Genomic DNA, 72089 nt, shown 5'->3' with positions numbered 1-72089 from the left:
ATTAGTGGGGACATCATCATAAGTAGGCTCATAAAAATTGGGCCCTAGTCCTAGTACAGCTTGAGCATGATCATTGAGTGGTTATTGGTTTTCCACCTCACATAATTCCTCCAGTATGGATGGGTGGCACCCTGTGCACTGTCGAAGTATCTCTAGGCCGAACATGCAGGCCATGATCATCTCATCTCGTTGTGCGTACTCCATGGTGTGAGGACGGGTCTAAAGGTGGTATCCGGCCCCTTTATCTTGGTCACATCAAAGGCCTCTAAAGTGAGAGGGGCCATATAATCAAAAGGGTCCTTGGAGACCCCGGTCCTGCGGCATATCTGCATGATTAATCCTCCAAGGCATAGCTCCGGCCATGATAGATTCTTGACTTTCGAATAGGAGACTTGATCAATATGCCCACATTGATCTCCATACCTTCATAAGGGAATACACCAAAGAAACCCTTTCCCTAGTGACTTCGGTGTAGTATAAACTGGGATCAGGCTATGCATAACAATTTTTATACATACTAGATCTTCCTTGTTCAAATAGACATACGGATATGATAGATGGTAGACCCCGTGCCCGTGGTGGACCCACTTAGCCATTGATTTGGGCCCATATAAGGTGTGATGAATATCCTGATAGGGTGATCGAATATTTAAATCTATCAAAGTAGCAGGAGGCAACTTCGGAGTTCCTGATATTTCATTAATGACCATTGGATATAAAAGAACTTCAATTCCCCACACCGTGACATAATAAGTGCGTATATCCGGTAGGAAGTTCATGTAAAATTCTCTTACCATATGCAAGTTGCATGGCTTTAGTTGTATGAATAAAAATCTCATATTGAGCTCCATCACTCTCCGCATAATCTATGGGAACTCTTTGATCAAGCTTTCATCATCTAGTGGCATATATGAGATATACCAGGACTTTGTATGCTTCTTATACCAATTCTTTCCCGCTTGATTCCCCACTTTTAACCCAAACCTACGAGTCTGTCCTTGTGGCATAGAGGGAGCAGGTGGAATGGAGGGTACACCTCTTTCTACTCCCAGTGGTTGGTTCCTTTCCTAGCCTACGGCTAGATGACATGATTTCCTGTATGTGACACAAAATAAGCATATAAGCGACTACTAGTATATCCTCAAACCTAAGGCCTATAACATTACCCATCAACCCCACACTTAAACTTTATATGAGCATGCAGGTTATATCAAGGTACTCAGACTTCCCTTATTTGAACAAGTTCAATATACAAATAGTTTTAACTATCAATAAAACCTCAATAGCTCGGGATATGTAAAAACATGAACAAAATTCTTCAAATCAAGTAGTATGTTACTCAAAAATTCACATGACTAGTTAGATAAGCACAACCCCCATTCAATATCCCAAAATTTAAACACATCTTTAACCCAAAAATTTAAAATAAAAACTAACTCCACATAACTTAATAATGTAACCCATATATCATAATTTGGCATACATGCTTACTCAAGACTTCACAACACATTATCAACAATAAAAAACTTTATCCACTCCCCACAATATCAAAAACTTTAACCCATAAAAAGTGATCAGAGGCCATTCAAAAGGGCTAAACTTTGGAATTATGATTTTAAAGCGCGGGTAGTCTGCTCTAAGGTAGGTTATGACTTATCGGTCTTCATATTAAGCTTGTTAATTAAATTCATATTTATTAGCTATAATTAGGGTGGGTTTGTAGGTTTACCATGTTTAGCTATTAGAATTAATGCCTTAGCCTTATTTTCAGTTTTTGGAGGATTCAAGCAAGTTTATCTTGACTGTGTTGACTAAAGCATGCGTTGTGATTTCATATTGATGTTTTTGTGGTGATGGATAGCATGTTTTTTGGGATTACACTAGGTTTAGGCTAGTGATTGCCTTAGACTTGCATTTTTAGAGCCGATAAAACTTAGAGATTCTAGACGTTTCTTTAGACGGCTTAAATCCCTGTACACTGATGTAGAAAATTGGGGTCAGATAGTATGAGCCTTAGTTAGGTGGTAACTCATTTCTTGTGACCTTCCATCAATAACTTCCCTTTTGGTAATTTTCCTGGTGTTATCTTATTGTGATTTCGACTTTGTCCTATTACTCCAGATTTGGATTCAATTTGAGCTTGGAGAGATTCGATGGAACTTTGGAGTGGACTTGATCCACGATGGACTTATATTGGTGACATTTGATATGGCACTCATCCCATATAGCTCTTATATTCGCAAATATAAGGTCTGGACCTAAAGTTCTCATATTCCCAGATTTTAAGGCTTGGACCTATAGTTCTTATAGTCACAAATTCAAGGTCTGGACCTACTACTTTTATATCAGCAGATTCAAGATCTGGCCTATCGCTTTTATAGCCACAGCTTCAAGGTCTGGTCATATGATACTAAGCCATAGTCTTAATTTTGGGCACATTCTCCTTAATTGAGTTGAGACTTGGTGGCCTGGATCTATTGGGAATTTTTGGATATGCACTCCCTTGTTCTGGACTCATTATTTCTCATTCATTATAGTAGTAGCTCCTCTATGTATCTGTTGGGCTTATGGGGGTCCATTCGGGTTATTTACTTTAAATTTCACACATGTGTACCTTCTAGGCTTATGGGTCTAGTTAGGTTATACCTAGATTATTGTCTTTCATTTCCATTTATTCTTAGACTCATGTGCTTCTCAGTTAGATATTAGTTACCATTCTGTTTTTTTGACCTCTAGTTAGTGTTATTTCTTGCTTTTCATTATTTTCTTTACTTTTCAATCTCAGTTGACCTAATATGCCTACTGGATACTTGTTGTTTTAGTACTCATACTATACTTTGCATCTACTTTTGTGATGCAGATTCGATCACTAGCTGCCAATGTTGATATCGAGCTAACTACAGGTTATTCAGAGACTGAGGGTAAGCATATGGCGTCCTAGATCAAGTTGTATCCATCTGTTTTATCTTTAACTATCTTTTACTTTCGAGACAACTTTGTATATTTTTGGTCCACTTTTGAGACTTATACTCCTTTTTAGTAGCTCTGTACATGTGACTATCTGGTTTTAGGATTGGATCTCATTTTGTATTGTATATATATTTGTTTTTATTGTTATCTTTCATTGTGTTTTTTAAATTACTTTATGTATCGCTTTTGAGGGTTTTTTTACCTGATGTGCCCATTACTTGTCATTTCGGGATATAGGTTAGCTTACCTACTTATAGGTTATTGTAAGTGCACCAGGGTCAAACCACGATGATCTAACCCACATCGGCAGTCTAACATACTTAGACTCAACCCTTTCTTTCTTTTCCTTGAATCTAATTTCACACTTAGCTAATGCCTACGAAATTAGAAACAACACAAGAACGTACAGGAATAAGTCCCAACTTTGAATTAAACTCATGCACAAACAATCACACAAATATTTTTTCCTTAGAAAATTTGACTCTAAGCCAACCTGCCTGAGACTAGTCTGCATGTGCTAATAAATGGACCACAACACCCAGTCACATGCCAGGTACATTTCACTAAGTCAGTTGATATCCCTAAATGATAAGCTAATTTGAATTTCAAATAAAACAAGTCTATCTACAATGCTGACAAAACTACAATGGCTAGATACTGCTAAACCACTCAATTGCCCATGAATGAGTAAGGCACATGCAGGCAGTCTTTAAATTTGGCGCCAATTTCTATCTCTGACCACCCAGCTTTGTGCCCGCCCATGTGCCTGCACTTTTCCTGGTCCTACCCCACACAACTTGCCATTGTGGTTTAGTCTCCTCAGCCATTGCCCTTTGTCTAGCATTTAGTCCATAAACTTGTTTAGCTATGACCTTGCCATGATCATAGCCTTGCCTTGCCTTAACATTGCCCAACCCTTGTCATGTCTTAGCTATGCCTTGCCTTATATGCCTTATCTACAGTAGTGCTAACGTCTTATGTCAATTAAATTAAATCTTGATTGATTGCATTGGGCCTTGACTAGGTTCATCATGAAAATTCCTAGGCAAGCCTGATCCACTCGAACCATTAAGCCGATGGTCTAAAAAACTCCCCCCACCAGATGAGTTCATCATCCTCGATGAGGAAGAATCTTAGTATGCCTTGATCTCATCCTCAAACTTCCATAATGATGATCTTTTTTCCCAAGTAGCACTCTAGAATCTTCTCAAGTTGTTCCTCAAACTGCTTCCGCACAATATGAGGAAAGCAACTAGTTTTTGAGCTTATTGGATCCTCATCATCCTTATGAAAAGGCTAAAGAAAGCTCACATGGAATATAGGGTGAATCTTCAATCTTTTCGGCAAGTTCAACCGATAAGCAACTTCACCCAATTTCTCTATGACTTCAAAAGGTCCATCATATTTCAAAATCAGTTCACAATGAATTGTATTGCTACTGATTTTCTTCCAGATTTGGGGATTATGTTTTAGTAACACCTTATCCCTAATCTGAAATTTCAAAGCATGTTGATGTTTGTCAACATACTTCTTCATTCTCTTTGTTACCTTTCTAAAGCTGTCTTGTGCCTTATCTAGAAACTCTTGCTTGTCTCGCATATACCAGTAAGCAACAGGTAAATTGCCTTGTGATTTAGACTTAGCGACTTCCAGTAGTGCGCTAGGCTGGATGGCCAACACCAACTCAAATGGACTCTTCTTTGTTGTTGACGACCTATGCAAGTTGTAGCAGAACTGTGCACTGATCAACAACTCAACCAAATTCCTTTGACTTACAGTCACATAGTGTATGAGATATTATTCAAGCAGATGATTAATCCTTTCAGTTTGTCCATCAGTTTGTGGGTGGTTTGTCGTTGAGAAATTAAAATCAGTACCCATCATTTTGAATAATGCGATCCAAAACTGACCAGTAAAAATAGCATCACGATCCCTTACAATATCCAATGAAACACCAAAATTCTTCACAACATTCTTATAAAATAACTCAATAGCTATCTAAGAAGAATATAAAGTAGGGGCAGCAATAAAGATACCATAGTTTGATAACCTGTCAACCACAACCATGATTGATCTTTGTCATTCACCCTTTGAGATCCTCTAATAACATCCAACAAAAAAGAAGTCCATGGACGTTCCGTAATAGGTAGACGCTGAAGTAAACTAGCTTCCTTCTTCCTTTCAGTTTTGTACAGTTGACACATTAGACATGACTTCACATAGGCCTCAAAATCATCGTACATCTTTGGCCATAAATAATTTTAGGACAACAATGTCATCATCCTTTCAACACCTAGATGCCCAGTATAAATAATACCATGTGTCTCTTTTAGGAGTTTTCTTCATAGCCCATCGCCTTGAAGAATAATGATTCTCCCCTCTTTGAAATAGAGTAGATCGTCCTCGATCCAATAATGTCTAACTGTACCCTCTTTCACTTGATCCATTAACTTAACATGTAATGAATCATATGTAGCACTAAATTTTATCTTATCAAGAAAATCAAATTCAAGTCTATTAATTGCATAAACAACAGCAAATACCTTTTTGCGGCTCAATACATCAGCCACTTTGTTTTGTTTGCCTGATTTATGTACCCACACAAAGTTGTAATCATCTGATATCTATTGTAACCTAGCTTGCTTCGAACTCAGTTTCTGTTGAGTTTGGAAATATGTATCAGCCACATTGTCTATCTTAACTAGGGGTGTTCAAAATCGAGTCGTAACCGATAAGCCAACCACAAAATTGGCTTATTGGCTTATTCGTATTGGATTATCGAATAAACGGTTGGGAAACGAATTAAAATTTTATAATTAACGACTTATTAGTGTGGGGTGGATTATTAAATTTTCTTTTTGGATAAACTGTTAACCTGTTAATAATAACCATATACTTACACTTCCTTTTTAGTCTTTAGCCAATTGACATGATTCTTTTGCTCTAGTTGTGTGCAATTCTATAAAAATAAGAGTCACCAAGTTGAAGCCAATGTATCCTTGACTTTTACTTGTATTCTATATCTTCTTTTCAATCAGCTCCACCTTTTCAATGTCAACTTAAGTTCTTTCTCGTTGTAAAATAGTCTACGAACTTCTTATAGATTATCTGATACACTACCCAATAACCGTCTGATAATTGGTAATTTATTACCGAACCAACCGATATCTTATAGGATAGCTAGCGGATTAGTAAATTTAAAAATCAATATTCGATAGGCCAAACCATTAAGTGAAATTATTTGTCCAATCCGCCCGATAAGTAGCCCTAGTCTTAATAATGAACTTCATCCCAAGTAGATACACCCTTCAGATTTAAAGACAATAAAGTACTACCACCATCTCTTTTTTATGAGTAGAATACCTTTGCTCCATGGGATTTAATTTTAAATTCTCAAATGCAACAGGATGTTCACCGTGTACCAACACACCACCAACATCATAATCAGATGCATCAGTCTGTATCTCAAATGGAAGGTCAAAGTAAGGCATACACAGTATAGGTTCAAATGCAACAACCTTCTTTAATAAATTAAAAGCCTTCTCCCTTGATTCTGACCAAGCCCATTTCACGTTCTTCCTTAGCAAATTCGTCAATGTGACAGCCTTCTTTGAATAGCCTGCTATTAACTTTCTATAATAGTTTACAAGTCCTAAAAATGATGTCAGTTCTTTAACCTTGCTGGGTTCTTTCTATTCTACAATTGCTTTCACCTTCTTAGGATCCATGCATACTTGATTTTTGCTTACCAAATAGCCCAGAAACTTTATTTCGCGACTAGAAAACTCATATTTTTCCATCTTGTTATAGAGTTGGTATTCCCTAAGTCATTGCAATACCTTTTTTGAATGCAACAGATGATCTTCTAGAGTCCTACTATATATAACTATATCATCTAAGTAGACTACTATAAAGTCAACAAGATAATCATAAAGTACATTGTTCATTGAGTTGCAGAAAGTAGTCGAGGCATTAGACAGCCCAGACGACATTACAAGGAATTCATAGCTACCATATCTAGTAATTATAGTGGTGTTTAGGGCATCCCCCTCAGCTATGCAAACTTGCCAATAGACAAACCTCAAATCTAACTTTGAAAAGGAACTAGACTTAGAAAACCTACCCAGCAAGTCTTGAATTAGCGTCTTATGATAGTTGTTCTTCACAATCACTTTGTTCAATGCCCTGTAATCAACACACATCCTAAGATTGTCGTCTTGTTTCTTCTAGAACATGATAGGCGTACCAAATGGAGCCTTCAAAGGCTGAATCTTCCAATATCAAGCAAATCTGATAATTGCTTATGAAGTTCAATCAACTTCAATGGAGACATACGGTAAGGAGGTTGTGCCGGTGGCACTGATCTAGGAATCAGTTCAATCCTTTGATCAATTTCCCTCCTTGGAGGCAACTCTTTCAACAATTACGGAGGCATCATATCCTTGTACTTAGCCAACAACTTTGCAAGATCATTAGGAACTTCAATCTGTACATTCGGCTTTACTTTAATCAAAGCAACAAGATAAGTAGGTTCACCCTCCTTCAAGCCCTTCTTAAAATCCATAGCCAGCAGTAATGGGATGAAAATGCCTTAAATTAAGTGTTCACCCATTTTCGATAATTTTTCAATACTCAGGTATGCTCAAAACCCCCTAACTCAACCCCTCGAATGGGCATTACAAGTCAAATAGTCCCCTTAAGGGTCTCTCACATACAAGTCATAAATCACATAGGCTAAAAACATATAGGTTAGCAAATAAGGCCCACACACAGGCTATACAACACAAATAAGCCCCCACAAGGGCATTACAATATAAATAAGCCCCTACACGGGCATCTCAAAGTAATTAACAGTCCCAAATTATACTATAACCCTCATCCCAAAGTCTATAACATAGATTTGACTAATTACCCCAACTCAGCCAAAGAAGAATTGCCAAACCTACCTCAATAGTCGAAACCACACTCTAACACCTTCATCGGATGATCAACCTTTGAATTCAATGCTCGAAACTACAATCCACTATCAATAATGAAACATATATATCACAAGAAGTCCAACGACATCCATATTGATAGGTTTTGGAATAAGAGGTAAAATAGTCCAAAAATTGATTTATTTAAAAAAGGGTCGAATCTGAAAATTTCTTGTACAATAACATTCTACTAGTGATAAAAAAAAATCATGGTTGAAAAAACTATAAAAATAGACTTCAAAATGAGTTAGAGATCACCATTTTCCATAGATTCGGATAAGGGAAGAAAACAAGAAATTTGGGGTTTGAAACTAAAGATTAGGAATTGAAATCATGATATAAATGATCGAATATGAAAGATTTTAGTGAAATCTTACTTACCCCATGAAATTACTCGAAGAACTCTCTCACAAATCGCCCCAAAAAGCATAAGAAACTCAATAATGGTGAGAAATGGGTGTTATCCCGGCATTTACTGGTTTAGGGATTTAATGACCTCCACGAATGCGGACCCACTCCGTGAACGCAGAGAAGAACTCTTCATAAGAGGCTGGACACCCTCTGCTGACACGGTATTTCACTCCAAAAATGTGTAGAAGGAGCTGCAAGCCCTTCGCGAACGCGGAATATCTCTCCACAAACGCGGAGAAGGGTGGTTTAGTAACAGCTATCAACAATTAGGAATGTTTCACTACTCCTATCGGACCCTTGGGATTCATTCAGAATCCCTTATACATAAATCATATAGGGACACCTACTAAATTTGATGTTCTGGACTCAATGGAATCATCAGAATTTCAATTCGAGGCCTCCTGGACCTGGAATCCGCTAAGTGGTAGTTAAACTAGTTTCGGTACTTGAAACACCCAAAATACCCTCAGAACCTCTAAAAATTACAACGAAGCCATTTTAGCGTTAGAATCACCCCCCAAAACCATTGGAATCATCAAAAATCCAATTTAAGTCTCTGAATTTGAATTGTTGACCAAAGTCAAACTTAGCTCATTTAAAACCAAACTTTCCAACTTGGGACCTCAATTTCACGAGGCCACTCCAAATTTTAGAACGAAGACACTCTTAGATAAATTTTCATAATCCAGAGCTGATGGAACTGACAGAATCCCATTTTGAGACTCGTAGCTTCGATTGGCACCGAAAAACACTTTTTAGCAACTTAACTCCTTAAAACTCAAAAACTTTCTCAATTCACAAACCATTAAGATTTTAAAATATTCAACTACAAAAACTTATCAAATAACACGGGGGCACTAATAAGAGGGGTAAAACTATAATTTCTCAAGAATTTTTGAAAATGACCCTCAAAGTCATTACACAATGTAGGCAACAATATGCGTTAGTATGTTTGAATGTAATAAGTATGTAGGCATGACATGCAATATGAATCATAGGATGCAATGACCAAAATACATACATAATAAAGAGGGTAAGTAGATTCATGAGAAAACCATAATGATCAAAGCATTTAAAGGGCATAGTTGAAACCATAAGCTAACATAAGAATAGTATACATATGTGAGATAGGAACCATAACCGACAATAAGACCATGCGAGCTATAATATGGAATCACGGTGTCTCCCCATACAATGGAAGAAAGGGAAATCTACTTGTCAAGATAGACTCTACCCCACTAGACGGGTGATGTAGATACGTTATATGTGGATCCACTAGATGGGCCATGAAGGCAACCTATGGTGGCACGTAGTTTAAGGAACTAGAGGCTGCTACTAAGGCTTTTGGTAGGCCCCCCACCTCAATTCCACTCGATGTTAAGTCAAACCCCATGGAATACATAACATTACATAGTAATCATAGTTAACATATATCATAGAGATGGTCATAGGTTTGCAATTCGTAGAATACCTCATTTCATAACATAATTGCAATGTGAGTATTGGCCTTCCACATTACAAATCATACATAAATAATTCTTGATAATAGGTTCCTTAGTCACCATATACGGCCCTAAGTCACCTTTTTCATAACTTGCATGAACTTCATAATTTGGTCATAATTAAAATCCGTAGTCATAATTCATACTTGAATTTAAAGTAAAACATGAATACACGATAAATTTGATTAAAAACCATAAAATACTTTTAAATCATTGAGCTTCATAGTCATACTTCATGTAATTCATCATAGAAAATAACTTCATGCATAACATTCATAATTCAACCTGAAATCATTTTATTAATGTAAAATTATATTTATAATGATCATTAGTAATGATTAAAAATATAATTGAAACAGCCCAACACAATTCATCAAAATTAGAGTTAAAAGATAATGAAATTTTATGAAATTTTTGAGGAAAACTTTGGGACTCCATAGATGAAGGGGATCCATGGATCAATCCCCACATACCTTGATTGAAATTGAAATTTGAAATTGAGAAAGAAGGCTTGATCTTGAAGAAACCCTAATCAAAGCCTGATGAAGATGATGAACTCTTGAGGAACCTTAGGAGAGAATTCTTAAATTTGTTTGGGAAACAATGAGAGAATAAAAGGGGTTTAGGAGTATTTAGGACATATTACTTAATGAATATAGTCCTTAAAAATTTTCACATACATTGGTAGAATATAAGGAAAAGGACCAAACTACCCTTCATTAATCCTGAGTCGGACAACCCTATGAGGGCACTCTACGATTCGTAGAGGCAGTGACGAGTCGTAGGCTGCACATTCTACAAAAGGCCTAAAAATTCGAGTCTCTGAACTTTTTATATGAGTCGTGTCTACAACTTATTTTCAAGTCTACTAGTCGTAAACTTCATTCGTCCTACAGGTGTGAAATCCTACCAAATACTAGTCTCTAAAGTTTGTGTACGACTCATTTTGATGAGTCATCAACTCCTCTATGACTCATCTTGTTGAGTCGTAGAGTGGGTTCTAGGACTTGAATAGTTGTAGGGTATCAGGCCTGCACTACGACTCCATTTTACGAGTCGTAGACTCTTCCATGAGTAATCAAAAGACTCACAGACCCTCATACTTATCTTAGCCAAATTTCTAGCTTTTACTTTATTCCCACGAGTCGCATTTATGACTCATAATAGCTTCCACGAGTCGTAGACTGACTCGTAGACCTAAGTCAGTCTAATTCTTCTAAAAATTTCCTTTCGTTCGACTTTTCATCTTATGGGTTCTTACAATAACTCCCCTTTGGGAACATTCGTCCTCGAATGAGATTAAATTAGCATAGAAAGACATTGGAACGAGGACTAACAACCCAATCATGAATACTATGGCACATAGAAAAACCATAAACCATGAGATTTTCAAACTTATCATAAATCATGACTTTTAAATCAACTTTTATGAACATGCATGCATATGAATGACATGTGGAACTGAAATGTAGGAGTTTAATCGATTTGATCATGAATAATTTTGTACCTTAGGCTTGAGTGGAAGGAAAAACATACGGATAACGCTTTATCATGTCCGCTTTCGCTTCCCATGTAGTACTCTCTACTTGTTCATTTCTCCATAACATTTTCTTAGATGCAACATCTTTATTTCTTAATCTCTTTACTTGCCGATCTAAGATTTCCACAAGAACCTCCTCATAAGTCAAATTATCTTCAACGCTCACAATTTCCAATGGCACAATTGTCATCACCCGACCTAGGGCATAGTCATAACATGGTGATCGAAACCCTGAAGGGCTCCAACCAAGCCTCTTGTACATATCATAAGCATACATAAGGTAAAATATAAATGCGGAAATATCATAAGAGAGTCTAAACCATTAATAAAAATCTGAAGAAAATATTTTATGACAATATAGACTCAAACATATGTCCAACTAAATGTCTTTAAACATGAGTATGGGCGGAGGCTAAGACATGTCCCTATCTTACCCTCAATATACAACGTAAACAAAAGTCTTTTGAAAGAAAACAATAATCAACTTGAAAATTAGTCCTCGATCAATGAGGAATCACCATAACACAGACGAATAGAGAATGCCTACTAGTTTTGTGGACGATTAGGATCTTCAACCTCAACTCTTACATTATGAGACAATGTAGGCAAAAAGTATGCATTAGTACGTTGGAATATACTAAGTATGAGGGTGTGACATGCAGCGTAAATAATGAAAATGCAAGGGTCAAGTAAATCACATGATAAGATAGAATACGTAAAGTCATGAGAAAATCATATTGACCAAAGCATTTAAAAGAATAAGTTCAAAATCATAACATACTTCAGAAATCATACATATGTGGGATAGAAACCATAACCGATAATAAATCCATGCGAGCTATAACATGGAATCCGATGATCCCCACATCGAGAGGGGGAGGATACTTTGCCAAGGTAGACTCCTAATCATGAACATGTGCTATTTGTGGATCCACTAGCTAGGCCATCAAGGCAACCAACGGTGGCACGTAGTTTATGGGACATGAGGCTACTACTAAGGCTTTTGGTAGGGCCCCCACCTCAAGTCCACTCAGTGCTAAATCAAATCTCACGGAATACATACATAACATAAGATCATAATATCATATATTATAGTCATGTTCATAGGCTTGAAATCATAGAGTAGCTCATTTTCATAACATACTTGTAATGTGAGAATTATCTTTTCATCATTACAATCATTTTTGCATAATTCATATCAATAGGCCTTAGGTCACCACATAGGATCCTAAGTCACCTTACTTCATAACTTGCATGAAATTCATACCTTGAAACATACTTAGAAATCATGATCATCATGGAAACACATAGTAATAATTCATACTTTAAAAATTTATGACCATAACTTGAAACTTGAAATTAGGGCATGACTATAATGCATGTTCAATTGACTTGAAAATCATGAAATTTACTTGAAAACATGCACAATCATAAATTTTATATCAGCCCATACATAATTCATATAGATAATATCCTTTAGAAGTATGAATCAAAATACTCATAATTTACATCATGAACCCTAGAAATTAAAGTAGGAGAATTCATGTAAAAATTCTTCAATTTAATTTAATAACCATCAAATTATATCAAAATAGACTTATGATCATGCTTTAAATCAAAATTCATGCAATTGAGATGGAGATCAAAAAACCCATAAAATATCATACTTAATTTCATAGAAAACCTTGAGAAATTTATAGGACTTCATGGATGAAAGGATCTATGAATCAATATCCACATACCTTGAGTGAGAACACTAATTAATTGGGAAGAACTTGAGAGTTTTGATGGAGAAATTGAGTGAATTTGCTTGAAGTTTTCAATGAAAACCCTTGAGAGCCTTTTTGTAGAGAGAGAAATATTTGATAGATGAATTGTAGAAGAATGAATTGAATTAGAGGTTTAGGTAAATTTATAGTGTTGAATTAGGTCCTAAAAATATCTAGGTTCATTAACTAATAATTTGGAAAAAGTCTAAAATACCCTTAAAAAAACTAAATTCGGCTGGGACACCTTCCCAGGTCCGCGATGTGGACTTGTCGCAATAACTCAGCCAGAAGACTATCGCCAGGTCTGTGATGCGGTCCTGTCGCAGACTACTTTGTCTTGTGCGGCTTTCCAGGTCTGCGACGCAGTCCTGTCGCAGACCACACTGTTTTGTGGTTTCTTCGAAAATCTTTCTTCCATTCTACGGGTCCTAAAAATCCATCGAGACTATTTTCCCACAAGTTTTGACCCCTTATCGATATTCCGAACTCGGATTTTCAAAAAATATTAAGGATAATGCGTTAAATGAGCGGCCTATTTCCGAAACATTCTTAGGGTATATATATATATATATATATATAATTTTTTTAATTTTTTTTTCAAATTTTGAGGGATGTTACAACAATAGAGTTTGGATCACCCATAAATTTTCTCAACATAGACAAGTGAAATACCGGATGAACCATAGCCAACTCAAATGGAAAATCTAACTCATATGCCACTTTGCCAACATACTTTGATATTCTATAAGGTCCTACATATCTAGGACTCAATTTCTCTTTCTTACCAAAATGCATTACACCCTTCATAGGTGAAACCTTCAAATACACCTAATCATCCACAGCAAATTCAAGCTCTTTTCTTCTAATGTCTGAATAGGACTTTTGACGACTTTGAGCCTTTAATCTTTCTCTTATAATCCTTACATTCTCCATTGCATCAACTACCAAATCGAGGCCAATCAATATCATCTCACCTATTTCAAACCATCCCACCGGGGATCTACATCTTCTTTCATATAAGGCTTCAAAAAGAGCCATTTGGATGCTAGAGGGATAACTATTATTGTAGAAAAACTCAATCAATAGCAAATGCTCATCCCAATTTCCTTTAAATTCAATCACACACGCCCTTAACATATCCTCCAAAGTTTGAATTGTTCTTTCGGCTTGGCCATCATTTTGAAGATGTAAAGCAGTAATTAGCTTAACTTTTTTACCAACACCATTTTGAAATGACTTTTAAAAATGTGAAGTGAATTGAGTACCTCTATCCGATATTATAAATAAAGGAACATGATGAAGTTTCACAAGTTCACGAATGAACAACTTAGCATAATCTTCGGCACCATAAGAAGTCTTAATTGGTAGAGAGTGAGCCAACTTAGTCATTCGGTGCACAACAATCCAAATAGAATCATATTGCCTTCTAGTACGAGGCAAACCCATCACAAAGTCCATATTCACATCTTCCCACTTCCAAGTAGGAATTTCAATGTCTTGAGCCAAACCTCTCATTTTTTTATGCTCAAGTTTCACTTATTGACAATTAGGACATTTAGCCATAAATTTCGCTACGTCCTTCTTCATGTCATTCCACCAATACACATCCCTCAAATCATGATATATCTTGGTGGATCCTGGATGAATTGAATATCAAGAACTATGGTCCTCATTCAATATCAATTCCCTTAATCCATCCACATTAGGCACACACAAGCGTCCTTGGTAGCGAATTACCCCATCTCCCCCTTGGAAGAAAGACTCAATGGCTTTTTTGGTGACCGACTTTTTTAATTCAACCAAAACCAGATCAAGATCTTATTTGACTTTTACCTAGCTACAAGGGACGATTCCAAGCCATTATGTACAAGAACACCCCCATAATTTGAATCAACCAAAAGCACACCTAAACTTGTTAATCTATGAACATCATTTATCAACTCCTTATTATCTTCATCAACATGTGCAACACTATACATGGACAACCGATTAAGAGCATCAGCTACAACATTTGCCTTATCCGGATAGTACAACACACTCGTGTCATAGTCCTTCAGAAGTTCAAGCCGTCTCCTTTACCTAAGCTTCAAGTCCCTTTGGCTAAACACATATTGCAAGATTTTGTGGTTGGTAAACACATCAACATTCACCCCATAAAGATAATGACGCCAAATTTTCAAAGCAAACACAACCACTATAAGTTCGATATCAAAGGTTGGGTAGTTCCGTTTATACACTTTAAGTTGCATAGAAACATAGTATATAACCTTACCATGTTGCATCAAAACACCACTCAAACAAACACGTGAGGCATCACAATAAACAACAAACCCATCTAAACCTTTGGGTAATGTCAAAATAGGAGCCGGCGTAAGATCCTTCAATATTTGAAAACTTTTCTCACATTCTTCCAACCTTGAAACTTCACTTTCTTTTAGGTCAATTTTGTCAAAGGCGAAGCAATAGATGAAAACCCTTCATCAAACCCTTTATAGTATCCGGCCAAGCCCAAAAGGATTCTAATATTTGAAGGAAATAATGGTCTAGGCCAATTCTTTATTACCTCCATTTTATTTGGATCAACTTTAATCCTATCACCCTACACCACATGACCAAGAAATGCAACTTTTCTTAGCCAAAATTCACACTTACCAAACTTGGCAAATAGTTGCTTATCTCTCAATGTTTGAAAATCAATCCTCAAGTGACCTGTATGATTCTCCACATTCCGAAAGTAAATCTAGATGTCATCAATAAACACCACTACAAACATGTCTAAGTATGGCTTGGAAATATGATTCATCAAATCCATGAAACTAGCGGGAGCATTAGTCAACCCAAATGACATAACTACGAATTCAAAATAACCATACCTTGTTTGAAATACCATTTTGAGAATATCACACTCACCCTTAGTTGATGATAACCGAAACAGAGATTAATCTTTGAGAAGTCACTTACCCATTGTAATAGGTCAAATAAATCATTTATCCTCAGAATTGGATATTATTCTTTACGGTGACCTTATTCAATTGTCGGCAATCTATACACATTTGGAGTGACCCATCCTTCTTCCTAACAAAACCTTTCAATTGCGCTTTCAACTTCTTAAGTTCCATCGGAGCCATACGGTAAAGAGGAATAGAAATAAGTTGAGTATCGGGAAGAAGATCTATGCCAAAGTTAATTTCTCTTTTGAGAGGGACACCGGGCAAGTCTTCGGGAAACACATTGAAAAACTCATTAACTATAGGGACCAACTCAAGAGTAGGAGTTTCAAAATCAACATCCCTAACTCGCACTACATGATAAATTCACCCTTTGGAAATTATTTTTTGGACTTTAAGACAAGAGATGAATCGACCCTTAACCGTCGAATTATTACCCTTCCATCCCTCACTCTTATCTCCTTGAGGTTCTCTTCTTCAATTTGTTCGGCAAAAGTAATAAGCCAAGATATGTCTATCTTTTTAATAAGCATAGTGGTACGACATTCCTTAACAACCAAGTCGGATACCCCTGATATAAATTTACTCATTCGGGAACGTGGATCAACAACCAATGAAAAAGAATACTTAAAGATCTTAGTGAATGTGAGGGCATAGTCTCTTTTTCCCATATTGCCTTGTCGAAGATTAATGGACTCCAACACTTTAGCTTCCCTTAGCTCAAGAGCGAAAAAGCAATCAAGAAATGCAAGTTTGAAGGATTCCCATTCAATAGGACCTTTATCTACCCTCTCTAACTTCCATTGAGTATACCAAACTTGAGTAACACCCTTGAGTTGGTAAGCCGCCAACTCTGCTTTCTCTTTCGAAGTCACCCTCATGATACTTACTATTTTGTAGACCTCAAGAATGAACTCTTGGGGATACTCATCAACTTTTGAGCCTTAAAACTCCAGAGGATTCATTCATGCAAACTCCCCCTCTCTATAAGCCAGAGAAGGATGCCAGGAGGAGTCGCAACCCTTTGGTTGGCCACTACTTGGGCTAGCATGGTAAAAGCGGTCTGAAACTCTACATTTGTCATATGCTTGGGAAAAGGATCATTTCCTTGAGGAGACGGAGGAGCTTGAACCTCATTACCATTGTTTTCTCTTGGCAATGGTGGTCTTCTTGGAGGCATTTTTCTGAAAATCACAAAGAACAGAAGTAAGGATTCCTAAAATATTTTATAGCCTACTATTCATAGATGTGGCGTGCTTCACAATCATGAATAAGACTCTACTTGACGTAGCATGTTGGACACCCTATGACATTTTAAACCTTGTGCTTTGATACCAAATTTATCACGACCTAACCTAGGGCCAAGTTATAACACGACAATCGAAATCTCGAAGGGCCTAATCAAGCCTTATGACATATTATAAGGCATGCATAAGGTAAAGTAAATGCGGAAATATCATAAGAGAGTCTAAAACATGATTCATAAAGGAGAATGTAACTTGACAATTTAAGCTCAAACATTTGACAATTTAAGCTCAAACATTTGTCCAACTAATGCCTCTAATCATGAACATGGATGGGAGTTAAGACATGTCCCTAGTTCACCCTCAATATGAAAGAAATAAATATCTTTGGAAGTAAGAAAACAACATCTCATAACTAGTCCTCGATAGATGAGGACTCACCATAACTCATTCGGCAAGAAAGCTCAACTAGCCACGTGGATGGATTTGATCCTCAGCCTCAACCCCTAAATTATGAGATAATGTAGACAACAATATGCATTAGTAAGTTTGAATGTAATAAGTATGTGGGCTGACAAGTATTATAAATCATAAGATGTGATGATCAAGAATATACATAATAATGAGGATATGTAAAGTCACGAGGAATACCATAATGATCAAAGCATTTAAAAGACGTAGTTGAAGATCATAAAATAACATAATACTCATATACATATGTGGGATAGGAACCATAACCGACAATAATAACATGCGAGCTATAACATGGAATCCCATTGTCTTTCTATACAATGAAGAAAAAGGGGAATCTACTTGCCAAGGTAGACTCTACCCCGCTAGGCGGGTCATGTACATATGTTATATGTGGATCCACTAGCTAAGCCATAAGACAACCTATAGTGGCATGTAGTTTAAGAGATATGAGGCTTCTACTAAGGCCATAAGACAATCCCATGAAATACGTATCATAACATAGTAATCATAGTTAACATATATCATAGACATGATCATAGGTTTGAAATTCATAGAGTAGCTCATTTCATAACATATGTGCAATGTAAGTATTGGCCTTCCACATCACAAATCATACTTGCATAATTCATATTATTAGGCCCTAGGTAACCACATAGGACCCTAAGTCATCTATCTTCATAACTTACATGAAAATCATAACTTGAACATACTTACAATTCATGACCATAATTCATACTTGAATTTAGAGTAAAACTCATAGACATAACCAATTTAATTAAAAACCATAAGAATACCTTGAAAACATAGGACTCCATAATCATAAAAAAAAAGGGCAGCCCGGTGCACTTAAGCTCCCGCTATGCGCAGGGTCCGGGGAAGGGCCCGACCACAAGGGGTCTATTGTACGCAGCCTTACCTTGCATTTCTGCCAGAGGCTGTTTCCAAGGCTTGAACTCGTGACCTCCTGGTCATATGGCAGTAATTTTACCAGTTACTCCAAGGCTCCCTTGAAAACCATAAGAATACCTTGAAAACATAGGACTCCATAATCATAATTCATATAATTCATCATAGAAAATAGCTTCATGCATGGGCATTCATAATTCAACTTGAAATCATGTAATTTACGTAGAAACATACTTATAATAAACATAAATAATGATTTAAAATGAAATTGAATCAGCCCAACACAATTCATCAAAATTAAAGTTTAAAAGTAATGAGATTTTTGAAATTAACCTTAGACTCAATGAGTGGAAGGAACTCATGAATTAATCCACACATACCTTGATTGAAATTAGACTTGAATTTGAGAAATGATACTTGATCTTGAAGAAACCCTAATCAAAAGATGAACTCTTGAGGAACCTTGGAAGAGAAGTCTAGAATTTGTTTTTGGAATAATGAGGGAATAAAAGAGTTTTAGAGGTATTTAGGATACAATTCGTAATGAATCTAGTTCATAAAAACTTCTATGTACATTATTAGAATATAAGAAAAATACTAAACTACCCTTATTAAATTTCGGATTGGGCACTTTTACGACTTGATCCTACGATTCGTAGAAGAAGTGACGAGTCGTTCTGCAAGTCTTGAGAAAGACCTGAAAAACAAGTCTCTGATCTTTTGTTATGAGTCATATTTACAACTCGTAGTTGTATTTATGTGTCATCAAAAGGACTCGTCTTGCAGGTCTGAAAACTTGCAAGTTAGATAGTCTTTAAAGTTTCATCACGACTTATTTCTACGAATCGTAAACTTCTCTATGACTTATTTTGTTGAGACGTAGACGAAGTCCGAAGGGTGATACCTACGGGTATCATACCTTTCCACGAAGACTCATTTATATGAGTCATTATTTGCTCTACGAATCATCAATGGACTCATCAACCCCACTTTTGCCTTAGCCAAATTTTCAATTCTTTACTTTACCTCTACGGGACAAGTTTACGATCCGTAATAACTTCTACGAGTTGTAGACTAATCATAGACTTGGGTTAGTTTCCAATTCCTTTGAAAATTTTCTTTTTACGGGGTCTTACAATTCCATGCAAATTGAAACTCGAGGATTCGAAGCAACCAAGTGTTTATCTAAGGCCAAACCATCACTTTTAGAGTTGGTGAATTATGTAAGCTCTTTCATATGTTGACAAAGAGCACAAACCTATTAGATACATTGAAATGAAGTTGTCATATCGAGAGATTCACCACACACTATATGGTCCTAGATCTACGGTAGGGTAGACACACCATCAGGTAAAGGGGACACACCATATTTTTCCCTTTAATTACTTAATTAGAGAAGCCAGAGTGTGTCTATGCATAGTTTGTACTTGTCTCATTCATGGGACACACATCACCCCAGATATGATATATCTAGTATATATTTTGATACCTATTAATATAGGTATAGTGCTCAAGAATTTGATGAGGAGAGAAAGGATGCACGGAGGAGGGGGGTTAAGTTTGGTTTTGGAAATTTGATGACTCAATTTTCGCCAGGCTACGATATTGAGGAGAAGGATACGAATTTTAGACTATCGAAGAATACAAAGTCCATAAATGTCATAACATCAAAGGAGCCTAACACTTCCTACACTTATTATTATCGAGCGCAATGCTCATATATATAGCTAATATCGACACATGTATGACAAAGTTATGTTATGGCTGATTTATAGAGGACACCCTCTTACTGATGCAGAAATATAGCAGCTCCACCATGATTATTTTCTTAGTGCTAGTGTCCAGCAATTATGCCGCAATGGGCCAGATTTTGAGGGGCCGCTATGTGATGATGTTTTCACTGAAGAGGAACATGTGTAGAAGGACTCAAATGAGAAGTCTAATAAAGAGGAAGAGGAAGAGGAAGACTCCAGCGGGGGGTATGAATAGACCAGGGAGTATTTTTTTTCTCTTACCCTACTTTTTGTGGATCAAGAAGTAAATGTTTTCTCTTACTCCACTTTTTAGTTTAAATTATTTTAAACACTGAGGACATTGCAATGATTTAAGTGTGAGGTGGAGGAAACATTGCATATTTCTCTTCGTATTGTATTTTCATATATGTCATAGAGTTTATGCCTCTCGCATTCCCTGTATAGCCTTCATTATCGAGTTGTACTATTTTGTTTTGATATTTTAGGGATGTTAGTACTGTTAAGACTTGTGATTGTTAGATTTCTATGTGATATTTTGGACTGAAATTCTATATTTGCATATTTTCTATTATCTTATTATTTCATTGCTTTATTTTTATTTGGGTTCCTTGACTTTTATTTTTGATACTTTATCTGAGGATAATTTCTTTGAACCAATTAAGATTTGTTTTACTATTTTTCTTTAGGGTTGGTGTAGTTTTCATTTAAGCTTTAGAAACTTTAGAATAAAGAATTCTATCAATAGTAGTAAGGTACTCTATATAAAGGATTTAGATATACTTTATGGGAGTTTATTCTTTAGAAAAGCATAAAAGGATAGAAGTTCTTAAGTGTTGACTCATATACTATCTAGAATAAGACTCTAGAAACAAAAATGGGGCTTAATAACACATAACATTCAATGTGTTAGTTGTAAGGACTAGAGTCTTAAATATGCTAATATGTCATGTGTGGTGAGCATTGTGCATTCATTCATGTTAAGACATCTAAAACTTGTTGTGTGTGTGAAAAGTTAAACTTGATGTTTGAACTTATTGGATGTGATCAAGCTATTTCTTATTTAACCTCACAATCAGAATATATTTGTGATACTTACCTATACATTCTAGTTAACCCTTTTAAGCATATAGCCTATTTTTTTGGACAATCATAATATGTGTCTTGATTCTCTTTTGTTAGTTAGCCTCAAATTTTAATTCAAAGTCTTTAATGTATTTTGAGTTGAAAGACTTAGAGAAAAAAAGGGAGATGAGAAAGAAAGAGGTGAATAAACTTAGAGAAGAAATGTTATGTGGTAAAGAAAAGATAGAAAATAGTGTTCAAGTTATGAAAATATTTATGCTTGATGTAAGTAAAGGATGAGAAAAGAAGGATTCTTTTTATATGAATTGACTATAATAGTTGAGAAGTATGAGAAAAAGGAAACTGAAGAGTGAAAAACATCCTTACAACAACTAAGTAGGGAAGAAAAGGAAAACATTTCAAGAAGAGTGGAGAAAAGGAATGTAGCATAGAAAGTTGAAAGTAAGGTGAATGGAGAAAGACAAGCTTGTTGATCTTGTCAGTATCTTAAAGTGCATAGGGAAGTATATTCACTATTTATAACCAAATAATTCATACTCGTTTCTTAGCTAACATTACAACTCAGAAAGTCTTTGCAATCCAACTTTTGTGCTTTACTTGACTTAGTAATACACTATTGACATACTTGTGATATTTTTTAACATGTCTTGAATGTCTTTTTGAGGGTGAAAGAATTGATATGCTCATGCCCTGTTGAAATTATGCACATGAGGAGTGAAAAAAGAAACATTCTTTGATTGTGAGGACACTTGATATTTAAAACTAGTAGCTTAATGATTTCAGTAGTTGCATCTTATCATGTTGGCCCTATATATGTGATAAAAAGTCAATCTAGTATTTGTGATGTTTGCACGATAAGTCTTGGATGGAAGATTGTGCTTCAATGAGTAAACTTTAGATGATGATTATAATGTTTATGTGAATCAGAGTTTGTGAGTAACCTTGTCTAACTAGCAATGATATGATAATGGTATATAGAGGATATGATGAGTTGTTTGAGGATGAATAAAATCTCTAAGTATGGAGTGGTGATCTAGCGTGTATTTACGCATTCAAATATCATATTTTATTCATATTTTGGCTAAATTTTGAGTATAATCTTGTGAATATTGTTGTGTTTATTGATAATATTCTATGATGATATAGTGACATAATTAGGTTGATTTTATGCCAAAAACAGTAAAAAAAGACCTAAAGAATGAGTTGGATTGCAAAGCGATATAATCCGGACTAAAACAGAGCAAAAAATAGTTACTAGAAGGATTATGAAATGAGTCTCACACCACATCTATACAAAAATTAAATTTTAGAGACTTAACAAAAAGAGGCAGGGTCTAATATAGACCTTGTGCCGCGCACTAGAGCCTTGTATGATGGGCCCCGCACCTTGACCCCTCTATCAATCGGACTGGATTTGACCTAGTCAAAGTAGAGTCCAACTGGATTAGGATTTTGACCATATATATATATATATATATATATATATATATTATTATTATTATTATTGACGACATCTTTAGGGTTACGAGTTGTTACAACTCATTAGTAGATGATTACAACTTAGTCTTAGAGATTAGAATCATTATTCTTAATTTTTCGGGTTTACTTTATAGTTTTAGTATATTATTGTGGATTGAACAAGATTTTTTTTGCAAGAGCTACATTGGTCAAATGTTCTTATTATTTTATTCTACATTTGTGTTTTCTAGTAGTTTAATTTATTATAGTTATTGCTTTCCGCTAGTTATGAGTAGCTAAACTCATAACTAGGGTTATGAAGCTTAGAGTTGGGATGACAACAATTTTCTACAATAAATATCTTTTATTGAAGGGGTAATTACTGTGTATTAATTTTCTTTTGTACTTAACATTTTTAAAAAATGATTGACAACATTATAAAAAACTAGCACGTATTCTGATTTGGTTGACCATAGAAGTAGAGATTAGAAAAAAAAAAGAATCATTAACAATAATTTGGTGCTACCAACCATCATCATTTGATGAATATCATGACTTGTTTCGTTAATATTTTGTTGGTTAGCTGTTGATTCAGAGATAGAATTCTTTTGGATATTCTCAAAAATAGAAGAAAATTTTGTCCGATTTTCTGTAAATTTTTATTAGGGTCACAGTCTTATATTGAATCATGACATTAATGATGTCAAAAAAGTATAAACCTCAATTTCAAATATTTAATATTATTATAAATGTATTATATATGTATTCATATAAAAAAATTCTAGTTTACATAATAGTAAAAATATCTTAAAATTGTATTATAACTGTATTTTATATATATTATCAAGGTACTGTCAATGTATAGATCATGTATATTTTATAAATGAATATAACATATTTTATAACTGTATAGAATAAATATATAATCTTCAAATTCAATTTTTAAAAAAACAATCTTCAAATATCTATATTTTCAAATCTTCAAACCTTCAGTATACAATTTATTATAATTTTTTATTATTTATTATTTTAGTTCTTGATGTACCAAACAAAAGTTAGATACAATCGTGATACAATTGTGAAACAAAATTAATATAATTTTAATACAATTCTAATACAATCGTGATACAATTTTAAGACTTCATCTTATTGGAGCTTTAATCTAATATTTGTCCTAAAATGAACTTTAAATTTAACCAATCCCCCGCAAATTTGATATATAAACTCCAAACAATATTTTCAATGATTTGTAAGTACAACCAATCCAAACTAATCACAAATCCGTAAAATCTGAATCATGAATTCAAAGATCAAAACTTTTTAATAATCATCAATGATGAATCTTTTACTACTGTAATTTTAGAGATTTGAAATTTCTATTTGTATTTTTGGTCTTTGAAATCACAACGCCCAATTGAAGATTTTCCTACAATTATAGATTTTGATTGTAGAAGGAAACTGAGTTAGTTTGGTTACAAATTCGTGAATTGTGGGAGAAATTCTTGGAAAAGAAATCACGTGCACCCAAATATTGAATGTTTGTGAATTTTTAAATGGAAAAATTAGATAAATGTCCATTGAGTCAAAATTCTTTATCTAAAATATCTCAATTATTACTTATTACTCAAGATAGTCATGCGGTCACTGTTATTTTATTAGAAGTGCATTCGTTCTTGTCTTATTGGTGATTAATGACTGCTTTCCTTCTACTTCCTTTTTTTCCTTATTTATTTGCTGCTTTCCTTCTCCCTTCCTCCTCCCTCCTACTCCTTTTCTTCTTCTTCTGGCATATATATCTCTAATACGTAGTTATATATCATTTATATATTATTATACACTATTTATACAATATCAATAAATTTTATGTATATCATTTTGTTGAAAATAATTTTTGTTGCCGGTAAATATTGGTAAGTAGCCCTTTTTAAATTGATAAATATTATAAAATTAAGTTCTAAACAATATAACCATAAATATAAGAAGATAAGATATAAGATAAATGGGGACTTTTTTTCTATTCAAGTATATATCACAATGATAAATAATCCCCGTTTATAGTTAAGAAACTACTCCAAAAGTAAGCATGTTAAATGTCCAATTTAATAAATACATATTTATCCAAATAATTTATATAACATAGAAAATATATATACATGAATATAAGTAGTTTATTTATTAAGTAAATAGACAATCTACTAATTCGATATATTTATAATATTTTTTCAAAATGTTCGATAATGTGTCTCGTTAAACCTAGTATAAAAATTCAGAGAAAAGTTTAATGAAGAAAAAAGACTCATAATATGGCTTGAGTGCACGGTTTCAAAAGTGATCTGACTAATTTGAATATGGGATCAATTCAACAGTTGGGGTGAGGTTTATATTTTGTATTTTGTAAAAAACAAAGAAATTTTGAATATTATATTTCACATTATTATCAACCAAGTAATATCAACCAAGTAAAATGGTTGTCCACTTAAAATGGTGGATAGTCCATTTACTTTTTAAGTGGGTAAAATGTCCATTAATATTTTCCTCCACTTGTAAATATGGCTATAAATATAGCCTTAAACTTCAATGTAAAAACACACAAACACATAAAAGAAAGAATTACTATTACTCTCTCTATATTACTAATCTCTCTATTAATACTTTCTATATACATATTCTCTTGTTCTTCTTCCTTTATAAAATTGTCAAGTTAGTTAATTCATAACACGTTATCAGCACGAAGCTCTAATTTTTCAGAAAATTAACTTTTATATCAGGTATATCTACTAAAGAAATTTAATTTTTAAGTTATCTTTGTTACTTTCAAATTAATTTTCATCATGTCAAACTTGTCAAAATTGGAATTTGTGGCACTTGATATTTCTGGTAAAAATTATTTGTCATGGGTACTTGATGCTGAAATTCACCTTACCGCTAAGGGTCTTGGTGATGCTATAATTGAAGGAAATACAGCATCAAGTCAGGATAAAGCAAAGGCTATGATTTTCCTTCGTCATCATCTAGATGAAAGCCTAAAAATGGAATACTTGACAGTGAAAGATCCACTTGAATTGTGGAAAGACTTAAAAGGGAGGTATGACCACCTCAGGGCAACGGTATTGCCAAGGGCTCGTTATGAGTGGATGCACTTACGGTTTCAAGATTTTAAAACCGTAATTGAGTATAATTCTGCTGTATTTAGAATAACTTCCCAATTAAAATTATGTGGGAAAATATAAATGATGAGGACATGTTAGAAAAGACACTAACTACTTTTCATGCCTCTAATGTAATATTACAGCAGCAATACCGTGAAAAGGGTTTTAAAAAATACTCTGAATTGATATCATGCCTTCTGGTGGCTGAACAACATAATGCCCTTTTAATGAAAAATCATGAAGCCCGTCCCACTGGAACTGCTCCGTTACCGGAGGCAAATATGGTAAAAGCACATGGCCAGTCTGAAAGAAGACATAATAAATATCAAGGTCATAATAATGTGCGTGGGCGTGGCAATGGCAGAGGACGATATAATAATCGTCGTGGTGGTGGTCAACATAAAAGGGAGAACAATATCAGTTCTCAAAATGGCCCTTCAAAAAGTAACTGTCATCGTTGTGGCATGAAAGGCCACTGGAAAAATGAATGTCGGACGCCTGAGCATTTTGTAAGACTTTATCAAAATTCTTTTAAAAGAAAGGCAAATAGAGGTGGTGCCTCTTCTTCTAATGCTCGGATAGAGTCACACTTGGCGTTCGAAAATAATGTTGAGGCAAGGCCTTTGAATAATGATAATATTGAAGCAAATATGGCCTTAAGGGATGATGATTTTAATGACATCAATGATATTACTCATTTGGAGGTTGAAGATTTTTTTAAGGATCTTAATTGATGTTTAATTTCATGTTTTTCAATATGTTATCATGTACTTTGAATTATTGTGTTTTTACGTTTATGTATTTGAAGAAAAAAAATAATAATCAAGGTTACATTTTTATGATAATTGTATATTATTTATTACATTGTGCTATTTTACAATGTTGTAATTAATTACTATTAGTGTGCTATTATTTAATCTTAATATCATATTGTTACTAAAAATAATATTCGCTTTATTTAATGTCATTATACTAACTGTTTATTCTTGTTAATATTTTAGACATTAATAATGTATAATGATTGTATTATTTTTGTCAATAAACAAATTATCTATACATGATGAATAATATTATATTAATGTTTTATAATATTTTATATTTGTTTTTAATACTTGTGTATAATATTTATTTAAGGTTAATAAGTGTATAATTCCATAAACTAAATTATTGTAACATTCATCATAATTGAATCATATAATTTTTTAAATTCTAAATTAGCATAATTTAACTTTAAAAAAAAAAAAGGGACTTATGTTTTACTAGCAAAATTGTTACTTATTTTATTTCTTACAATGCATTTTTATTTTATGAAGATAAATAAATTTATCAGTGTTCAATTGGATTCAAGATGAATAATGGAGATATGTGCATTTTGGATAGTGCCACAACTCATACGATATTAAAAGAAAAGAAATATTTTTGTCATTTGATTATGAAAAAGGCCTATGTCAATACAATATCTGGTAGTACAAAATTAATTGAAGGCTCTGGAAAAGCAGTCTTATTACTACCTGAAGGAACGATATTGGTAATTGATAATGCATTATATTGTAGTAAGTCTCAAAGAAACTTGTTAAGTTTCAAGGTTATTCGCCAAAATGGCTATCATATTGAGACTACAAATGAAGGAAAGGTTGAATACCTTTATATTACTACAATAAATATGGAGAAGAAAATTGTGCACGAAAAATTACCTGCACTTTCTTCTGGGTTGTACCATACAAATATTGGTACTGTTGAATCACATGCCATTGTAAACAAAAGGTTTACTGATTCTAATGATTTTATCATTTGGCATGACCGGTTGGGCCATCCCGGTTATAATATGATGCGCAGAATTATTGAGAATTCACATGGACACACTTTGAAGAATCAGAAAATTCTTCAATCTAAGGAATTCTCTTGTGTTGCTTGTTCCCAAGGAAAACTGATTATCAAACCATCAGCAACTAAGGTTGGGATTGAATCCCCAGCGTTTCTGGAACGTATACAAGGTGATATATGTGGGCCAATTCACCCTTCATGTGGACCATTTAAATATTATATGGTCTTGATAGATGCATCTACAAGATGGTCACATGTGTGCTTATTATCAACTCGCAACATGGCTTTTGCGAGATTGTTAGCTCAAATTATAAGGTTAAGAGCACAATTTCCAGATTATGCATTAAAGACAATTCGTCTTGATAATGCTGGTGAATTCACATCTCAATCATTTAATGATTATTGTATGTCAATTGGAATAAAAGTTGAGCATCCGGTCGCTCATGTACATACACAAAATGGTCTAGCGGAATCATTGATTAAACGCCTCCAATGGATAGCTAGACCATTGCTAATGAGGACAAAACTTCCTATTTCAGTATGGGGGCATGCTATTTTGCATGCAGCAGCACTTGTGCGCGTAAGGCCAACAAATTATCATGAATTTTCCCCATTACAGTTGGCGTTTGGAAGAGAGCCAAATATATCCCATCTTAGAATATTTGGGTGTGCGGTATATGTCCCAATTGCTCCACCGCATCGCACAAAGATGGGTCCCCAAAGAAGGTTGGGAATATATGTTGGGTATGAATCTCCTTCTATTATAAAGTATCTAGAACCTATGACTGGAGATTTATTTACGGCAAGATTCGCTGATTGTCATTTTGATGAATCAGTATACCCAACATTAGGGGGAGAACATAAGCAGATGAAAAATGAGATAGATTGGAATTCATTGTCACTATCTCATTTAGATCCTCGAACAAATCAATGTGAGCAAGAAGTTCAAAAGATGATTTATTTGCAGAATATTGCAAATCAACTGCCGGATGCATTTACTAACCTTCCACGGGTTACTAAATCGCATATCCCAGCTGCTAATGCTCAAGTTCGAGTTGATGTCCCGGTAGGACAACTTATTCAGGCAAATGAATCTAGACCACGCTTAAAACGTGGAAGACCATTTGGTTCCAAAGATAAAAATCCTCGAAAAAGGAAAGGAATGAATGATCAAGATGATCATAATTTGGAGGCGAGTGCTCAAGAAGAGCCCAGAGATACAACAAATGGTGATACCACCGAGGAGGTCCAAGTACCTGAAAATAATGAGAATGAAGAAATCTCAATAAGTTATGTCTCGACAGGAAAACGGTGGAACCGAAATAATATTGTGGTCGATAATATTTTTGCTTATAATGTTGCCATTGAAATAATGCAACAAGATAAGGATCTTGAACCAAAATCTGTCGATGAATGCAGACAGAGAAATGATTGGCCAAGATGGAAGGATGCAATTCAAGCAGAGTTAACTTCACTTGAAAAACGTGAAGTTTTCGGATCAATAGTTCGAACACCTGAAGGTGTCAAGCCAGTAGGGCACAAATGGGTTTTTGTGCGTAAACGAAATGAAAAGGGTGAAGTCGTAAGATATAAAGCACGACTTGTAGCCCAAGGTTTTTCGCAAAGACCTGGCATTGACTATATGGAAACATATTCCCCTGTGGTGGATGCAATTACTTTCAGGTATCTAATGAATTTGGCAGTTCATGAAAAGCTTGAAATGCAGTTAATGGACGTGGTCACTGCCTATTTATATGGCTCATTGGACCACGACATTTTTATGAAAATTTCCGAAGGGTTCAAAGTGCCTGAAGCATACAAGGATTCTCGAGAAAATTACTCAATAAAACTTCAAAAATCCTTGTACGGGTTGAAACAATCAGGGCGAATGTGGTACAATCGTCTTAGCGAATATTTGCTAAAAGAAGGATATAAAAATGATCCAATTTGCCCTTGTGTCTTTATGAGAAGGTCTGGATCTGAATTTGTCATAATAGCAGTATATGTTGATGATTTAAATATTATTGGAACTCCAGAAGAACTTTCAAAGGCAGTAAAATGCCTGAAAAAGGAGTTTGAAATGAAAGATCTTGGAAAGACAAAATTTTGTCTTGGTCTACAAATTGAACATTTTACAAATGGGATATTTGTCCATCAGTCAACATATACTGAAAATATTTTAAAGAGATTTTATATGGATAAAGCACACCCATTGAGTACTCCAATGGTTGTGAGATCTCTTGATATTAATACAGATCCGTTTTGGCCTTATGAAAATGATGAAGAACTTATTGGTGCTGAAATACCATACCTTAGTGCAATTGGTGCATTAATGTATCTTGCCAACAATTCTAGACCAGATATAGCTTTCTCAGTAAACTTGTTAGCAAGATTTAGTTCTTCACCAACACGCAGACACTGGAATGGAATTAAGCATATATTCAGATACCTTCGAGGTACCATTGATATGGGATTGTTTTACTCAAATGATTCCACGTCACAATTGATTGGTTATGCAGATGCGGGATATTTATCTGATCCCCATAAAGGTCGATCGCAAACAGGCTATTTATTTACATGTGGTGGTACAGCTATATCATGGCGTTCAACAAAGCAAACTATGGTTGCCACTTCCTCAAATCATGCAGAGATAATAGCCATTCATGAAGCAAGTCGAGAATGTGTTTGGTTAAGATCAATAACTGAACACATTCAAGAAACATGTGGTCTTTCTTTGACAAAAGACACTCCAACAATATTGTATGAAGACAATGCTGCATGTATAGCTCAACTGAAGGGAGGATACATCAAAGGAGACAGAACAAAACATATTTCACCAAAATTCTTTTTCACTCATGATCTTCAAAAGAAGGGTGAAATAGATGTCCAACAAATTCGTTCAAGTGACAATTTGGCGGATATGTTCACCAAAGCATTGCCAACATCAACCTTTGAGAAAATGAGATACAAAATTGGAATGCATCGTCTTCGAGATATTAAGTGATATTTTCATCAGGGGGAGCAAAATACGCGCTGTACTCTTTTTCCCTTAGTCAAGGTTTTGTCCCACTGGGTTTTCCTGATAAGGTTTTTAATGAGGCAGCACTCAAGGCGTATTATCAGATATGTGTACTCTTTTTCCTTCATTAGGCTTTTTCCCACTGGGTTTTTCCTAATAAGGTTTTAACGAGACACATTTCTCGTGGACATCCAAGGGGGAGTATTATCAACCAAGTAATATCAACCAAGTAAAATGGTTGTCCACTTAAAATGGTGGATAGTCCATTTACTTTTTAAGTGGGTAAAATGTCCATTAATATTTTCCTCCACTTGTAAATATGGCTATAAATATAGCCTTAAACTTCAATGTAAAAACACACAAACACATAAAAGAAAGAATTACTATTACTCTCTCTATATTACTAATCTCTCTATTAATACTTTCTATATACATATTCTCTTGTTCTTCTTCCTTTATAAAATTGTCAAGTTAGTTAATTCATAACACATATTCCATTTAACTTAATTGCAATTTAAACTAGACTTTTGACCTTGACTAATTTCAACACTCTTTTCACACCCATACACCCTTGACCTAATTGCATGTCTGTGAAGTTTTAATTTTCTCCTCCATAAATGCCCCTCCGCCACATTATTACATAGCAGAGCAGCGTGGCCATGGAAATTGAACAGGCTATTATTGAAGTGGAAATGGAAGATGAACCCATTCCAGCGTCGATTCCCAAGTAGCCACCGAAGATTCGGCGTCTGGAGGATTATGTGGTTCACAAAATCGCGGCTGGGGAAGTCATCCAACGGCCAGTCTCTGCCGTCAAAGAGCTCATTGAGAACAGCCTGGACGCTGATTCCACCTCTATTTCCGTTGTTGTTAAGGATGGTGGTCTTAAACTTATCCAAGTTTCCGACGATGGCCATGGAATCCGTGTACGCTTCTCAGTTCCCATTCTAAACAACTTTTCCAGTTAAATTTATTTTCTTAATTTTAATTTAAATATTCCGAAACTGCACATTTAAGTATTATTACTGAAATGGCCAAATATTTTGGGGCAGTGGAAGTACTAATACTCAACCACCGTTATATATATATTTTGACTCCTATGCTTCTCCACTGAAAGATTTTATTTTGTTTCCTTTTTTATGTTTTATTTTTTTTATAGTACGAAGATTTGCCAATTTTATGCGAGAGGCATACAACACCCAAGCTGAGTAAATTTGAAGATTTGCAGTCCATTAGATCGATGGGATTTAGAGGAGAAGCCTTGGCTAGCATGACATATGTGGGTCATGTCACTGTCACCACCATTACTATGGGCCAGTTGCATGGATACAGGTGATATAATGTGTACAAGAGTAGTTGTTTTTCCATCCTTGAAAATGAAATACCTCACAGGAATATATGTTGTATTGTGTTGGGGAATTACATCATGCATGATAAACATTTTCATTGCGTATGATATGCTTTCCCTTGGATTTTTGTTTGTATGTAGGTTGTGCTTTTAGTAATTACATCTTTCTTTCTCAAAGTATTTTTTCCCCGTAATATTTTCTTTCACAGCAACTTAGTTTGCCTCGGAGTTTTGAGAGTTATTCCCTAGCAGGCTTTTGTTGTTTTCTTTTTAGGTTTCTTCACGTTAGTGGCAAATGTAGCTTATTAGCTACAGGTTACCGAACCCACTATTGTCAACATGGAACATGGATATATATGTGAAAAGCCACTAATTTATATATTCTGGACCCATAAATCAAAAGTACAATAAGTTCTGTGCTAAGAACTTTAAAGATCGAAACCAACAAGCTTATATTCTGCATGTGCCTTTGCTTCATGTTCATATTTATCTAAATAGTCATTATATGATTTAGAGAAAAAGTAAATTGTTGATATAACTTTTTTTTCTTCCTTGGGATCTTCCAGGGCAACATATAGAGCCCGTTTGGATTGGCTTTAAGTTTCAAAACCAACTTAAAGCCCCTTTTTAGCTTTTGGACGTGTTTGCCTAATGCTGACTTTAAGCCATAAAGTTCTTAAAGTCAGTCAGAAATGAAAAGTTAGGATTCCTAACTTTTTTTTCCAAAGTGCTTAAAGTCATTTTCTTTGACCATGGAAATTACTTTTATATCCTTTATATTATAACTAAATTCTCAAACTACCTTTTTTTATTCTTTTAACCCTAAAATTCACATCATAAGCACTTTTATCCAAACACTCAACTGCTTATTTATAAAAATAATTTTCAGCACTTCAAAGTTCTAAAAACACTTTATACATAAAAGTTACTTTTTTTAAGCCCATCCAAACGGGCTCATAGAGATGGTTTGATGGTGGATGAGCCAAAAGCTTGTGCTGCTGTCAAGGGTACCCAGATAATGGTATGATTGCAACGTCTTGTTTCCTAGATTCTGTGATCGTGTTTTGCTCTTTATCTTTAAGTCCTCATATATAATTTGATGGACATTGGGATGTGGGAACATTGAAGGCAATAGGGCTTTTATTTTTTAAAATGGTATATAAGACCTAGCTCAGAAGCATTCTGGCTTCAAGTTTGATTAAGTCTTTATTTTTCTATGAAAACGCTTAGTTCCACTAATTGAAATGTCCTTTATTTGGAAGTTCACTAATACTTTCTCTGTTTATGTGTGAAGCTATAATAATTGCAACAAGAACTTTTGCTTGGTTGTTTTTCCCCCAAGATTGAAAATTTATTTTATAACATGGCTGCGCGAAGGAAAACCCTTCAGAATTCTGCCGATGACTATCCAAAAATTGTTGACCTTATTAGTAGGTTTGCAATTCATCACACACATGTGAGCTTCTCTTGTAGAAAGGTTAGTTGTTTGACAATATTATGTTCCTTTATTGCTTTTATTATTTATTCTCTCGTGTTCAAACACATGTTTCGAAATACACCACTTTAGAATTTCTTTGTACACAGCATGGAGCTGGTAGAGCAGATGTTCACACTCTCGCTACTACTTCAAGGCTTGATGCGATTAGATCCGTTTATGGAGTTTCAGTTGCTCGAAATCTGATGAAAATCGAAGTTTCTGATACTGGTCCATTAAATTCAGTTTGTAAGATGGATGGTTTCATCTCCATCTCTAATTATATTGCGAAGAAGATTACAATGGTGCTTTTTATAAATGGTATGTAGTAGTATTGGTTTAATAATATAACACGTGGTCAAGCTGAGACCAAAGGGTTCTTAATGTTATGTCTGTTGCAGCCTTAATAAACACAGCTTTACTAGTTACTTGAAACTGGGTCAACTATCCGCTACAGATATATTACTGTCATATGTAGGCCCATTAAATTCGCATGTATTCTCCATCCAATCTCAAATCTCGAGTTATTGTGATACTGGACTTGGGCGTTGCACCTTGTGCTTCCTTTAACATCTTTTCAACTTTATGATCTGATGACAACTGCTTCCCTCAACCTTAAAGAAAATTGATCTTTTATGTGTGTGTGTGTGTGGGGGGGGGGATTTTCAGTACACATGTAGAGCTTCTAAGAAAATAAAGTTTAGAACTAGGTCATTCCCATATTTATAAACATGACTTAGATGTTTCAGATGCTTTCAACGAGTTTCCTTAATGTACAACTTTGTTACTACCATCAATTAGCTTACTGTCTTGATTTGGCAAATGTTCCTTTTCTTTCTTTTCCAGAAAGACTCGTTGATTGTGGTGCTTTGAAGAGGGCAATTGAAATAGTCTATACTGCAACATTGCCTAAAGCATCAAAACCTTTCATATACATGTCAATCATTTTGCCACCCGAGCATGTTGATGTGAATATACACCCAACAAAGAGAGAGGTATCTATGATTCTCTACTTGAAACTTTCATGAATCTCTAGCCTAACAGGTGGTATTGTTGGCAGAATTAGAACTATTACTTGTAGAAAGGAAAATTGAATATTGTTACATAAGTGGATCTTCCGACATTTCACCTCCACTCGAAAACCTTCGTTGTATCGCAGCACCTCTAATCACGTTATCAGATATTTGTTGAACACTTAATGCTGCATATGGAAAACATTTCTGCATAGAGCTTGGAAAACCTATGATGGTTTGACCATGAGATTGCTGATTTGTATTTATGGAAACTTGATGGGAGAACTCTCATATTTCAAGTAATCTCTACTTGGTTCATCTATATTCACAAAGAAAATTCCTTCCGGGAAAAATATGTTGTAACCTTCATTTCTAGGGCCAAGGAATTGGTAATATACCTGTGGGGGTCGAGATAAACTGTTTATGTGTCTTTTCATTTTTTAGTTCCAACTACTCTCTACTTGGTTTCATGTAGTGTTATCAAAAGCAAAAAACGCAAAAAAGCTCTAAGGTCCGTTGGAGCTTTAAGCACAAAGCGCAAATAAAGCATGAGCTTTAATGAAAAAGGCGGAAAGGAAGAAAAAAATACAAATATATATGTTTAGTCCAAACAAAAAATTATAAGCATGAATGACAAATATATGAACAAATAACAACAACAACAACAACAACAACAACAACATACCCAGTGACATCCCACAAGTGGAGTCTTAGGAGGGTAGAGTGTACGCAGAACTTATCACTACCTCGTAGAAGTAGAGAGGCTGTTTTAGAGAGACCCTCGGCTTGAGTATATGAACAAATAAGTTGAAAAAAAAACACGATAAAGTGAAATGTCAATTGTTTACTGTCTCCTCTTTCGAAGAGGCTCATTGAAAAGGAAAAGTATGTATTAGAACCTTGATGACGACATTGAAGCACACATTAAGCAAGGTGAAGCGCTCAACACGTTTTGAGCTTCGCTTCAAGGCTTTAGCACGCCTTTGATAATACTGGTTTCATGCAGAAAATGCAAAGTCAGAACAGAGTGGGTATCTTTCAGAATTAGAAAGGTTAAAGTGGTCTGGCTAATTTTGTATAATATTGACTTGAGATGAGTTTAGAAGTAACATGGTCAATGAGGATTCATATAGCCGACTCCAACTTGTTCAAGATTGAGGCATAATTGTTGTAGAAAGATTAAAAAATAGAAAGGCCAAATGGTCTAGCCAACATGAAAAATCACACAGAAGGTCTAAGAATAACCCTCAGATGAAAACTCACCCGTAGAAGATATGATCATAAGGAAATGACATTGATTTGGTCAGCAAGGGTAAATTGTAAAATAAAATAGAGAAACACACTATAAGGGCCCAATTTTTTGAAAATAAAAACAAAAAGAAGAGAGAAACAGAACCTATGGAAAACTAAAAACACAGAGAAAATTGCCTGACAAAGAATGATGAGATCAGATAGGGTTTGAGTTCAAGTCTGGCCAGGTGGAGACAAAGAGCTCAACTTTTGGTTCCTTTGTGAGAACTTGGTTGTCTCAATTTCTTTCTTTGACAAAACCAACTTTGGATTCTTAAAAAATACTACCTTGTATATCTTTGTTCTGTGTTGAAATCATCATCAATGCCTTGTGATTCCTCATTAAATTTTTAAGAATTCTTAGTGTAGCCGAACATTCATGGTATATTGGTGTCCAAGAATTTATTGCATTGGGTTGTTATAAAATGGTACAGATACCAAGCTAAGTTTTCATATTTCATTTGCAATATGGAAAAAATAAATATTCCATGAATTTACTCTAGTTAGAAATGCAAAGAACACCACAGTTCCCTTAAGAATACCAAATACGTTGAACATTATATTTGATAAAACTAAGAGACATATTGCGGTTGATTCATTGTACAATATCAAATCTGATATTGTCTTTACATTTTTGTGCAATATTATAGTGGTAGTGTTTGATTTAAGGGTACAAAAGTCATTTTCCTTTTGATAGGTATTTTGGCAATTCAACTTTGGACTTAGGGTTCTCCCACTTTTATATTTAATAAGAGTAACAGATAGATAGATAATAGATAGGGTAGCATTTGTTTTATGAGAAAGGTAATAGAATCAGCTTTGTAAGAGAAAGAATTGGATGATTGTTTAATGGTTCAATTCTTGAAAAGTTACTAGTGGTTCATATAGAATCATTTATTGATATGCAGGTAAGCCTTTTGAATCAAGAGTTCATCATAGAGAAGATCCAGTCTGTAGTAGGGTCAAAATTGAGAAGCTCCAATGAGTCGAGAACATTCCATGAACAGGTAAGGATCACCTACCTGACAGTTGCTTAAAGATATGTAAGCATATCATACTTATACACATAAAAAGCAGCAGTTCTCAATAATATGGATCCATGTCCTTTTTTGTTTTTGATAAGTCAATTTGACTTATATTTATTATAGGAAAAAGAGCCAAATATACCCTTGAACAATGGGTCAATTTTACCCTCCGTTATGTTTTTGGCTCAAAAATGCCCCCAACTAACAAAATAGCTCAAAAATACCTTTCTTACTAACGATTGCTGAATATGGAGGGATGTGATTGTTACTAAATATGGACTTCTCAATCCTTGGATTACTAAACAACCACTTCCTCACACATGGTCTGGAGCCACATGAGTGCCCATTGGGTTTCTTTTCAATCAAAGACCTCAATAGTAATTGGAGATGGCAGGAAAGTAGGTTCTGGCTTGATACCTGGTCTGGAAAGTCAACACTAATGGATCTGTACCCAAACGTATTCAATCTGGCACAAAATTCTGATGCGATCAGATTATTAGACAATCAAGGTTGGAATATCATATTCAGCTGCAACATCAATACCTAGGAAATGGACAATTTATGTTCACTACTAATTCTCCTTCACAAGACCCCTGCCCTTCTTCCCGTAACGATTCTCGATGGTTAAAGTTTGACACTAAAGGGAGGTTTACTGTCAAATCATGCTACACAGTAGAGGGCTAATGCTGCTGAAAAGTTTCTCTGGAAATGCATTTGGAGAAACATAGCACCACTGAAAGTTGAGTGTTTTATTGGTGGCAAAAGTCTGTCTTACGCATGAGAACCTTCAAAAGAGGGAACTATGTGTGGTAGATGGTGCCTCTGCCTAAAGCAAAACGAAGAATACAATAGCCTATTTCTTCATTGCTCTTTCACCTCACAAATCTGGAGTTTCTTTACTAACATACTGGGAGTTATTTGGACTATGTTGAAAACTGAGTTGCTATAATGCTGGCGTTTAAAAAGGTTTAGGAAAGACAAAGAGGAAAACTTCAAACACCATTCCATCAGTAATATGGTAGAGTTTTTGGAGTGAAAGGAATGCAATAATATTTGAAAGCAAATCTGAATGTGTAATTAGCATCAAGTACAAATGTATGTGTGTATATATCATATATGTATGTGGCAATTGAAAAATAGATACCATGGTTGACTTTTTAAGTTCATTACGCAATCTGTAATGAACCTCCCTGTATATTGATGAATTACATTTACCAATCAAAAAAAGAAGAGGATGATACTTGGAGATATACTTTGCCGAAACATCAATGTAACAATTAAGAAGTTATTGAGCTTGTTGTTTTCATTTTGCTTCCTTAATGTTGTCATATCCAAATCCGACTGTGCACACTCTCAGTCCTTTAGGTGCTTTTCCAAACAAACTCCTTCCTTCTGCAGTCCTGAATGCAGATCCATAAGATTAGGATATGAAAATCCCATTGTATTGGTGAATTCGAATTGTAGCCAAAATGAAGCTGTATGTTTGCCGGTAGAGACAGGTAGGGCCAATCCGAACTCCTTCGACGGAAAATTACATTATTTATACATGGTTAAAAATATCTTTTTATGTATACATGGTAGATGTTGAACCTCCTTTAGCTTCTTCGTATGTTTACTTTTAATATTTTAAACTCTAGTGAAAATCTTGGCTCCCATTGAAGTTTGACCTGAACTTTTTTCCCGGACTGTTCACTAGATTTATCATGCTTCCTTGCCAGCCCATTGGTATGCTTTCTCTTGTTCACTATTCCTAATTATCCACCATATTTCATATGTGAGACAGATCATGGATTTTTCTTCATCCAGTCCAATGGCCACAATTAAAGATTCCATTAAAGAACTGTCTCCTTCTGGTATGCTGCTTACATTTACTGACTTTCTCATCCTAGAAATAAGGTATAACTTATCTAGTTCTTTTAGAATCTGATAATTTGCAGATTCTGCCTCTTTAATATCCATTATGTTTCTTGTTTATTAAGGGATAAAGTCACAAAAAGTGCCACATAAAATGGTACGAACAGATACTTTGGACCCTTCCGGAAGGTTGCACGCTTACATGCAAATGAAGCCTCCTGGTAATTCAGAAAGAAGTTCTTGCTTGAGCTCTGTGAGGTGGGTCTCATCTTTCCCTGCACATGATTTCTAATTGTTAAATGGTTTTAGATTTCTGTAATATGACAGGCTGCTCGCCTGTCCTTCAATTTCTGTTAGAATATTGGTATGTAAATATTATGCATCATGCATTTGCACTGAGGGATTATTTAGTAACTCAAAATTGGATTTAAGTCTATCGTTAGCTTTTCTTTCTAGTAGTGCTCAGTCAAGGGAGGGACATGTTGTCCAAATCCTATTCCCTTAGCCAATTATTTTTCCTACTTTTATATATGTTTAAATATTATATAAATGACACATATATATAAGGGCCAACTCCTTTGACCCAAGAAAATTCTACAGTGCATTGATGAAGGTGTTTCACTTAACGTTTGCTGAATTGTTGAGGTTCCATGCTCGAAACCTAGAAGGCTTGACCTGTGGTTTTTTCCTTAAATAAAAGACCATAGCCAGCTTACCCTTGTTGTAAACAAGATTCTTCTGATAAATAGACTTTATATTCTCCAATGGCCCAAAGTCTAAAATAAGTTATTTTCTTTTGCAGCTGCCAAAGGTGACCACTACATGCAAAATCATTAAATTGGCCAAAAGAAACTCAAAGTAGATTCATAAGCCACTTGTATATTTCCTGACTGTGCTACTTGGCAAAACACACCTTATTATCCTATTAATGGATAATACTCAAGTTAAATTGTTTTTTTTTTTGAGAAAGTTAACCAGTGTTATAACAGAGAAGTACACCAATAATGAACTCCTGTAGTAATTTACATCAAAAGTATAGGGGGACTGTCAAAAAGAATCTTTATCTATATCTGTATATATTAATTGTAGAATGCAGACCTAGATTGTTAAAGTGCAACCTAGAATTGTTAGACATAGCTGTTTGTTAAAGCATCTATGGGTTTACAGTATATGTACATTTAACTAGATATTTTTAACTTGTAATCTTGTTTTGTTTTTAACGAAGAAGTTTAAAATTGGTAAGTAATGCTTTTTAACAAAGTGGTGTGCTTTTGACCAACTGTTTAAAAAGGTAAAAGCGCAACATCAAAACACTGTTGCTTTGAGGTTCCGTTATAAACAAAGAAAAAAATGAGTAGGGAAAAACCATTTTTTGTGTCTGGTGGGACCCTAATGTTGATTGTCTCCCGATCTACATTTATCTCTGCCAAAACCCTTTGCAGGATATCCTGCACATGTCACTTACTACATTAAAGGGGTCGGTGTTGTGAAATGGAGTGGTCTAAGGATGGACAGTTCAATTATCTATTGAGAAGGAAGGAAATGGACCTTAAATGAGTGATTTAAGCTACAAATCTCTGATAAAGTGGTCTCCATTGTATGAACAGTTGCTTGGTGATAACACAAGGTTGGGCATCAAATTTTGCAGAATGAAACAGTACTTGAGAAAAAACAGAGAATGGAAGAAGCTAAGCTAAACTAGCTAATTACGGTATATTTTCATTGATAAAAACCAACATCAAATGAGTTCATTACAATAAATATCCCTTTTTAACCCTATATGACTCACCATCATTGCCCTCTAATGGATAAGGCTAGTACAGTACTATAACATAATTCTTGTAGGGACGAGATAGGGAACCCTAAGTGAATTACTGGGTCTAATGTGTAAGTCAGATAAATTGTTATTTAGAACATAAAGGACTTAACTGTCACCTCAACAACTGGTCTTATAAAAACTCAACGGCTAGGTATCACTATGCAAGCCCAGTGTACAACTCGACTAAGAACCTGCTCCTTCTTCAGTTGCAGCTTCAATATTGATCTGCATCATTTCCCTTCCCTTAAAACCACCCTTGTCCCCGACGAAGAATGTTGGAAACCTGGTTTCAATACATGATAATTTTCCCAAGTAGCTTGTTTTTAGGCATTTCCTTCCACTCTTGAGAAGCTGAGAAACAATCTTATTCCCCTTTTTAATCCTCCTCTTCTCTAATACAGCTTGGGGATCCACACAGTATGGACTTCCCAGGTCAACCACCAGAGGGTGATTGATATTAACTGGCATATGATGACATAGCTCAGTTGAGAGACATGAAATGTGGGGTGGGTTGCAACTTGAGGGGGAATGGTAATTTGTATGCCACTGGTTCAACCTTCTGAATTATCTGATTAGGGCCATAGAACTTGGCCGATAACTTAGAGAAACTCTGATTGGATAGCGTTAGTTGCTTGTATGGCTGTTTATTGAGATTACCCAATCTCCTAGTTGCAACTGTCTGTCACTCCTGCTCTTGTTGGCTAGAGATTGCATTCTCTGCTGAGTCCTATGTTGATGAAACCTGAGAAGTTGTAATTTGAATTCCCTTGCAATCATACAATGTTCCTTTTTTATCTTTACTTCAAGGCGTTGGAGCTTCTCTTAAAGTTTTCTTCTTTGTGATCTTGCCATTAGTCTTCTAGGAGCTTCAAGGACTGGTCCTTGTTTTCAAGTGTTGATTGGCTTCCTTGGATGCTACCTCTCGAAGTGCTCTCTTGATAGTAGACAACATGAACAAAAGAACATCATGTAAATGATAAATATTTAGGGAGGTCTGCTATTATATAATCATCCTTATTGTTTTGCACTATATGGTGGGCACCACTGTGGAAGAAGCTGAAGTGGATATTTCTTGTTTACTGCCTTTGCCAAAACTATTTTACGGTAAAGGTTCCTGGATGGAGGTATACATATTCTAAAACTTGAAGGAGGATTATGTGGTTTGTAGATCTTGTTGGCTTGCTTTGGTTTCCCTGAACTAGAAGTTCCTTGGAAGTTAGCTATATTGAGTATAGTATATAGGCATGCACATTACCATACAAACATGATATTTCAATTAAGTTGTATATACCATAACTACTCAAACATCAGGTTGAGAGTTTAGTTAAACATGCTACCAACATATTTTTTCATGCAAAGAATCATGTTGCAGGTCTTCCATCAGACAAAGGAGGAATCCTGGTGAAACCGCAGACCTCACTAGCATCCAGGAGCTTGTTAATGAGATTGATAATGACTGTCACCCTGGTATGTGCTGATGGATTACCAAAATTTTAGTAGATAGGAAAACAAATTAGCCTTTTACTCCTACTAATCTTGAGTTATTAATCTTGTAGGTCTTGGATATTGTTAGGCATTGCACATATACTAGGATGGCGGATGAGATTTTTTCTTTGCTTCAACACAATACACACCTTTATCTTGTTAATGTGATTAACTTGAGGTAATCTACCACTTTATCTTTTTGATAGGATGTCAGTATTCTAAGGAAGATTTAATTTTTTTTGTTGCATTTCTATCAAGGTTCATCGGTGATATTGATATCATCAACATAAACCACTACATAAATACACAAATTTGGAGTAGAATGTCGATAAAACGTAGAGCGATCAACTTTGCTATGAGTCATGCCAAATTCTTGAATTATTGTGCTGAACTTTCCAAACTAGGCTAGAGGAGACAATTTCAAATAGAGTGATCGGCACAATCGACATACAAGGCTATTAGACTCCCTCCGAGCAACAAAGTGGTGGTCGTATAAACTTCATCCTCAAGGTCACCATGGAGAAACCAAAACAACAACAAACCCAATTTAGTCCCATAGTGGGGTCTGGGAAGGATGAGATGTACGTAGACCTTAACGCTATCCTTGTGGGTTAGACCCTCTACTCGAAAAAAAGCATTCTTAATGTCTAAATGATAAAGAGTCTAATGGCGGACAACAACCATGAATTGAAAAAGATAGACAAATGTTATTTTAGTCACGGGAGAGAAAATACTACTGTAAGCAAGCCCAAATATCTGAGTATAACCCCTTGTCAACTAGGCGAGCCTTAAGCTGATCAACATGGCCTTCAAACCAATTTTGTTGATTTACTTGAAGAAAGAGGACCAAGCTCTTAAGTATCCCTCGCATGTGAAGCAAACATCTCATCGATTATAGCTTGTCGCCATCCTGGATTAGAAAGTGCTTCACTGTAGACTTAGGGATGGACATAGAGGACAAAAATCATATAAAGGCATAATGGGGTGATGATAGACGATGATAACTTAAAAAAAGTGTATGGGGGTCAGTATTACAACTGGAACATATACCTCTTTTTATGTGCAATCGAGTTGACTAGGAGGAGACAACTTTGCAGTAGGTGGAGGGTCCAATGCAGGACTTGAATCATCTTAGCATGATGCTCGACATGGACGGCGATGATAGGTTAGGAGTGATAGCATTGTGGCTGGAAATTTAGAAGTAACCATATTTCCTCAAAGTTGATATAGGTAAGACCTCAGAGATATTAGGATGATGAGAAGAAAATGTAAAGTAAGGTAGAGACTAAAAAAATGTGACATCGACTGACATAAGGTACCGATGAAGATCAGGTGATTAGCAACGATACCCCTTGAATTAGAGAATAACCAAGAAAGACACATTTGAGAGCACGAGGGATTATTTTTTTTTTACCGGGCTAAGTTATGAAAAAAAATGTGATCCCAAAGATATGATGAAGAAGAGAGTATAGAGGTTACTTAGCAAACAATATTGAATAAGAAATCTGATTTTGAATCGAAGATGAGAGCACCTGAATAATTAAATAGCAAGAGGTGAGAACTATATTGCCCCAAAATGCAGTGGAACATGGGATTGAATGAGAAGAGAGAGTGCACTAAGGGATCGTTTGATAGTGTGTTTAAGAATAGTACCGAATAGGGTGTCTAGTTATGTTGACATTATGTCTTATCCACTGTATGGTTTATGTATTAAAAATAAGATGCATTGCTTAATTTCTAAAAAAATCATTTGTTTACAATAGTACCCTCCACATTTTTTAGTTTTGTATCCTTTAAGGGACTTCAAGGGCAGTTCTGTTTTTAACCATGCTTATTCATTTACTAGTGACGATAACCGTGTTGTGTACGTGCCCAATAATATTAATTTTTATAGCAATTGGTTATACTTTTTACGATATGTGGAATAATATTCATATTTGAATGTACTATTATTTTAAAAGTAGCTATTAGTTGTTTTCCCAATTTCAACCATAACTTCAAATTAAATTTCAAATTTTCATGGCGAAACGCTGATTTTCAAGCAATATTTTGTCTTTTTCCTGTCAACAAAAAGAACGCACAATTGTTCCAACTAAATTTCCTTTGTCCTTTGGACTTTTGGTTAAATCTTACCTCTGAAAATAGGAAAAAGATGTCAAATACTCCCTCTGTTCACTTTTGTTTGGTAACTATACTACAAATATTTTTTTACTTTTACTTCTCACTTTTAGCATATCAAGAGATTGAAAAACGTCTCGTAATGTATTTAACCATAAAAATAGATTATGCTCCTGTGGAAGTATCTACTTGCTATGGAACCTCGGGTGTAAAAGTTTGAATTTCATATAGTAAAAAAAGGGGGACGTACTGTATTCGAAAAAAGTGAAATATAGTAAATATCATAAAGACAAATGTAGTGGGGGTTGTAAACCGGACAATATACAACTTTGTTTTGAAAGATATGACACTAAAAGTTGTAGAGCTGGTCATCTTTCATATCGAGGCATTGAAATAGCGCATTCTGCTATACACATTAATTACTTATTCTTCAAATCATTTTCCAATACGTAAGATTATATGTCAATTAATATGAATATTGTGAAAAAATATTCATATTAATCATTAATTTAAAAAGTGTACAAAATTTAAAGTGGACAAATAAAAATGAGTACAAAATATAGATGGCGGAATAAGTTAATTTCATTTATAATTTACTAAGAAAAAAACTAAAGTTAATAAGTAATGAAAATTAGTAAGAAAATTAAAGTTAATAAGTAAGAAAATATAACGTTAATTTCATTTAGAATTTATTAAGAAAATTAAAGTTAATAAGTAATGAAACCTAAAGCAAGACCCACATTTACATTTTCATTCAACAAGCAAGCAGCACAAGCGGGCATGTTGACCATTGGCTGCTTGCTTGTTCCCACTTATATATATATATATATATATATATATATATATATTCATTTATTTATAACCTTGATATTGTTAATGTCATGGTTTGCTATGTATAAGAATAGTATTGAATAGGGTGCATAACTAACACCTGTATTAGTTATACCTAAGTTGAAAACACTACCAAACAAGAAATTAAATGATACCAAAGCTAATACCAGCATTATCTCCTCTAATACATCCTACCAAACAAACCTTACCGCATTCTGCCGAGGGGTGTTCATACAAGATGTCTGACGAATGATTCTATGGTGAGTCAAAATTGCTAAAACGAGGAGGATAAGTATTCTAAGGCATTATCACTATGAAAAGTATGAATAGAAACACCAAATTGATTTTATATATCCGCTCAAAACTCCTTGCACATAGAAAATAACATAGAACGATCTTTCATTAAGCAATTCCAAGTAGTTCTGGAATAACCATCATTGAAACTAACAAAATAATGAAATCCTAAGGTTGAACCGACTCTACTAGGACCCCAAATATCATAATGAACTAATGGAAAAATACTCTACATGACTCTCAACATTACATGGAAAGGTAGTGCGAGTGTGTTTCCCAGGTTAACATGACTCACAATCTATTATGGATGGCCTCTACAAACCAGGCACCATCTTCTGTAGCTTGAATAAACTCAGATGTCCCAAACTTCTATGAATTACGTCTAGAGGATCTATAATGGGACACGTTGTGAAGGAATTAGGAGAGGTAAAGTAGTAGAGGCCTTGTGATTCATGCCCTGCACCAATTGTTTGTCCTGTATTGCGGTTCTGCATAATAAAAGAATCATCAAGAGATATTATGGCATAATTTAGGGCATGAGTCAAACAACTGATATATGCAAGAAAGATAACTTGGACATAAAGAACAAAATTGAAAGTGATAGAGGAAACTGGAAAGGGGATTATTTTACCCTTCATTAAAAAAGGCTGAGGTGCTTTCTGTCAAGCTCGAATGGATGTGTTCTCTCTTGGTGCATTTTAGCGAGGCTTGCTAACGTGTGCGGTGTGCTTAGCCTGAAAATATGTGGTAGATCTGAAATCACAGGAGGAATATTGGAAGAACTCACATATTGTATTTTCATGGGCTACACACCATACATTAAGAGTATGGAACTGTATGTTGCTAATGCCTGCAGGTTTGTCGCAAAACCCCAAATCTTAGCTCACGCTGAGGGCTACTTCATATTCCGATTCGAATCCCAGGAAGAGTATGACAGGGTCTTGATGGGTGGGACCTTACACGTATCATAACAAGTAACAATTCCTCTTATGGATAACACTACCTGGCTTGCCGGTAGGGTACTGGTCGAGTGAAGCATTGAGCAAGATCACGAGTGCCGTAGGGAAGCCTATGTACACGGTAGGGCTGCCATGGAATGCATCTCCTATGCTCGAAAACTGGTTGAGGTTGATGTATCTCAACCACTGATGGATACTATTGATACTGAAGTCCCATCGGGGTGCTTCCAACAAAGTATACACTATGAATAGAGGCCCACATTTTGCCAGCATTGTATGTGTTTTGGCCATCTGGAAGGAGACTGCTGGGCAAAGAAAGAACAGATGGAAAAGGAACCTGCATTACAGGAAGCTCCTAGAAGGAGAAGACGCAATAGAGGTCGAAGAGGGCAAACAAGAGGTGCAAAACAGAATTGGGTTGCAAGAACTGAAGAGGAAACTAATGCCACTGAGGAAACTACCCACATGGCTGATACAAAAGAGGATGCTGGGGGGAAGGGCAAGGACCTGAGTCCTCACAAGAGTGCAGGTCCTTCTAAGAGGTGGGTCGAGACAGGGGAGAGGAGCAATGTTCAAACTAGCAACCATTTTGAATGTTTACATGGTAATTCACAGCTCAATATTGATGTCCAAGTTGGGGATCCAGAAGTGGCCCAAATCCCCCATGTTTATATCAACCTGGAACATAAGGGGCTTGAATCAACCCCAAAAGAAAAAAGAGATGAGACACGTTTTGCAGAAGCATAAGGTGGATGCCTTTGGATGCATTGAAACTAGAGTAAAGGAAAATAAATCAAGTAACATTCTAAGGAAGGTGGCACAGGGATGGCACACTTGGTGCAATTACCCCATGGCTCCTAATGGGAGGATTCGGCTTTTTGGAGGACCAGTGTTCAGCTGCAGATCCTCCAAACTAGTGAACAGTTCATACACTGTAGAGTTGAGAATGCCTCAATGTTCTTTTGCTGCCTATGTTACTATCGTATATGCAAGGAATGATGCGCTGAACAGAGGATCACTGTGGGCTGATTTGATATTGCTAGGAAGGAAAATCCTTGGCCATTGTGTGGTGACTTCAACACCATCCTCTCTTCAGAGGACAGAATTTGTTCCATTGTCACAGTAGCAGAAACACAGGAGTTCCAGGAGTGTGTGGATGACCTCCAAGTGACTCCATTGAAAACTAAGGGTTTGCACATCACTTTTTGTAACAGACAGGACCAGGATTCTAGAGTTTAATCCAAAATTAAGTGGTCATTTGAAAATTTGCAGTGGCTACAGACTTATGGACAGGTTGATGCTGAGTTCCTCAACCCTGGGGTTTCTGATCATTCCCCCATTGTCATGGAGTATAAACCAAATGTGGTCCTTAGACCAACACCTTTCAAACTCTACATTACAGTAATGACTCATCCTGAATTTCATGGGATTCTTCAGACTGTTTGGGCAAAGCAGATTAAGGGCACTTATAGCTTCCAATGTGGCAGATACTTAGGTCTCATTTTTTTTCATTAAGATTAAGACGTCTGAATCTGAATACACATCTGAATAATTAAGATGTTGTCTTGAACACTGAATGTTCAAGACAGACGGTTTGTTTTTCAACATCTGAATGTGCATAATTTAGTTATATTTAAACCTCATAAATATATAATTTAAATACGAAAGTAATTAACAATTGATCTTTTCTCAAAGCATATTTAAAAAGAGGAGGTTGTTGTCTTTTGTAACTACAGGCTTTTGTCTGACTGAGTTCTCTTTCCTGGATATTTCTCATCAAAGCTTTGATACCACGTGAGTAATAAAAGCACGGGAAAGATGTTATTGAATTGTGTAAACTTCATTATTACACTGAGCCCTATCTATAGACTATACACTACAATCCTTTTTCACGTAGGACATTATATACAATCATATCCTCACAATTCTTAACAATAAAAGAAGTCCAAGTATTCTGAAAGATTAGAGGAGACTGATAGAAGCCTGGGCAAGGGATGGAAAACAAGCTTAACTAGGCGAATGTTATGGGTTCGAACCTTGCCACAACAAAAATACCTGGTATTAAGTGGATAAGGGTAGAAATCCTGACCTATTATCCACCGAGTTTTGAATCTTGTGCCACTAGCTCTCTAAGATTTCTCAGTTATTAAAAAAAAAAGAAATAACAAAAAAGAAAACATGCTTACAGATAAACAGGGAAGATTCTCAGTTGGATCAGCTTACAGAAACTCACAGAGGACACACACTCGACCAAGGTACTGGCCATGGAAAATGATATGGAAAGTTAAGGTGCCCTTCGAGGTGGCCTGTTTTACTTGTCTTTTTGCAGAACATGCTGTTCTCACTCAGGTAACCGTATGCAGAGGGGCCTCCAGCTGTGCTCCAGATGCTTTTTTGGTGAATGTGAGGCAGAGACAATGAATCATCTCTTTTTACACTGTAAGGAGACATTGAACCTTTGGAAGATTTTCATTAATACAAGGGACATCAGTTGGCATCAGTTGGTCTACACCTAAAGGAAGTTTTGGCATGTTGGAATAGGGATGGAAATCAGTCAGGGTACAGGGGGAGATGGAAGATTGTTCCGGCTTGCATTTGGTGGACTATTTGGATGGAAAGGAATCAGAGATGTTTTGAAAACAAGAGCTGCTCTATGGAGAAGATGAAGCTGAATTGTTTGGCTCTTTTCTATTTTTGGTTTAAACATGAATACCCTCATGAAGATGAGGATATCCCTAGTATTTTAGATTACTTATGAGTTCATTGGAGGACAACAACACTTTGTATTTTTGATTGTAAGTATTGCAGGAATACTTCCTGAGTATTCCTTTGTTTATAATACAAGTTACCTTTTCTCAAAAAAACCCTGCTAGAGCACTTGACAATGAAGATTCCAATATCTCTTTAGCTTGCATCTCTCGCTTTACTCTCTGCCTTTTCTGATGCTGTGTAATTTTTCCATGGCTCTTTTAATTCCTTAAATTTTCCTTCAATAGATAACTCATTTAACTATGTATTTGATGATCTTCCCTACTTTTGGTGCTACAAAAGTAAAGAGCTTATGTATCAGCAAGTTTTACGTCGGTTTGCCCATTTCAATGCAATTCAACTGAGTGAACCAGCATCATTACCTGAGTTAGTAATGCTTTGTCTGAAAGAAGAGGGTACAGATCCAGAAGGCAATGAAAGCAATGAGCTAAGAGGAAAGATTGCTGAGGTAATTTCATCTTAAGTCAACTGTAACTGCGCTACAGTAATTTAATTCTATTTCTTGTCCATGTCTGCTCCTGGACACTGAAAGATATTGTTCCTTTTTGTCTATTCAATTCAGGTAATTCTGTCACCTATCATCATTATACCCTTCCTAATCAGCATTGGCATTTTCTATGTATGACTTCAGATGAATACAGAACTGCTCAAGCAAAAGGCTGGAATGCTAGAAGAGTATTTTAGTATTCATATCGATTCAAATGGAAATATGTCTAGACTTCCTGTTATACTGGATCAGTACACACCTGACATGGACCGCATCCCAGAATTTATACTTTGTTTGGGAAATGATGTGAGTTCTTTGCTATTTCTTTGTATTTATTCCTATTCCATGTAACAAAGATCTTCTCAATTCTATAATGTTCTTGCCCATGACTGTGGACCTGTGGGTGTTGCACAATGAAGTTGATCAACCACATATGAAGCAGCTTGATCTGCTTAGTATATTGGAAGTTATGAGCCTGTAAACTCATCTACATTGCCAAGTATCATCCTAAATTAATTTATGGAGCCCTTTAACATTGATTACTTTGGTACTCGATTTCCAATGTACATTATTTTTCTTCTTTCAATGAGTGGTCTCAATTTACGTTCTGACTTTTGTGCTTTCCAAGGTTTATTATATAGTAGCTACAATTTCCAGCCTCTGTTTTCATTGTTTTTTCTTGCCCTCTTTTACTTGCCTTTCTCAAAGGAATTTATGCTACATTAGTTTTGTATTGCTTGCCTCTGAATGAATCTATTGTGTTTCAGTAATGAATCAACTTGGATTTCCATTGGTTGGCGAAATATATTTGTTAGAATAGTAATAGGTATATACAATCCTACTTAGAATAGGAATAGAATTAGTATATAGTATCCTACTTGGTAAGAGATTGTATGAGTTTCTATAAATAGGGTCTTTGTGTAATAATCAGAGCATTGGTGAGAAACTAAACTTAGTCAGACATGTCACCGCGTGTCAATTTCCGGCGATTGGCAAGACTGATTTGTGTCATCATCTATTTCCATCAGTGGTGTGAAAACCAACACCACCACTGGTTCCCTCACTCTCCGGCAACAAAAGCCCATTCAGACCCATCGGAAAACATCACCTAACGCTTCCTCACGTGCCGATCAGAGGTGCAACTATTTTGGTGAGATCTAACCACGCATCGGCGCGTGAGCTCTGTTCCAGCTACGTTTTGGCAGTTTTTCTTTTCCCAGTAGGATCACCGCTTCATTTCGAGGTTGTCCATATAGTTATTTCCTGATTCCGACAATTTTTTGGCAATCAAATCTAATTTTTCGGTGACCGTTGTCTTTTGTTTTCCAGATTCTGGCGATATTTTTTTTGATATTGGCAAAATATTTGTTGATCTTTGGCTACAAATTCTAATTTCACAATGTCTTTTGGGATTGATATTTTGTCTAAAAAATATAGGAATTGGAAGTTCAAGCCTTATAATCACTTCAAAACCATTAATGGAAAGCTCAAACTATTTAGCTTGGGCTTCCTCGATTGAGTTGTGGTGCAAGGGTCAAGGTGTCCAAGACCACTTAATGAACAATGCTTGTGTAGTAGATGAAAGGCAAAGGCTAGTGAGGAAGATGCAACAGCCAAAGCACAACGGGAGGACGTTAATGCACAATTATGTAGTATCCAATGGTGATCTATTGATTCCAAGTTGATGCTCTTGTTTTGCCCTTTCTAGACATGTTATTTGGTTTGAGAAATGGCTCTTGCTTTATTCACTAATGACATAGCTCGATTCTATAATGTGCTATCTCAAATGACCAATTTAAAGAAACAAAAATATGATATGTCTACTTACTTGGGACAGGTACATGCAGTCATGGAGGAATTTGAAACATTGATGCCAGTAACTACAAACGTGGAAAAACAACAACACAGGTAGACGTTGTTTTTAGTTCTTGCTCTTGCTAAACTTCCTACCGACCATGATTTAGTGTGATCAGATTTTAGCTAGTCCTACAGTTCCTACAATTGATGAATTATTCTCTCATCTACTTTGTCTTGCTGCACCTCCCAATGACAAAGTAGTTTCATCACCAACCATTGACTCCTCTGTTCTCGCATCTCAAACCATAGAAAAATGAACATATCAATCTATGGAAAATCGACGAGGAGGTCGTTTTGAGAAACCTCGACCCAAGTGTAGTTATTGTCATAAGCTTGAACACACTCGTGACATGTTATATTTTCATGGTCCACCAACCAGTTATGATCTTATTGCTTGAAAGGAATATAATGAGTTCTTTCGGAATCATGCAAATAAGCAGTCCATCTCCACAAGTAGCTTTTGTTGCTCATCCTGATCGACCATCCGATAATGCTCATATTGCTTAGATAGAATATGATGAGTTCCTTCCGTATAAGCAAACGTCTCCACAAGTAGCTTCGGTTGCTCAACCTGATGTTTCTGTTGCGGGTAATTCTTTTGCATGTATTTCACAGTCTAGTACTCTTGAATCATGGGTCATGGACTCCAACGCTTCTGATCATATTTCTCGTAACAAATCACTTTTGTCTGATATTTTTTATTCACAATCTCTTCATATTATTACTTTAGCCAATGGGATATAAACAAAACCTAAAGGGGTTAGAAAAGCCAAACTCCTATCTTTTATCACTCTAGACTCTGTTCTTTATTTCCTTGGTTCTCCTTTTAATTTGGCATATGTTAGTCGTTTGGCGCTTGCCCTACATTGTAGCAAAACATTTTTGATGAGTTTTTTCTCATATAGGACCGTAGTATAGGATAGATGATTGACACAGGACATGATTCACAAGGCTTTACTATCTTATCTCTTCAAATTCCTTCACAACATGCTCTTTACAGATCCTCCAGACCTAATTCACAAACCTTTGGGACATCCGAGTTTATCCAAGATATAGAAGATGGTGCCTAGTTTGTCTAGTTTAACTTGGGAAACGCACCTGTGCTACATTTTCACGTAGTATTGAGGGCCGTTCAGAGTGTATTTTTTCATTATGATATTTTGGGTCCTACAAGAGTTAGTTCAATCTTAGGATTTTGTTAGTTTCATTAATGATTATTCAAGATGCACTTTGGTTTTTCTCAATGAAAGATCATTCTGAGTTATTTTCTATATTCAAAAGTTTTTTTGCTGAAATACAAAATCAGTTTGGTATTTGTATTCACTACTTTTCGTAGTGACAATGCCTTAGAATACTTATCTTTCTAGTTTCAGGAGTTTATGACTCACCAAGGAATTATTCACTAGACATCTTGTATGTACACCCCTCAGCAGAATAACATAGCAGAATGGAAGAAACATCTCATTGAGACTGCTCGCATTCTTCTCATTGAATCCCATGTTCCGCTGCGTTTTTGGGGAGATGCAGTCCTTGCATCTTGTTATTTAATTAATAGAATACCCTCATCTTCTATTCAGAATCAGGTTCCACATTCCATATTGTTTCCTCAGTCACATCTCTACTCTATTCCGTCTCGTGTCTTTGGGAGCACATGCTTTGTTAATAACATAGCCCTAGAAAAAGATAAATTAGCCCCTCGTGCTATCAAGTGTGTCTTTCTTGGTTACTCTTGAGTTTAAAAAGGGTAGCGTTGGTATTTGCCTGATCTTTGTCGATACCTTATGTCCGCCGAAGTCTCATTCTTTGAATCTCAACCAAACTATACATCTTTTGATCATCCTGACTTTGCGAGGTCTCACCCATACCTTAGGTCTTACCTATACCAACTTTTGAGGAATCTACGATTTCTTTTACATCTTCAGTTGTAGTGCCACCACTCCTGACTTATCGTCGTCGTCTGCATCCAGTACTAGTCCCGGATGATTCATGTCATTTGCCGGACCCTGCTCCTACTGCCGACTTGCCTCCTCCTAGCCAATCGATTGCACTTCAAAAAGGTATACGATCCACTCGAAATGCTAACCCACATTATACTTTGTTGAGTTATCTACGTCTATCATCACCCTATTATGCGTTTGTATCATCTTTGTCCTCTATTTCCATTCCTAAGACTACAAGTGAAGCACTTTCTCATTCTTGATGGAGGTAGGCTATGATTGATGAGATGCCTGCTTTACATACCCCAGTGGTACTTGGGAGCTTGTCTCCCTTCCTGCAAGTAAATCTATTGTTGGTTGTCGTTGGGTTTATGCAGTCAAAATTGGTCCAGACGATCAGGTTGATCGCCTTAAGGCTTGCCTAGTTGCCAAAGGGTATACTCAAATATTTGGGCTAGATTATAGTGACACTTTCACTCCCATAACTAAAGTAGCATTTGTCTGTCTTTTTCTATCTATGGCTGCCGTTTGTCATTGGCCTTCTCATCAGTTAGACATTGAGAATACTTTTCTACATGGTGATCTTGAGAAAGAAGTCTGTATGGAGCAACCACCTTTATGACTCAATCTAATTCTACAAGGAATTGGAGTTCAACATATGAAAATATTACCATAAATTGAACACATTGTATTAACTTTGAATTAATAGAAAGAATCCCAACGCATGAAGAAGATTCAAACCAAGTCAAACTAGGATTGGATTGATGGAATTATTTGAATCAATTCCTATTTGGATTGGAATGCTACAAGGCAGCTATTTACTTCTATATAAACATCACAACACAAAGCTTTGGAATTTGACCACATCTAAAGAGAGAGGCATCACCGCGTCAGGGTGAAAGAGTCAGCACAAAGAGTCTTGAAGAAGTAATTGTTGTTACAACGAAAGAACCTGCTCATATCAAGTTTTATCTATGTTGTTCTTGAGTTGTAATAGTTAGTTTATTGGATTGGTACCAAAACAAGATCTTGATTACTTTCTTAGTTGATTGTAGTAAGTGTTGTTTTGTGTTTGTAAGGGACTTCATTGATAGGTAGAGTCATTGAAAAGAAGAGTTAAGGGCGTAGAGGTTGGGATTGTTCCCTAGGTTATGCTTTCTGCCTCTCTTGAGCAAAGATTTTTTCTTGCTAAAATATTTGTGTTGATTTACTTTATTCTTCAATTTACCTTCTTGCATCATTGCTCAAAGAACCTGTTTCTTTGAATACATAGGACACAACCAAACTAACAGAGTCGTTTAGACATAGTTTTTTCTTTTTTGCATTTTTTTTCAGAACATTTTTAGGTTATACATTGGACTGACTTTTTGGTTAGTTTTTCGGATTGGAGTTTTTCAAATTTGAAAACCTAGATTTGACTAGTTTTTCAAGTGAAAATTGTTTACCATTTTTCAACTTCAAAAATTCTTTGTCCAAATTTCAACCAAATCTATGTCCATACGCCTACTAAGAAAGTGCTTTGTAGGTACAAATAAGAAAATCCCCTGGGCAAAAACAAAAGAGGGGCACCTTTCTATATGGAAATCGATTTCTGTAGTGACTTGATCAAATCTGACACTGTTTTATCCTTTACATCCTGTAAGTTGCACCAAAAAGCCAACAAACCAAATACATTTGTACTTTAACATTTGTACAAAGATAACTTTCCCTTCAAAACACCTAGCATTTCTTTCAGTCCACAAAACCCCACAGATACAAGCTGACACTGTAACCCTCAAACTTCTTTCTGGTTTACTGATCCCAGTTTTGTCCCAAAGAGTCAACAGGTCTTTTAAACTGAAAGGCATGATAAAAGAGAAGTTGAAAATATTGAAAAACAGATTCCATAGTTGCCTCCACTGTGCAATGCAAAAAGAGATGGATGCTGAATTCTTCCTCCTCCTTCTCTCACTACCAAGTCCCTCTTAACCAGATGAAAGACTGTTTTTCTTTATTACCAATCCATAGGAAGTATATGGAGATATTAGGATTTGATGAATTTTAATCTAAGCATGTGATATTATAGTTGCCTTATTGGGTGATATATATTGCCTATTATTGTGGCTCTTATGGTTTCTATGTAGTTTGTGTGGATAATCAGAGTTGCTTTATGTGAATTGGCGATAAAATTTGTTTTTGCACTGAACGAATTGATATTTTCATCAAATTTGAGGGCCATTGTTGACATCCCAAAGCTACAAATGTTGGTAGATAGGACAAGACTAAATTGTTACTCCCTCTGTCCCATCTTGCTCAACTGTGTCGTTTTACTTCTGTTAATTTGTAGGTTGACTGGGAAGATGAGAAAATTTGTTTTCAGACAATTGCTGCTGCCCTAGGAAGTTTTTATGCCATGCATCCACCATTATTGCCTAATCCCTCAGGTGATGTCTTGAAATTATACAGAAAGAGAGTGCTTTCAAGTGGTTCAGACGGAACTTCTATAGAAAACATAGGTAAGCAACTATTCTGAAAAACAAATTCCATTATGACTGGCATGTACTTATTGCAGGGTAGCAAGGGTTCCTGTTGGTCCTAGTGAAGGAGCTACACTCCTAGTCTGCGTCATTGACAGCCAGATCCTACTGCAATTTGGCACTTTAAGAAATCATTATACTTTAGGATCGCTGGGCCCTTCCGTAAATTAACAGCTCTTTGTTTTACCTTGTTGAGATTTCCATATTCAGCATTGCCGGTGAGAGAATTAGGGATGCCAATTAGGCATAAGCAGCGATAGCTCTGCTTTAAACTTTGCAACTTTCATTTTTTAAGATAGCAACTAGCTTTAATCGGCTAAATGCTATGAAACAGCTTGTATTGCAATCCAAAAGTAGAAGCCACAGGAAGATGGACCAACTTAACCAAGGATTAAAAAAAAAAGACCAACTTATAACATGCTAGCTATGTTGGGATAATATTGGAGATACTTATTCTTGTGACTTGGGCACTATCACGATCCAAAATCGGGTAAGTGTACCGATAGGTCAGCCAACCCAAAGTAACAAAATGAAATACAAAGTAGGAACACTTGGAATAAACATTTAAGAATCAAGATAATTCATAAAATGATATTTTTCATAAAACTCATAAAATATGCGAAAAATAGATACAAGTCATCCCAAAAGTCGGTGTCACTAGTACAAGCCTCTAGAGTATCAAAGTACGATAATAACTACTACATTGTCTTGAAATACAAAAGGCATGGACAAAATAAGAGGATAGGAGAGATCTAGGAAATGCGGATCAACCAAGCAGCTACCTCGGGAAAGCATGCCCCTCCGTTTCATACATGATTTTGGGAATGCTTGCCACTCAGTTCCATACATAATATTAGGAAGGCGTGCCACTCCGTTCCATACATGATATTGGACAGGCATGCAACTTCGATTCATATGAAATGCAATGCATTATGTGCAGGCGTGCAACTCTGATCCCAAATCAACAAATACACATTTCAAGGCAGTGTATTCATAGAGTAATGCAATCCTACAATCTTTGCCTTTTCAATGTCTTGACCCATATAAACACCACATATCAACCCAAAATACAGTTAGGATTGCAACTATCACAAGATATTACCATAATCCGACACTGAATCCGTTAAGGAGAGTAAATTTGTCATGGTCCGAATACGGCTCTGATGACACTCGTCTCAATTCACTGAGACATGTTAGCCCCAAACCCAATTTAAGTGGAAATAAGCGAAAATAATATAATAGATAGATAAACACAAAAAATTGCAGAAGTCTTAGTCATTTACAATACCTCAAAGGATTGGTTGTCATATGTACAAGCCTCTATTACAGTGGAAATGAAATAAATATAAGTTTCAAAAATGCGTTTGTCTCTCAAATAGAACAAGCATGTAAAAGAAACGAGAGAGATCGCCGGTGTCAACAGCTACCTCTCATGTAACTCCAAAAGCCGTGGATGAAGGAAGGAGAAATCTGAATATCTGTCCGAGCTCAGAACCAACTCAGGTGTAGATAGCAAGGGGTGAGTACCAAACAACACAGTACTCAGCAAGTAATACAGTAAACACATATAAAGCTAAATAGAACAGGTACTCCTGACACCCCATCCAAACCTCCATAATACGACTGCAAGCAGAGCAGGCAATCTAACTATTTCTATATGCAGATATAACTCATGTAACACGTAAGCCAGGTATGTTTCCATAACTCAATAAATAATGTCAATATCACATGTATTTCAGTCATAACAGCTCACATAGGAAGGGCAAATACTCAGATAGTCAAGTCAATGCAAAATTCAATGCAATGCGTTGAATGCCCAATGAGATGCTAAAATAACAACCACGACGCATGGCACATCCCGTTTATGCAAAAATATAACAGCTACAACACGTGGCATGTCCCTCGATGCAATAATATAACCATGACGCATGGCACATCCCCCGATACAATAATATAACAACCACGGTGCGTGGCACGTCCCTTGAATCCTTTTTGTTTTCCTCTTTTATTATGCCGGAACCATTTCACATCAACGAATTCATCAATTAGGATCTCAATGGTATACATCAACCTAAATGCAAATGAGAATATTCATGCCATCAATGAGAAGGAATGAAATCTAATATCATATGCAATTCATGTCTCAGATATCACAATTGTTATACCCCGCACCTTTGTACATTGGAGCATATTTTTTTTCCTAAAAGATTGCCATGTGATGCATGTTATCTATGAAGTTCTACGTGAGTAGTGACGATTGGAAATAGGTCTAGAAGGCTTTGGATGGAGTTGGAGGCCAAATAAGGAGTCGTGGTACTCAACCTACTTGCGTAAGATACAAACTTGGATGTCCTACGTAATTAAGCTACTTGAGAACATGTCGAGCTTAAGTAGCAAGGATTATATAGATTCTTAAAGTGAGACGAGATTACGAACCTATGAAAAGGAGCAAAAACTAGATTTCGAACTTATAAAAAGAAGCAAGTAGGTGACAAGTAGGTGATGCACCTGCTTAGGGTAAGTAGGTGACACACCTACTTGAGGTGGTCCCCACCATGCCACGTGGCAGCATGTGGGTGGATGTATGAGGTGAGGTGGCGCCTTAAGGGCTGGACACATGTCACCCCTATGGTTGCCATGTGTCACCTTCTAAGGAGGGATATATATAGGTGATGCTGAATATGCCTTCATTCTTTCATCTTTAGACTTGGAAAAGTTGAGAGAAAACTTGGGGAGAAAGAAAAAAAAGCCACGGCCAAGAGGGAAAAAGGTAAGCCCTCTGATTTTGCTCCGTGAATTAATCATATAAGGTGTCCCTCGATTGAATGAAGGTGTTTAACACCGTAAATTAATTGGTTGGGGCAGCAAGATAGGGCAGTGAGCAGCCACCAAAGCTCAGCCGCGTCAAGGAGCTCCGAAGTCAATTTTTGGTAAGTTTTGGAAGCCCGTTTGCTAAGGTATGGTTTGATTCCCTTTTTACATGTTTGAGTAAGGGTTTAGACATGTTATGGGGATATAAATATGGACGGGGAACATGAAAGTATGCAGGTTACTGCTGAAGTGTATAGGGACTGTTTTGAAGCGGTTCTAGTCGGCCTAAAGTTTGGCTAGTGTCATTGTTATTGTGGTGTTGTATTTGGAATTTGTTTGTATATGTTGCAGGGCTGGAAACGTGTTGAAATAAGGGTATAAGTTCTGCTGGTTTCAGCCACGTTATGCTCCATTCCCTATGGTTATGATATTACGAAATAAAGGTTGAAAACCATATTTTGGAGTCGTTCTAGTCGAATTGAAATCGCGTAGTGTTGTTATGATTGTGGTGTTGTCTTTGGAGATGGTTTAATTACGTGTTGCAGGGCTGGAACATGGGTCAAAACTTTCCAAAAATGACCTTGAAGGTCATTACAAAAATCATCAACTAACATGTTCACGAGTTAAAACAAGTCACAAGTCATGTCAATCCTCTATTAAGGCAAGGAATCAACCCAAACTAGTCAAATAATCGCATAAGCCCATACATGGCACCAGTATCCGCATAAATGCTCATCATCTCATTTATACAGGACCCCATTACCCATATACACAGTCAACAATACACTTACACAACGTAAAGAGTCGAAGAAAACCTTAACTTGCCTTGAATTGAAGTATGAAAGTCAGATTACAGATTTTCCCTTCCTCAAATCCTACGAACGAGCCCAATCTGGTCGAATACGTAATCTACATAAGTAAACGAGTCCGTAGACACCCATATTATTATACTTCTATTTTGGATTAAAAAAAAGTCAACCCCGAGTCCACAAGGGAAAAACTGGAATGTTTTTTAAAATCACGTTACCCATAATGTAAGAAACTTAAATATAAAATTTCATAAAAATGGAGGTCAAATCAATTGCCAAACCAACAAAATACAATTTCTTAACCTTTAGGTCTGAAATCTCCAATTCTATGCTCAGATGTAGTTTAAACGGTGAAATAATCAACAAATCAGAAAATAAATACCAATCAAGGAGTTAAAATCTTACCCTCACGACAAAAATCTCGAAGATTGCTTCCCTCATTGCCAAAAGATCATACTTTATACGCCCAAGGCTAAAAATCAATATTCCCACATTCATAATCATGAATTTAAGTGTGAAAATAATGAGTATTATTGCAACAACAACAACAACAACAAACCCAGTATAATCCCATAATGTGGGGTCTGGGGAGGGTAGAGTGTACGCAGACCTAACCCCCACCTTAAAAGGTTGGACGGTTGTTTCCGAAAGACCCTCGGCTTTAAGAGAGGACAAGATAAAAGGTCAGATAGGGGCAAACATATAGAAAACAAGATGAAAACAGGAATAGCAAAAGAGAAAGTCGTGGTAGAGTGGTACGAGAAGAAAGAGGCATAACTACAATAAATAAATAAATAAATAAGATAAGATAAATTGCAAAATGACTAAATTTGAATTCGAATCACGTACTAATTGATCATAGGAGAAACATACATCGAAAATCGCCTCTATTGGAGCTCCCCAAATATTGAAAATACCAAATAGAACACGATCTGAGATTTTATCTCAGCGATTTCTGTTTTCGCGATCATTTTTTTTGTATTAGCGGCATTGCATCTACAGAAACAACCTCTCTACCTCCATGAGGTAGTGGTAAGGTATGCATACACTTTACCCTCTCCAGATCCCACTAGTGGAATTTCACTAGGTATGTTGTTGTTGTTGTTGTTGGCATTGCACCTGCAGTGCCAGTTCCGCAACTGCGGTTTCACACATGTAGTCTGATTTCTGCACCTATGGCTTTGCGGATGTGTATCTATTTCTGTGGTCGCACTAGCACCAACAATCCTTCCCGACACTAAAATGAGCATATTTTTCTTATACGAACTCAAAATATGACAACTCTTTATGCAATAATATCGAAAATTATGATACAGATATAATGGTTCAATCCAAATTCCATTTGGAGCTCATTTGCTTTAGGTAGTACCATTGAAACTCAACAACGTCGAAACACCAAACTCTAAACGAACACCCAAAACTATTGGTTTGCGTCTGGAAGGTCTCACTTAACTTTTAAATTTCCAAACTTACCATATAATGACTTGAAACCCATCTGAATACCTCAGGACCCGAACCAATAGTCCAATTAACTCAAAGATGATCCTAGGGGACTAACGAAACTGGTGGAATTCCATTCGAGCTCATCTTCCTCAAATATCGACTTTGTTCAACCATTTCAACTTTTCAAAATAAAAAAACTTATCCAAATCTCGTCCAACCACTTTGGGAGCCATGTCGCCCACTCCTGCAAACCACAAATATCATACTGAACCTACGGAAGGGGTAAAATAGGAAAAACACGCAAAAATCATAAAATGACTATGAGGGTCATTACAAATACTTTCATTTGATACTTATCTCTATCATAACACACTTGCTAGTCTAACAGTAATGACTATAATTCTGAATTCTATATATTTATGACATTCATTGAGTGTTACCGTTATTTATGTCTCCTCCCAACACATTACTATGTGTTTCTTTCATATTAATCTTGTGGATCGTTTCTTAGCTAGGACTAACTTCTGAATTTTCTGTTACTAAGAGAATGATACCATGGAAGCTGAATTTGAGGAAGAATTACTTTTGGAGGCCGAAAATGCCTGGGCTCAACGTGAATGGTCACCATGGAAGCTGAATTTGAGGAAGAATTACTTTTGGAGGCCGAAAATGCCTGGGCTCAACGTGAATGGTCAATTCAGCATGTTCTGTTTCCCTCCCTCAGGTTCTTCTTCAAGCCCCCTAATTCTATGGCTACAAATGGAACTTTTGTTCAGGTACCAGATAAGTAAAACTTTTCTTCGTTGCCATCTCTTGCTTTACATTTTTTCCTATTAGGATTTAGTGTCACAATCTTTCTCATTCCTATATTTTCTAAGGGCACGAATAGGAAACCAAAAAAAGAAAAGGAAAGAAAGCATAAATCTCCGGTGTGGTCTTTTCCTGGCAGATATTTGGTCTCTCCTCACCCGCTCCTTCCCCGTCTTTCTACTCTTCTTTTTAAAGATGTTATCTTGAGTCGCACATGTTTATGCTATTGATCATCTACAGTCTTTTTCTAGGTTGCATCACTGGAAAAGCTCTAAAGAATTTTTGAGAGATGTTAAACCTTGGATAATTTTGATGTGGCTTTCCTTGAAGCAAAAGGCTATACAAATGTACAGTTTCTACTTTGAGAATGAAATTCCCTGTCCCCTACCCCCAAAGAACCAAAGTATGAAACAGGTACAAGTTTTTTTTTGTTTTGTGCCTGGGAAAACAATCCCAAGGGAAGCTTCTTGCTAGTGCTGGCTGTGAAGATGGTCAGATTGGATATGGTACACCCCCACCCCTACATCAAACGTTTTATTGTGCTTTTCATTATGAAAAGAAGCAAAAATGGAAGGTATGCATTGTCTCTTTTTTTACTTTATTCCATTAAACTAGTGATGAAGACATCATGCTATACGCAAGACAACAGTTAAGCAAATAGGAGTTCAAAAGAAGCCAAAAAATTGGAGGCTAAAATTTACTTTTCTTGATTACTCAATAAACCAAAGATGCCAAAAAATCTAATCTCAACTGAAAATCAAGAACATGGCAAAAACTGATAAAATATCGAAGCAAGATATTTCCTGACTGAGAGAATGTAATTCTCATTAGTATACACAAAAATGACAAGAATGACTACTTCCTACTCCATGAATTTTTTGTTGGAATACAAGCACAAATAACGAAGCAATCAAGCAAATAACCAAGATTACTTGCATATAATATATTTAACACATAATCACATATTTTAATCAAACATAAACTGGATACTTATTTTTAAAGTGTTATGGTGATTGTGAATTGACCCTTCAAGCTTGAACAAAAATCAACCACATGATCACCCACCAATTTCAGGTTCTTTTGTTGTGTTGCTTGAATAGCATCAAATTTACAAAATTCATTTGGGCAGATATCCCATGAAAAACGTGTAGAAACTTGCGTAAAAGTCATAACAAATAATTTACGTGTTAACTTTAGGTCTTCCTCATATTGAAAACATTTATTAAGGGTTGTTGCCGGGTATAATCGCTAGTTATTGATTATAACTTGTATTAATTGTCCATCTGAATTTACATGTCAGATCAATGGTAGGGGTGGGCACAAATGCCGAAAAATCTTACAGAATTAAACTAATTCAGTTCTTCGATTTTGTTTCAATTTTTTTTTCAAAAGTTTGATTCTTTAGTTTAAGGGTTTCGGTTCTTCGGAAATAAAAACTAAAAAATATTTTAAATGACTAATATTTATATTTGAGGCCAAAACTTCTAAAGATCCAAGCTCATATCCCTAATTTATTTGGCATTTTTATTCTCAATCGGCCAACCCCATTATTGCAATAAGTCTAATATTCCTAATTTTGAGAACCGGAAATTGGACTTGGGCAATAGCCAATGTCCGTCTGCTGCTAGTGCTGGCTTCTTAGCTAGTTACTATGTGCAATTTTAGATGGTGCAAATATGTTTATTCCGATTCACATTTAAATATTTGAAGCTTTTTAGTGTTGATTTGGTCCTCATTTTATTTTATACATTTGCACCGAAAAATTATTTTAGAAATGTCGAATTAAATTGAATTGAAGTTCAAAAAATTAAATCAAAATTTGATAAAACCGGATCGAAGAATCGAACATCCACACCTAATCAATGGAACTGAGTCTAATGATAATGATATTACTTTGGTTAAATTAATAGTATACTCTCCATTTGAGTTTGTTTTGGTTTTAATCTATTTGAGTGAATAGTTTGATATCACATATGTGTGTTGCATGAGTAGTTCTTTTCCTATTAAAATTTGTCATTCAAAATGCATAAATATTGATAAGTGGTGAAATTACCACTTGTTCATGATCTCCTTACTTTAGTTTTGCATCCTTTATAACTAATTTGAAGGCATGATGGTATCGTATGCATTTTTTTGATTTCAGGTAATTTTAAGGTAAAGGAAGATTTGAAGCGAAAAGAAGTTGAATCGGACGAAAAGAAGGCAAAATTGATATGACAGATGAATGAGGGAAAAACAAAGAATAGTTTCTAATACCGCAAATGTGAAAGCTACAAAAGAGAAGCACATAGACAGAAGCTGATGTCGCAAAAAGCAACATCTAGACATCGCAAATGTGATACGTGTAGGCAAACTCAACAACCAACATGCAAATGTAGAAAATGTGACCTTACCCTCGTAAATGTGAGGTCAGCGACCCAACTCTGGGAAGAATTATTATTTCACTCAAATTTCATCTCAACCTCTATGAAAGGCGACCCAATCACTTGAAAAACATACCTAGACCATACAAAAACATATTCTCAATAGATCTTTGGTAGTTATCTATGTTTTTAGGATGTCAACCACCGGAATTAACAAAGAATGCAAGTCTTAAAGAAGGGGTTCTACATAACTATAGAGATCAATCGTAAATCTTTCTCTCTTGCTTTGAACATTATTTATCCTTATTGTTGGTGTTGTATTCTAAACTTGGATCTTGTTTGTAAATTTTCTTGTTTTGACTACAACTCGTGTCATGCTTATGTGTGCTTGATTATTATTTATAATAGAGTGAGTTTTTGATTTATTTTTTTAAAAAATTAATCTTATTCTTGAATGTTTTCAAAGGGACTAGCTAACTCTAGGACTCGTCCATTAATTCAAGTTAATTTTGACAAAGACAATTTGTGGTTAAGAAGATTAATTAACAAGAACTTGGGGCATTAACCCTCATCTAAAAAAATTCTATTAGGGATAATATGATTTACTTGACATAATCAATTGTTCTTATTTAAATAACTCATACAGTTGTGGAAGTAATGTAGATAAATCATTTATCATACTCGGAAAAAGAGTGAGTGATATTATAGGAGTGCAAAATCAAGATATTTCACCATTATGAAAGAACTCATAACATGGATTGGATCGTTACTTGAGCGTTTGTTACTAAGTATTCTTGCTTGTGATATTTGATCAAAACTTAATTTCTTTTTAGGAGTAGAATTTTATTCCAAACATATCATCTATCCGTCTTCTATTTATCTAGCTTTACATAATTAGAAATAATTTAAAACTAATCTAATCACCATTACATTGTTTCTAGTGGGAGTTGCCCTCACCTAGTAAAGTTACTATATTTGGCCACTAACTATTAGGTGTACATTGAGTGCATTAAATTTTACCGCCGCTGCTGAAAAACTATAGGCGTGATTTAGATTAATTTGAAAGAAAAGCTTACTTGCTTTAAGTCTAGACTTGTCAATACTCATTTTTATTTTATTTTCTTATTTGATTTTATAGGTTGAATGGCTTAATGGAATACTAAATGAGTTTGAGGGTAGCAATCCATATAGCCCATGTCCACATTGAAAACGACCCCTTTATTGGCAAGACTGTGCAGATAGTCCTGAAAAGGAGAGGGATATATCATCTCTATCTTATGACGAATATAATTGCTATTTATGTGGTGATCAAAGTGGACATTGGGTAATTTTCAAAATTATCTTGACCTTCCCCTAACTAACTATAACCAAGTTGCAAGTTGTGATTATGAGTTTGACAAGAACATAGACATGAATATCAAAGGACAGGATATTAGATCTGACATCACGCAAGCATTAGTTGAGAAGTTTTGAGAGAGAAAATTTACTTTGGAAACAAAGGTAACATGCACCCACAATACGTCAGCAATAGTACTCAACAATGTCAAGTCATACAGAAACCATAAATTAATCTAGAAATATTAGAAGTGAGAGATGTTATGGAAATAGAACGAAATTTCGTCTACCAATCTATTTTGAAGACCTATGAAGTGACAAAAAAGAATGATAGAAAAAGAACATTTAGAAACTTAGAACTTCTTGTGAATCGTGACTAAAATTGTGAAAGTGAAGAAGCAACGAAGTAAGGAAAATTAATGAAGTCGAACTCAAAAATAAATTGCGAATTGGATGCTTGAAGTTAACTCCAAGCATTTTTCTACATCAGATTTGTATGGTGATACGGAATTTGACCCACATGAATCAAAGTGGAACTGCTAAGAAGAAAGACAAAAGCCATATTTTTTGCAATTTGAAAGCCCAAAAAGGAAAAACAACATCCCACACTCAAAATTCCTGAAGTGTCAGATAAGTAAAACAGCATATGGCATATTCATGTACAAATATTAAGGCCTCATGTATCACACTTTCGACCCAAGGTTCGTATTTGTGATGACTGAGAGAAATTTAAGAAGTTGTATTTGCGAATCCAAATTCGCAAAAGTGGTACCTGGACTTATAACCTTCTAGTGACCTTCTCTTTTCAAAAACTTAAGTTCAAGATTTTTTAGAAATTTTTGTCCTATTTCAAGAAAAATAGGACATGATAAGCAAATCTTGTAGTGTCACTGATTGAGGTTGCATAGTTAGTCTTGATTATTCGGATAATGCAATGTGTTTTAAAAGAACGAATGCGGGTTGGTAATTTATAGATATATGTGCGGATAGTTAACTATTGAAACTGTTATAGACAAAGTGTTTTGTGATATTTGAACATAGTTGTAGTAAAGTCTTGTATAGTTGCTTGAGGACAAGCAAAGATTTTAAGTTGAGGGTGTTTATAAGTGGTGAAATTACTGGTTATTCGAAATCTCTTTATTTTAGTTTTGTCCTTTATGACTACTTTGAAGGCATGATGATATGTATTTCCTTTGTTTTAGGTAATTTTAAGGTTGAAGAAGGTTTGAAGCGAAAAGAAATTAAATCAAACAAAAAGAAGGCAAAATTGAGTTGACAACTGAAGGAGCTAAACAAATAATAGTCTTTGATGCCGCAAATGTGAGAAGTAGACTTGCAAATGCAAGACCTGCAATACAGGAGCATATAGACAAAAAAGATGTTGCTTTTGCAATATCTAGACATCGCAAATGTGTTGCTTGCAGAAGGGAAGTAGACACACAGAAACATATATCACAAAAGTAACGTCTAGACACTACAAATGTGATACGTGCAGGCAAACTCAACAAACAACAAGAAGATGTCACAAATGCGAAGTCATCGACCCATCTTTGAGAAGAATTGGGATTTCACTAAATTTCGTCCCTAGCTTTATAAAAGATGAATAAATCAACTTGAAAAACAGACCTAGATCATACAACAATATATTTTTAATAGATCTTTGATCGTTATTTAAGTTTTAAAGTGTATTCCATCGAAATTGATGAAAAATGCAAGTGTCACGATCCAACCCCGTAGGCCGCGACTGGGGTCCGACCTGGCCCCCCCGTACACATATCTATTAGTTGTGGTCACATTGAATCGTAAATAAGATAATATCATGCAACAGAGCCCCACTAGGCAATAACATTTTCATAAACCTGTAGCCTTTTTCGTTTGTATCACAACATGACAGGGCATGCAAGCCGACAAGACTGCCATAACATAATCACGTATATCATATATCAGGTAGACCCAACTGAATCAAACTGACATACACAACCCACATATACATGTCTGCAGACCTCTAAAAATAATAATGACAATATATGGCGGGACAAGGCCCCCGCCGTACCCCTGAATAAATAAAACGAGGATATACATCAGTGGCTAGTGCCAAAACTAGGCTCCGATACAATGGAGCCTCTTCCAGCTGAGCTGCATGGAATCCTAAGCTGACGGACTCCCAAAACCTGTATCTGTACCTGCGGGCATGAACGTAGCCCCCCGAAGAAAGGGGGTCAGTACGACATATGTACTGAGTATGTAAAACATAACATAATACAACTGGAAGCATATCTGAAGTAGAGAAACAGGGGATACACTATCAAAATTGGAAACTTGTACCTGTCATCTGTGAGTCATAAAAGCATGCTCAAATTATACAATATAGCTGGCCCTTTTAGGGATCCGGCGAATCATATCTATAGTATCAGTATCAGGCCCCGTGCCATCGTCACCTTATTACAACACATCATCATCATATATATATACATACGTACTCGACCCTCTAGTGAAGGGTTCGGTGGACAATGCATTGAGTTGTGCACGATAACGGACCCGACTCGGGACTCGGTGAAAGAAGTGTTACAGTATACACGAGTAGAGTAGTGAGAAACAAAACACAGTTTAAATCATTATCTGAGACTCAATGAAGTCATCTAGTGAACCATCACCTGGGGATCAGGGCAGAAGGTATCTGACGTATACTCCCTAACTGTCACTAAGGACTATGTAAAAAGGAGTTTTTAGAAATCTTAAACGTATGTCAATGTGAAATATCTTATAGCAGTCCGATCATTGATTATCTCAGAGCCTTTCTTTTTTTACAAATAAGAGTTTAGTCGAATCAATTGATATACAGTCATATAGAAGACTCAAAGATAGCAGCTTACTACTTTAAAGTTTAACATTCAAAAGTGAGTGAGGGTCCTGAAGTCATATTCAGAACCTGGGAATGGAATTACCCCCAAAGCTCATATCATATCCTGCTTACATCTAAGACATGCCAAAAGAGAAAAGATAGGCTTTACATACCTATACCAAAAACATACCAAGAGAAGCTTCACATACCTTATCTGAATTATTCCTTATCCTGTTTGCCTCGCCGTCCTTTGAACCTATTCAACATGAAAGTAATATGAATATCAACTACTCTTAGCTTTCCAGCATCTTAGGTTATACCTTAGTATTAATGGAATCTATTTCCTTAGTCGTTTCCTCGACTAGTTCTTTAATTTGTTAAGGCGTTAATGAAAATAGGGCAACACCTCCCCTATAATGTGCCCTATCCAAATTTCCAATTAGGTCCCTAAGACCTACAGCCAACCAATAACAACAACCTGCAGCATATGTTTAAGTAATCCACACCAACAATATACAACATAAACTCCAAATGACTTATTCAAAAATACGGTATCACAATAGGGCGTCTAGCCTTTATTTTATAACGCCTTTCATTATTGTGCATGCCTTGTTTCAATGCTGGAGATGACATTCATTACATTAGTTGCTCATTCTCACATGTTTTTTGGTATAATCCCGGTTCATGCATTGGTTCATCATTATCATTCACGAAAAAATACTACTTTTGCACTGTGGCTATTTTAAATTAGTTTTAATGGGAATTGTACCACTTGGATCACTTTGTTAAATAGTTTTCAAGTTTTATGAGGCATCGACGATGTGCTCCTTTCTACTTTAAATATTAAAGTCATTTGATATTTACTCAACTTTTACTTGACTAGTCGGTGCGTCGTCACTCTTTAATACATTTGTTTGGCTACTCAATCCTCTGATACCACGATGGAGATGACTTATTATAAGACCTATTTCGGTCCTAGATTATGTATACAGACTTCCCGCATCTCCTATGGGATCCTCTGACCGTGAGTATCACTGTACCGAATAAGGGAGTTGCATGGATCTTACCTTGCTAGCCGGGTTGGGGTTGGTCTATACAATTGGTTACTGATGGTTAAGCTAGTTCTACTCCATGCCCTACATTCATATGCATTGTCTATCACCAGTACAATTGGTTGTTGTTTGGCACCCTCGGATTTTACGGGGGTTGGTTGGATTATATTTGATGCTTGCATCTTCCGAGCTTATGGAGGTTTGGTTGGTTATTGTTTGATTACAATGGTGTTTATCTTGTGTTGCACTGATAGTTGGTTAGTTATATGGAACATACTTGACATGATGAGGGTACTTCTTGTTTGGTTGAGTTGCCTTAGGCTTTAGGCTGCCTTATTGTTTAGTGGTGAATGTCGTCGCTACGTCCTTGTTTAGTTGACTCATGTAGTACTTTCTTGTTGTGAGTAGGTGGTTGGGCTTGCGCTTCCAAGTACATCCTTTGATTGGGTTTCTTTACTTCGTGTTCTCCATTTTCTTATTCTCACTTACCTGTTTTATCATGTTCTACCTTCCTTGTTTATATGTTTTTTATACTTGCTTTATTTGTGGAGCTTAGTCAGCCCATACCTACTAAGTACCATTCATTTAGTACTCGTACTACACTTTTGCATTCTGCAGATCATAGTACGAGATTTCGCCGTTGATTTGGGTTTCGTGCAAAGTATCTTTTGGACTTTGGAGAGCAGGGTGAACTCCTGGGATTCGGAGGAACCGCTTTCTATCTATTTTGGTTAGGCTGATCTTTATGTTGTATTTAGAGATTGTTTGTACTTATTTTGTATTTGTAAAAACCTTATACTCTTATTTTGATTAGATGTTCTATTACTGATTGATGTCAGGTCTTGGGAATGATTTCTTGTGATATATCTCAGTTGTTTTCTCTTTCTTCACATTTGTATCAGCTTCATGTATCTCATGGTTATTTTCCGCATGTAGCCCATTGACTATGGTTCCGAACTATGATTTAAGCTTACGTACTGACAGAGTGTAGTAGGTGTCATCATAACTTGAGGAATTAGATCGTGTCAATATATTGGGTTAATTCTTGAATTTTTGAAATGTGCATGTAAAGTGGTGATTGAAATTAATGTGACAAGTGAAATAATTAATTTTACGTGTTGACTATTGGTCTTCCTCTGGATTGGATAAATTTATTAAAAGCTCATTTATATAGTAGTTATTAATTAATAATATGGACTAACTCTCCATATCAATTTGACATGTTGGATCAATAGAATTAACATTCAATGATTATATATAATTTACTAAATGTAATAATTTACTCTTCATATGAGTTGGTTTAGTTTCTTTCTAAATTATATAAATCATGCATTATTAATAAATGTTGCATAAATAGTATATTTTGCAACAAAGTTTTACTATTCGAGATGTATGTGTATATACTGATGAATATGGTTCAAATTTTATTATTCAGGTTACTGATTTATTATGATATATTTAATGAGCTATATCTCAAATTCACGGTAAACTTTATCTTGTCTTTTTATTATAATTTAAGATTTTTTTTGGCAGAAATAAAACATTAATATAAACAGTGCATCATATATGCACCTTCTGTTAGGAAAAAATCATTAACAATTTTTAACCAAATAAGAGATTGACATTCACTTTATTTTTCTTATAACTCTTGTGTTATTGAGTTTGATAAACATTTTATCTCATGCGTACAATGATGGGTGGACTCTCTTTTATTAGTATCTCTCCTAAATAAAACAATTTTAATTTATCTCATAAGAAAAAATATTCTTCAGAATTGAATGAATTTTTTTTTGTGCACTTACATCCAAGTCATATATTCTGAATAGGGCTTCGATGATGGTCAAAGAACGGACTTTAAGGTTCATTGAAATTGAAGGAACTACCAACTTATCAATACTATTTAGAAGTTTAATTACTAAAACCTATTTTCCCTCAAAAGGAAACAGAGCCAGTGGTAAGTTAGATATAATTTATTTTGATTAGTGTGATTAAATAAACATTTAGGCAAGAGGCAAATATGAGCATTTTATGAAATTTACAAAAGATTACTCATGATATGAATATATTTATTTGATTCTCCATAAATTTGAATGCTTTGAAAAATTCAAGATATTGAAAGGAAAAAAAAAATATCGTAAAAGATATCACCAGATACTCCATAATAGAATGATATAACAAAAAAATGACTCTAATGGAGATGATAAGATTAATGTTTGATGTATTTATATGTGTTTCTTTTTTATTTTGGGATGTCCTAAGAATACAAATTACATTCTAGTTCCTTCTACGTCAACATCTTTGACATCTATAGAAATGTGCATTGGACTTAAGCCAATATGTGCAATATTCAAATATGGAATTGTCCAACACATATACTAAAAGAAAAACAGATAAATTGGAATTAACAACGAGTGTGTGTTGTTTATTGGATGTTAAAACAGAACAAAAGGAGGTTTATTTTATCGTCCTAAAGAAAATTAGATAATCGTTATTCAAATGTCAAATTTCTTTTAAAAAAATT

General features: G+C 35.5%; 1 pseudogene; it reads left to right on the top strand.

Annotated features, from left to right (window-relative positions):
- The first annotated feature begins 31619 nt into the window (after positions 1-31619).
- Positions 31620-62272, top strand: LOC129883769 (DNA mismatch repair protein MLH1-like; annotated as a pseudogene).
- Positions 62273-72089: the final 9817 nt, after the last annotated feature.

The sequence above is a fragment of the Solanum dulcamara genome, chromosome 1 (genome assembly GCF_947179165.1).
Source record: "Solanum dulcamara chromosome 1, daSolDulc1.2, whole genome shotgun sequence".
NCBI lineage: Eukaryota > Viridiplantae > Streptophyta > Magnoliopsida > Solanales > Solanaceae > Solanum > Solanum dulcamara.
The sequence above is the reverse complement of the archived record's forward strand: the minus strand, read 5'-3'. Positions and strand labels throughout refer to the sequence as shown.